Raw genomic sequence first — 72,089 nt, 5'->3', positions numbered from 1 at the left:
TGCTGTTCCCTCACCCTGTCCAACACCTGTCGAATCAGGGGGATCCGGGGGAACGCATAGAGCCCGTCCCGGGGCCACGCATGTGCCAGCGCATCGTGGCCCAGCGGGAACCACAGCTGAACGACAGTAGGCAATGCGATGCGAAGAGATTGACGCGGCGAAGGGAATGGGACCCAAGGAGAGCTCGGGCCCTGGGCACCGAGGACGGTGGGCTTGTTCTTAGAGCTACAAGCCGAAGGCTGGCATCGAGCCCAGACCTTGGCGAGCTGACCGGCGGGCTTGTCGTAGGCACTGCAAACCGAGGCCCGGCCGTGGCCATGGACCAAGGTGTGCTGGGCCCCCCTGCCCGGCGCCTTGCGCTTGCAGGCGGCGTCCCAACGAAGGGAATGGGACCCAAGGACAGCTCCCAACCGAACTCAGGCCCTAGGCACAGAGGACGGTGGGCTTGTCCTTAGAGCTACAAGCCGAAGGTTGGCACTGAGCCCAGACCTTGGTGAGCTGACGCTTCTTCTGCTGGACATGTAGCGGCAGCAAGGGGCTGTATGCACGGGCTGGGGTGGCTCAGCCCAAGAAATGCCCAGCCTGAAGGATCTCGTCCGCCGACGCCTTGGAGTTTAGTTGGGCAAGATAAAATGGAATTAGCTCGGCCACAAGCTGCCTGTCTTGAACACATCGCCTGCAAACGGTCCCCCCAGATAGGAGAGCCTCAGACACTATTCATTCTTAAGCTCATCAAAGTAGGCCAAAAAAGGGTCCCAAATAGTCGAGAAGCTTTTAAGCGAGTTGGCTCCCAGGGACCTGAGGCTCTTCATCTGTACAGATATCACGCCTATCAGCCACACCCTATGGTTTGTGAGTGGTTCAAGTTCAACTAATTTACTCAGAGAATATGTTCATGGACTCTTATTTCTCTATAATGTGTTACACATCTACAGACAACATCTATAGCAGGGGTGGCCAACTATTTTTCATGGGGGGCCACATAAACAAACAACAACACGAACAAATACCGTCATGCCTTAACCCATGGATGGGCAACTTTGATGATAGAGAGGGCCACAGAAAAATTCCTCGCTACCAGATTTTGCTCAGTGCTGAACAGCGCCAGCGCGAAAGATTTGGGGCATTTGAAGCCAGGTTTAGAGGAATAATTATTTTTAAATGAACAGTCATTATTCAGTCTTAACCACCAATATTTCATCCTTTTCTCACTCACTCCTATGTCACCACCTGCTCTCCCTGCAGGGCTTGAAATTAACTTTTTTGACCACCTGCCAATATGGCTGCTAGATTTTAAAATGTCCAGCCAATTAGAATTTCCACTAGCCGAAATGTTTTTCATGAAATAAACCAGAATATGAGTGGGTTAATTTAAGCATAAGTATCAGTAAGTGGCCCGGGATTCTCAAAGCCTGTGTTGAGGGTCACACGAACAAAAATGCACTCTTGAAGCTAAATAAATCCAAAACCAACGAGTTAATTATTTAAATTTCTACTTCAATGTAGAACAGTCATTTCTTACACATGAGATTACTTTTAGCCTTTTAATCATAAAGATTATTGAAAGATATTCCATATTCCTGACTGAAATGCTATAACAGAAGTGGAGTATTGGCCAGAATGACATGAACATTTGGACACTTATTCAGCGGGTATCTTGCATGTTGCATTCAGGTGCACTGTAATTTTTGTTTTCTTTTTTTTTGCAATTCCATGGCGGGCCGCCGAGGCGGCACCCGCGGGCCATATTTTGCCCATGTGTGATCTATAGGCTACAGACTTTTAGCGCTAGCTTGGACCCAAAGGAAGACACAGACATGAGGTGAGTGGAGATGAAAAGCTTTATTTGCAAAACGATGGTGGTCAAGGGGATGTGAATGATAAGATGGATGGAAGCTGGAAGGCACGGGGTGTTTGTGATCCAGGCCGAGCAGGCAGACGGGCTGACAGACAAGTGGTGCAGCAGAGAGGAGAAGAATCTTCAACACAGAAGTAACAGGAAGCCTACAGGTGCAAGGAAACACTGGGAAAACTCAGGTAAACTGTATGGAGCAGCCAAGAGAGCGACTACCATTGGTGGTACCAGTGAAGCGGAACAGCTGATGAGGTTCAGCGGTGCCATTGAAGACCGACACCGTTGAACCGTGACACAGACACAGCGAAACAGTTGAATCCCCCCACTAATAAGCTGTTGAAACTTTGTGGAACATTGGTATATATAATCTTGAACATTAGTTGATCATTAAAATGTTCACAAATATTAATTAAATGGTTAACTCGTTGAATATTCGTATATAAGTTGTTGAACATTTGTAAAGCATAGGTTGAGTGCATAGCTCATGTTCAACTAATTTATTCTGAGAATCGCTGATAATTAGAAGGTTCAACAAATATTAATTAAATAGTTTACAAATTGTTGAATATTCGTGAAACATCTGTAAAGCATAGGTTGAGTGCAGAGTTCAAGTTAAACTAATTTATTATGAAAATATGTAGATATGTTCATGAATTGTCACATATACTCTATAGATCATCTGTTAAACATCTACAGACAAAGCTGAATTGATGAATTGTTGAATGTCAACTAATAAGCTGTTGAAACCTTACTAATACTCTGTCGACTATCTGTAGGTGGACTATCCAAGTAAAGTGTTACCGATAATGGTCAATCTATCAAGAAAAAGGAGCATGTGTTCAAACAGAAAGTTTGTCTATTGTGAATAACTTGAACAATGTGGCTGTGAAAAAGGGCCTAACAGTTAGCAACCTTGCAAGGCAGCTGGAAATCCATTTTGCTATGCTGCAACGTGTGGACAAATCAGCGTCCAAGGAAAGAGGAGGCGGTCCTAAATGGTTGAAGTTAGCGGTCAGTTAGCCCCTGATAGATGACATATCGTTCATCCAATCACCTGCCAAGTATTTTTTGAAAGTGCGTGCCCTTTTCCAAACAGTTTCCAATGACGAGTTACCATGCAGATGGTTCTGTGTAACAAACCAGCTGGCACATCAGGTTAATTTAAAGTACGGTTGCAATTAAATGAGCTTGAGAAATCACAGGCTAACACAAATTTAGCCGTAACAGATGTGTCCGATCTTCATCAAACTTGTCTGTGTGTCTGTCTACTCTACTGTACTGTACTACTCTGCTTGTATCTATACTGTATGTTCTGTCAATGCCGATGTGTCTGTCTTTTCAAAGTGTGGCTATATTTAGGTTGGACATGCTGGTTGTGTTTAGCACTATTGCCCGAGCCACATTTCCCTTCAGGGACATTAAAGTATATCTTATCTTATCTAATCTCATCTCATCTCATCTACGTCAGTGATGCAGGTGGTCTTGGGATGGGGCTATAAAGACTTGTTTTCCACTTCTAAAGGCTCAACTCACTGTAGATTTTATCACTAAAATGTGTTTTAAGTCTAGTCTGAAAGCTCATACCAGAGCCTGGTACAGACTAATATACCAAAAATGTGACACTTGCTTTTAGAGATTTGCTTGGTGTGAAATAGCATAAAGCATAAAGCATTACACAGAATCTGATGTAACTTCCCTTGTACTATTCCAGCACTTATCATTGGAGTGTTAAGGTTTGCTCCCTTCATCACAGGTGTTTGGTTGAATTAGGCTGCAGCACCTCCTGAAGGCTGAACAGTGAAATAACACACTGTGAAATATGATGTCAAAATTGATATAAAGCATGGTAACCTTCAAATGCTCGTTATTCTTGCACAACCATGCACTCTCACTTGATCACTCATATTCAGTGTTGGGGGAAGACATTACAAAGTAACACATTACTGTATAAATCACATTACACAAAATAAAAATAAGAAAATAAAAATAAAAATGTAATCAATTCTTCAATTATCTGCAGGATGCAGGATTGAATCTGCAGGATTATGAAGGAAAAAAAGACACCAAACGGGGAGGAGTGAGATCTTGTGTATGTAGGCCTACTCCTTATTCAGATAGGGATGTGTGCTGATTTGGGCATATGTAAGTTTTCATATTATATTGTTAACTGGCAATTAGGTGACAATGCATCTCAGGCGATGCTGCGGATTAACGCAGAAGTAATAACGAGTAGTGTAACAAATTACTTTCTCCATGGAGTAATTAAGTAAAGTAAGGCATTAGTCAGCCTGTTAAATCAGGTTAGTCGGTAGAGCAATACTATGGATCTATAGAGCCGGAGACCAAGTATTATAGTTTTGAAGGTATAAGGTCTAAGGTCTAAGTACTTAGACAGAAGTAGTATTTGGCTGAAACATACCTAAGTACTTGGACATGAAGTAGTATTTGGAAGGAATATACCTTTAAAACTATAAGTATTTGGAGAGAAGGCAGTATTTGGGTGGAATAGGCTATATCTTCAAAACTATAAGTACTTGAACAGAAAGTAGTAAAACTATCATCTCCAGCTCTACAGGTCCATAGGCTCTACCGACTGACCTGATTCAATCAGAGATCAAATCAGAGACCCTCAGTTTTTCAATCCTGCCTCGAGGCCCATCTCTTCTCCTCTACCTTCTCTAAGCCTATTCCTGTGTGTCATGTTTGTCCATTGTCTGTTGCACTGTCGTCACCGCCTTGTTATGTGTATAGTGTAAAGCGTCTGAGACCTTGAAGAGCGCCATATAATAAGTCCCATGTAGTATTATTATTATTATTAACTATTGTTTGAATGTAGGAGTCTCTTGCGCTTCAGCCAGCTCCAGAGGGAGGTCGGTGCTCACAGGGCAGGACAGGAAGAATAGCAACAGATCAATGGGTAAACCAAAGAGGATCCTCAGAGGATCAGAGTCAAACATCAGTGGCAGAAGCAGCTTTTTCTGACGCTGTGAGCGTGGAAACGTTTTTGCACCTGTACAAAAAAAAATCCAGTGATTCGAGTGCTCCAGGATCCTCTTTGGTTTACCCATTGATCTGTTGCTATGAACTATTGTTTCTCTAGAATTTCCAAACTCATTGGAAAGATCTATAATCTATTATGGAATTGTATTAAGGTTTCAACGTACAATACAGACAGATTCAACTGTTTACCTTCTTCTCTTCTGACTACTGGAGATTGAAAATGCTCTTCGCGCCCTTGAGCAGCATATCTCAAAATCCACAGATTATAATATTGAAGTTAAAATATGAATATAACTGCATCCTGGGTGGTCAAATAAACACTCCTTTTAAAACGGAGACAAAAGCAGTCTGAATTGGGAGATGAGCCATGGCACAGCAGCTCAAGGGCGCCCACACCTCCAGGTCCATCTTCTCCATCAAATTGAAGGGTGGGCACCCTGCTGACTAACCCCAAGGAGATAAATGACAGTTTTAGGGAATTTGACAGTGAACCTTACTCATCAAAATGTGATGCTGCTCAATCGGATTTGAGGGACTTTTTTGACCCTCTTGAAACTAACCTCGCGTCACCAGGCTCTTCTCGGCGAGAAAGAGCCTCCATAGAGAGCCGCAGGGATGACGTATTTTTGTAGTCAGAACGCGGAAGTCCCGGACTTCCTGGTTCTTCACTGTTTCTGTCTATGGGATTTTTGAATGGGTTTTTGCCGCGCTGCTTCAAATACGGTCTCTGGTCTCTGTAGCGTAAATGCGAGCCCTAGAAGTAAAAAGCTCGAGCTAAGGTTATCCAGAATTACACACTGTCGCATAGGCTTCCACGTCACGTCAGCACTCAACCTGGACTTTTGTGTGCACTGATTACCTCGGGCTGAACGGGGCTGAACCAGGTGAGGGAAAGAGAATTTCCGTGTTCGTCCTTTGAAGTGGTGACGTTTATATCTCCATCGACTCAACAGTGTAGTCTCATTTAGCCGTTTGCTAGCTAGCCGCCCTTTTAACGGCACGTAAAAGCTTCAAAACTCGTAAAAGTTGTCCTCGTGTGTGAAGATGATATTACTAAACACTGGTTCGCGTTTGATTAAGCCAGCGTTGCCCAGAGAGATTATTAGAAGCATCGCGCCAAAAACCCATTCAAAACTCCCATAGGCGAAAACAGTGAAGAACCAGGACTGTTAGCATCGATGATTTCCGGACTCGTTTCTGCGGCTCTCTATTTACAAGGGATTTTGTCACTCTGCCTGTTTCCGGCCTAGAGCCCGCCCTAGACAGGAAACATGCAGCGGAAACAGCTCGTTCACTTGAGAATCAGACACAATGAATAAGAAATTAAAACGGCAAACAACAAAACAAAAGATGGACCTACCAAACAACGTTTTTAAAGAAGTTATTGTAGAAACATCGCGGATTCACAATATCACATATTTTAAGCCAATCGAAGCTTTACTTTTCAAACAAATGGCCAGTTGATGGAATAGTTATAGATGTCTGTCCGCTGTTACCGATAATGGAGGATCAAGTATAACAGTTGAATTCCAAAGGCATCTCTGCTGCCTGTGCTGGGAAAGACATGGACATTGATCATAAGATTTCACATGGCGAGTACTCCATTGTCTTTGGCTCTCCAGAAACCTTCCTCGGCAGTGACTACTGGAGAAATGTGGTAACGCTACTATACAACTTGTGTTGTTCTTTTTATCAGGGTCTAGCTAATGTAACCTCGCCGCGTCAAGCTAACGGCAACAAAGACGTTTTTTTGCGCCCTTATTTCCGGTATTGTCTCCTTCCTTGGCCAAAAGCGCAGTGTAAAGCGTGCCCAAACTACTTGAAACACCCAAGCTTAGTGATGCTGCCAGAGAGGACTTAGACCAGGGATACTCAATGTGCTTTGACCGGGGGCCACTTTTGTAAAATGATAGGAGACCATGGGGTCAGTTAATAAACAAACATTAATATATATTTTTTTTTCTGGAGCGGGTTTTTGGGGTGTCAGCCGGAGTTTAGTATGACAATTTTGTGCAAACAGGATAGTTAAGTTAAGTTAGTTAGGTTAAGTTAAGTACATATAAGTGCCTGGGTGGCGAGCAGATGGCGGTATTTGACAATTTTGCTGGAGCTCAGTCAAACTTTCTTTCACGTAAAGTTTTCCTTCTGAATCAGAAAATGGTCAGAGGGCCACTCTGCACCCTATTGTGGGCCGCATCTGGCCCCCGGGCCACAAGTTGAGTATCACTGACTTAGACTCTGATTTTACATTGGAATTGGTTGACCTAGTTCAACATGGCACCTTCATCAACACATGCATGCAATGACTGTAGCCTCCATAAAACCCAGCACAACCCATTGCTCTGGTTCAGACCCTGTGACTGTGTTGGTGAGGAACATCAGACTAAGATGGCAGCATGGCAAAATACGTTCTGTAAGATTGTAAGTAGCAATAAACTGAACCGAATTAACTTATTGTGTGGTCCTCCCCCAAACATATATTACTGCAGATAATGTGTTTGAACTCGAGTTACTGTGATTTCTTGTGCCACCAGATATATGTTGAGGCCACGTCTCGTCATAGACGCTGGTTTAGCTGGCTCAGCCTGGCTGGGGGCGTGGTCAGGGTGGGGTAAAAAACCCCATAGAATCAAACCTCATATTCACATAGAATCAAACCTCATATTCACATAGAATCAAACCTCATATTCACATATAATCAAACCTCTCATATTCACATAGAATCAAACCTCATATTCACATAGAATCAAACCTCTTATATTCACATAGAATCAAACCTCATATTCACATAGAATCAAACCTCTCATATTCACATAGAATCAAACCTCATATTCACATAGAATCAAACCTCTTATATTCACATAGAATCAAACCTCATATTCACATAGAATCAAACCTCTCATATTCACATAGAATCAAACCTCATATTCACATAGAATCAAACCTCATATTCACATAGAATCAAACCTCATATTCACATAGAATCAAACCTCTCATATTCACATAGAATCAAACCTCATATTCACATAGAATCAAACCTCTCATATTCACATAGAATCAAACCTCATATTCACATAGAATCAAACCTCATATTCACATAGAATCAAACCTCTTATATTCACATAGAATCAAACCTCATATTCACATAGAATCAAACCTCTCATATTCACATAGAATCAAACATCATATTCACATAGAATCAAACCTCTCATATTCACATAGAATCAAACCTCATATTCACATAGAATCAAACCTCTCATATTCACATAGAATCAAACCTCATATTCACATAGAATCAAACCTCATATTCACATAGAATCAAACCTCTTATATTCACATAGAATCAAACCTCATATTCACATAGAATCAAACCTCTCATATTCACATAGAATCAAACCTCATATTCACATAGAATCAAACCTCTCATATTCACATAGAATCAAACCTCATATTCACATAGAATCAAACCTCTCATATTCACATAGAATCAAACCTCATATTCACATAGAATCAAACCTCATATTCACATAGAATCAAACCTCATATTCACATAGAATCAAACCTCTTATATTCACATAGAATCAAACCTCATATTCACATAGAATCAAACCTCATATTCACATAGAATCAAACCTCATATTCACATAGAATCAAACCTCATATTCACATAGAATCAAACCTCATATTCACATAGAATCAAACCTCATATTCACATAGAATCAAACCTCATATTCACATAGAATCAAACCTCTCATATTCACATAGAATCAAACCTCATATTCACATAGAATCAAACCTCATATTCACATAGAATCAAACCTCATATTCACATAGAATCAAACCTCATATTCACATAGAATCAAACCTCATATTCACATAGAATCAAACCTCTCATATTCACATAGAATCAAACCTCATATTCACATAGAATCAAACCTCATATTCACATAGAATCAAACCTCTCATATTCACATAGAATCAAACCTCTCATATTCACATAGAATCAAACCTCATATTCACATAGAATCAAACCTCATATTCACATAGAATCAAACCTCTCATATTCACATAGAATCAAACCTCATATTCACATAGAATCAAACCTCATATTCACATAGAATCAAACCTCATATTCACATAGAATCAAACCTCATATTCACATAGAATCAAACCTCATATTCACATAGAATCAAACCTCATATTCACATAGAATCAAACCTCATATTCACATAGAATCAAACCTCTCATATTCACATAGAATCAAACCTCATATTCACATAGAATCAAACCTCATATTCACATAGAATCAAACCTCTCATATTCACATAGAATCAAACCTCTCATATTCACATAGAATCAAACCTCATATTCACATAGAATCAAACCTCTCATATTCACATAGAATCAAACCTCTTATATTCAATAGAATCAAACCTCATATTCACATAGAATCAAACCTCATATTCACATAGAATCAAACCTCATATTCACATAGAATCAAACCTCATATTCACATAGAATCAAACCTCATATTCACATAGAATCAAACCTCTCATATTCACATAGAATCAAACCTCATATTCACATAGAATCAAACTTTGTAATCATGTAACCTCTAAATGTATTTTTTTATTTGACTTAGCCATACCCACTCTGGCACAGTTGCTGTCCGCATCTCCATTCTATTTTGTGCACAGTCTGGTTTTTCAGCACAGATGCACGAGCAGCTTGTCAGCTATTCGGTACTGGCCCACTTTCAAAAGGCAGCTGGCTGGCGTCTATATTTTGCTAACCGCTAACTGTTAACTAACTGTTCGCTGTTGTGACGGGAAACCAGAGCACGGTAGCCGATGGATAACCGCCCGGGTTACACAGAGCATTTGGAAAAAAGTGTAAAGGAGAGGGAGGCCTGTTTGGCAGATACATAAAGAAGAATCCCCTACACACATCAGCCTTTTCCTTTCACGAGCAGTATGCATGTCAAGTAGAGGAGATACAAATATACAAGAAAAATATCTATATCATGTTATTTATTACTAGAGAGACGTTGCCTGTTTCTCCTTTTCTACCCTTTTTGGAGCTTTGACGAGATTGACTCTTTCCACTATTGTATGTTAGGAAGAAACGCCTGATTTTGACCTTTGACTTTTTGGTCTGATAGCGGCGCCTCCCGATCGGCCCACATCCTGAGGCGACTGTACACTCACACCAGAAACCTCATGAGCTATACAAGCGGCCGCAGTCACTCTTTTTCACCAGGAGATGGAGACAAGATGCGCGTCTATGTGCTGAAGTTCAACTGTGGAGTTCGTAGCAGCGAATCCCCGGCTGCACGTAGTTCTGGCTTCCCCCCGCAGCAACTAACAATTTCTCAAAACGCCACAGAGTCACTGCTAGCATGTAGAAGGCACGCTGATTTCAACGGTGAAATACTTTTCCTTCTTGGTTCCTGTGAAAAGGTTTTTTTTCTCCCCGCGAGCTAGTGACTACCAAACTGACTAGCTACTCCATTGTAATCTAGCTAGACTCACAAGATGGCGAAATCTGTTTCCTGTTCAGTTTTGATCACGCGCATCCCCAGGTATGGATCGTTTTTTTTATGAATAGAAATACAAACTCGGTAGGCCACATTTAGCAGGAACAAGGAACAGGAACAGGAAGTTTGTTTATTTAATCCTAATTGTCCGAATAGCTCTACTTTAAATTTGATAATGGCCACAAATGAACTTGATGTCTGCAGCGTTGCTTGAATGCCCCGCCCCTCCCTGGTGATGACTGCTGAGGGCTGGCAGTGCGCTCATGGTGCTTCTGGTTTGAGTGTACCGTTCGAGGCACGTTGGGCCGTGCGAATGCTTTTCATTGAGTGTTCAGATGGAAGTGGTCAGGTGGAAAGTGCCGGGCGACTCGCTCTGGGAAATGAAAGAACGCGATGATGCCGATGAATCCAAAATGCTCTTCTTCCAGCCTTGCAGAGTTCACACGTGAGCGTATATCTGATGGTGCATTCGGAAGTGTTTTCAGCGTTTTGCTCCCTCCTGAACGCGGCACAGTTGGCCATCCCTCTTTGTTTATTTTATTTTATTTCTATATGTGCTTGAACATACTTGTTGTTTGACAACCACTATGTTCTGCTTCGTGTCCTCTTCCTGCACACAATGGCCCCTTACCTCATGTATCGAACGAGCGCAGAAACCAGCGCAGAAATCCTCTTACGCCAGGGTCCACCTGTGTGTCGTATCTCGCCAATCACAAAGTAAGAATGAGCAGGCGTGGATAAATGCGGACGGTGGTTGGAAACAACCGTAATTTAAATATCAGGCCCCCTAAATATTGTCAGGTTCAGAGGCCTCGCCCCCGGATTTCACGACACGGTGAGGCGGAATACGTCCAAAAGAGAAACTTTTCTGATCTCGAAATAGAAAATATCGTGTTGCGATTGAACCAATAACAGTTTTATTTGGCAGCCTTAAAAGTGGCATTAAAGAAGTCGGAAAAATGCAGTATGTAAAGATATCACTGCTGCGGTCAACAGTGTTTTCCATTCCATGTACAACCGAACTCCAGCTGAACTTCCCGATCGACTCTCGCCCATGTTAATTGATGGGCGATACTGTACATGCGGTACGGAAAAATTACGCACCTGTTCTATTTTTTGTCAGATCCCGCATACGTCTGACAGATTACATGAGTGTGGGTCTGTTCGCAGCCGTACCGGAGCCGTACTGCATCTGTTCCGGAGGCGGTGTACATTAGCCCTTAGAGTCCGAATATCGCTCCTGTCTCATTCTTCTTTGACTTTGTGCAGGCGACCCTGAGGCTGATCCTACAACATTATCGCCATATTTATCGATGCAATTTGGTGGAGTGAAAGCATAGTCGTTCTTACGATTCACAGATCTTTGCATCACCGTATTTAAATCCTCCTGTTTGTTTTCCAGAGGAAACAATTTTGACTATTGCATGTTCTGATGATTAAAAAAAAAAAAAGAAGAAAAATACAAAAACAGAAACCTTTTGGAAGAGAATCATCTGGGTGTTTTGGAAATTTTTGATATTTGCATTTTCAGATGTTTTCATTTGTAGATTGACTACCTAATTGCACTGGGCTGAGATTGATTGGTATCTGATACAATACTGACTCAATGACCTGATTCTTTATTGTCCAATGCAATAGCAGGTGGGGTGTTACTGTGGGAGGGCGGGGCTCCTCTTCATACAGTTTTATAGCGAGATGGGGGGGGGGGGGATTGTTGCCTCAATTTTGCTCAGAACTGACGTTATTTAAAGTTGAGGTCAGATGTGTTTTTTTTGGCGCTGACTTTTCCTCCTGATACTCTAAACACGGTAGAACTCTCCGGCGAAGGTGAAACTCAATGAACTGATGTACATGTATCTCGGAGTAGCCTGGGCCCTCATGCGTTGTGGAGGACGGGATCGTGGACAGTTAACGATAAAGCGATGTCGCGTTTTTTTGGGGTTTGTTTTGTTTTTGTTTTTGAAGTACATCAACACCACCCGGAAGTTAAAAAAAAAAATGTGTCGGGAACTCAACAAGCCTTGTATTGTTTAACCCTTTGGTGATTGGCCCAGGCATCCCCCCTCCTCCAACCCAAGCCTTATAAATGAGGGGAGGAGGTGTGTTCTGTCTGTCCGAGGAGAGCCAACTTTGTCTGCAATAAAAGTCGGGGCAGGTGTTGAAAGGCTCGACACACAGTAGGACTGTCGACATTGTATCGTTGCTGATTATTGTGTGATGATCAACCGTTGTCTTAGAGGATGCTCCCTGTCAATTAAAAAGATAAACAACGTTTTTTATTCCTGACACAAGTTGCCTGCTGTGTTTCTTTTCTATGGTGTCAAACTACCTGTGTGTGTGTATGTCCTTTCATTTGAAGGAGCAGTTTAGCCAAAAATGAAAATCCCCTCATTATGAGGTCAGGTGTAGTTTTTAATAATCCACGATCGAATTTCCCAGGGAAACAGTTACAGCATTCTCCTAAACAACTGAAGTATAAGGGATGACATAGTTTCAAATATTCAAAAAACAAACAAACAAAAAAACATGCTCATCTGGTGTAGTCTGTCTCCAGAGGCCCCGACATGCCAAGTTGACTGAAATCTTCACTGTAGCCATGAGCTGAAAGTTGTTTTCACTTTCAGCTCACGGCTACAGTGAAGATTTCAGCTAAATTCAGGGTGTAAATTATGTCTTTTCAAGCAGGCCCGTAGCTACCATTGAGCTAGGTCATGACCTCGGTATTAAAAAAAAAATATATATATATATATATATTATTTTTTATAGAAAAATAGCCCCGGCCCCCAGATCTATTCTTCTGTCATTGATGTTTTAATGTGACAGTTGATGCAACAATTTGCTTCCTCTCTGTGTGCTATAGAAGGAAGAAAGATAACTCACAACATTCAGATTTTGCATTGAGGCTAGATTGGGGCTAGACTTTGGGGACAGTTCTATTGAAGTGAATGGGTAAGTAACTCCCCTGTAAGTGATGTTTGTGTAAATGGGCCATTCTATTTAATTTAGCAGTATTCTGCCATGTGACCTGTATGCAGAATATAAATTATATTATATGGGGAGACATTTATTTTTTGTATCATTTTAAAGCAACAGCACAGTAAAGAGGATATTAATCTAACATGATGTCTGTAGTTCTTTATAGATCTAGCGTCTTAATTTTGCTCTCAAAGTGCACCAGATTGAAGCATTTTATTTTAAAATGGACAACATTTTCTATCCGGGGGGGGACAGCCCCACCTGGGCCCCCCACACCGAGCTAAAATGACCTCGGTATTTGTGTGTGTGTGTGTGTGTGTGTGTGTGTGTGTGTGTGTGTGTGTGTATATATTGATTCTGTGTGCAGGTTGTACCAGTTGTCTCTGTTTGTCTAATTTGAACACTCAAAGACAGCTGAGAGAACTGATTCATTTGTACAGACACACAGATTTATCAAGTATTAATAGTAGCATTAGTCGTAGTTGTAGCAGTATATGCGAGCTGCTCCATTAGTCGATTGACAGAAAATTAATCACCAACTTTTTTTTAAATAACTGGTCAATTGTTTTGACAAAAAAAAAAAAAAAACGAACTCACTTACTCACTAAAGGTGTGTCTTTCACTAATGACACGCTTGTCTTGAGTGGATAAACAGCGGGCAGCCTCATGGATATGTCTGTGTGATGGCGACTAGTCACTGATGGTCAAAAGGTCGTGGCTAGAACAGTGGATGAACATTGGAATTTCACTTTAAGTCAGTATTGCCTGAAGCAATCATCTCTTTTAGAAAGAGATACATTATATTGTCACTATTCTGTTTCTAATCAACTGTTGTGTAGGTGTAAAAACGACATGCTTTTGATTTGTATGCCTTATTTTATTATATTATCAATTTTAATTCAGACATTTTCAATACAAAATGATACACTTCACTAACCCAAAATTGAACTCATATTAAGTAAAGCGTGTGATAATCATTTCATTCATTGACACAAAAGAATAGTGGATTTTAATCAGTAATGATTTAGTTTAATCCCGTCATGTTTCTGGTAGCATTCTTGGATGAATGGGGTCCGCTCACTATGCCAACAACCTGCAATGCTGACCGGTAGGGTGGTTAGAAGGTTAGGGCTGGAGCACACCACACTGCAGCCGTGCAGGAGCTCCAGCTGTCCACCAACGCCGCCTCGCTCAGCTGGTTCTGCTTGTGGGCCAACATTTTGGCCACAATTTATAGAGGAATATCTCATTTTAAATTAATATTCAGATTAAACTATGGTAATGTCATTATTTGCATTTTCTCAGTCAACTCCATATCACCTATACCAGCTCTCCTTGCCCTGCTGAATCATCATGATCTCTCTCTCCCTCTTTGCTCTGAATACCCAAGAAATACTATCAGTAAACTAATGACATAGAAAGAATATTGAGACACATGTAGAGTCCAACAGGTGTCTGTTATTATAGACTGTTAGGTTAGAAGAGGAGGGAAATGTAAACACTGAGAATTGTCTGTGAAGTAACAGCCTATTTCACTATGGACTAACAGCTTAATTTCCAGTAGGATATACAACAGTTGAATAACATTCACTAGGACAGTTCTCTGGTTAAGACAAGATAAGAGTGTCACTAAAATCTCGGACCCTGTAAGTTCATGGATAAATCATTATATAGGACTATAGTGCTTACCATCACAGGGGAAAAAATAAAATAAAAGGCTTCTTGGACATTTGGACAATGTCACAGCATCATGTTCTATTTAACATAAATTATCTTTAATATCGCAATCAAATTCATTCATATCCATAACCAGAATGTTTATTACTCTTGTGGAGCACAGGAAAGTTCTGGAGAGCAGATGGAGAACGGAGATGTCATGTCAGATCCAAAGAGATTGCAAACAGCTTTGTAACTAATTGAATTACTATTAATTAAATTACTCATTATTTTTCATTCTCAGGCTTTCATTATGTGGATGGGCGGCGGGGAACATCTAACATCTAAAATACCTTAAATATCAATGACAACTTTGACCATTTAATTTGTTTTTATTTAGACATGATGCTGCTGCTGGCTGCTGAGGCAGAGGACTGAACCATTTTATGAAAATCAAAGGGGGAGGGTTTTTTCTTTTTTGGCCAAAATACACGAAAAGAAAAATAAACCATTAGTTTTATTAGTACATTGTGATTAAAGGGATACACCACTTTTTTGGAAGTTTAGCTCATTTGCCACATCCCCCCAACATAACCAAGATACACCATGCCTTACCGGCACTGTCCGCTCAGTTCACAGTGAGCTACAGTCGTGAAGTTAGTAATTATCGCCATAGAATGGAGGCTAATGGTACAGCTGTTAAAAATCTGCCAAAACACACATCTCAAGATTCAAGATTCAAGATTTTTATTGTCACTCCATGGTACAAGTATCACGTGTGAAATTCTTGTGCTGTGGACTCCGTTTACAACATAGTACAAATATAACAGGGCATATGAGTGCAAAAACAGCAAGAGACACAACAACAATAAGGCAGCCAAAATACATGGTGTGCTTCGGGTACTACTCACCACACGATGAAATGTTAATCCAAAATGCACATAATCTGTCTTTTTGGAAGGAAAAGAGGTCGGCGGCCATGTTTGGAAAGTAGTGCCGGCTACCTCTTTTCCTTCCAAAAAGACCAATTATGTGCATTTTGGATTAATATTTCATCATGTGGTGAGTACCCGAAGCACAACATGTATTTTGCCGCAGTGAGATGTGTGTTTTGGCAGATTTTTAACAGCTGTACCATTAGCCTCCATTCTATGGTGATAATTACTAACTTCACGACTGTAGCTCACTGTAAACTGAGTGGACAGTGCCGGTAAGGCATGGTGTATCTTGGTTATGTGGGGGGGATCTGGCAAATGAGCTAAACTTCCAAAAAAGTGGTGTATCCCTTTAAGATATTCTATTAATGATGATAGGTTAAGGGGACGCTGTGAGCGCTGAAGGAGTGCGTGTCCGTCCGCATGTCCTCGAGTGCCCACCGCCCGGGTGGGGTTGTCAAAAATAATGATAATAATAATAACTTTATTTATATAGCACTTTTCAAAACAGAGTTTACAAAGTGCTGTACAAGCATAAAAACAACAGAAGGGGTCAATCAACAGCATGAACAATATATCAAGGGCAATAACAGTTATCAATGTACAAACTGATAATAAAAGAAGAGAGAGATAAAAATCAACACAAATCAAACACAGGAGAAGAAGTAAGTAAAGAAATAAAAATCACCAGAATCAAGGATTAAAAGCCTTAAACAGCCTTAAACAGGTGAGTTTTGAGCAGCGATTTAAAAAGTGGCACCGAAGTTACACACTTGATATGCTCAGGCAGGGCATTCCAGAGTCTGGGGGCTCTAACAGAGAAGGCACAGTCACCTTTAGTTTTTTGCCGTGTCTTAGGGACAGATAAAAGGGTCTTATTAGACGATCTCAGGGAACGCCTTAGGTTGTAGGGCGTGAGAAGCTCTGAGATATAGGGAGGCGCTAAACCAGATCAAGCTTTAAAAGTAATTAAAAGCAATTTAAAATCAATCCTAAAAGAGACGGGGAGCCAATGTGAGGAAGCTAAAATTGGAGTGATATGGTCAGACTTTTTGGAACCGGTTAAAAGTCGAGCTGCAGCATTTTGAATGAGTTGGAGTCTATGGAGAGATTTATGGGAAAGACAAGTGTAAAGTGAGTTGCAATCAGGGGCGGCTCCAGGATTTCAGTTTTGGGTGGGCTCAACAAATGTAGGCTGGGCCCATCTTGGATGGGCGGCACCCGATTTGGCGGCACCAAAAAAAATGTTGAGGTCTTTTTTTTTTACATTTTTAGCGATATTTAGAGGAATATCTCATTTAAATTAATGATTTGAGGGCTTTTTTTGACCTTTTTTAGCTACACTGTACATTACAACAACAACTCTTTTATCTGAATAGCTCTGGGGGTAGTTCTGAGAGTCCGATTTACTCCCGTCAGTACTTGAAGTCTAATATAACAGTTTTATTTTTCTTTTATTGTTAGAAAGAGTCAGGAAACGTTTTTGTGTGTTTATTTTGTATTCAAATGTTCGTTTTAAAAATTAATTAATTAAAAAAACATATATATATATAAAAAAAAAAAAAAAAAAAAAAAAAAATCTGATTGGGCCTGGGGAAAAAGTGGGTGGGCCTAGGCCCGCCAGGCCCAATACTGGAGCCGCGCCTGGTTGCAATAATCAAGACAGGATGAGATGAAAGCATGAACGACCTTTTCCAAATCGGCGGTTGACATAAATGATTTGATTTTAGATATGTTACGTAACTGATAAAAACAGGATTGGACGACTTTACTTATATGATATGGAGGTCAAGTTTAAAATCTGAGTCGAATAAAACATCAAGATTTCTGGCCGAAGATTTCAGGTTAGGAGCGAGTGGACCAAGGAGGTTAAAATCAAACTTGGCACGAACATGGGGGGGGGGGGGCGGCAAAGAGAAGAACCTCAGATTTGGTGTCATTAGGGTGCAGAGGAAGAGATGGAATAACCTAGAGTGACAGAGAAGTTTCTGCCGGTTAGATAAGAGTTAAAACCACTTCAGGGCAGTACCCGATATACCTACAAGGTCCTCCAGACGGCGTAAGAGGACAGAGTGGTCAATTGTGTCAAAAGCGGAGCTCAGGTCAAGAAGGACCAGAACTGAGCAAGGGCCTTTCTGTGTGGAGTTTGCATGTTCTCCCCGTGCCCCCCGGGGGTTTCCTTCATATAGGAACCCCACACCAAAACATGCCATATCCTGGTCGCTGAAGTGGTGCCTCCTCTGGTCATTAGGAGCACCTGTTCGGAGGGAGGGGAACTCGTTGGAATAGCGTGATCCTCCCACGTGCTATGCCCTACCGGTGAAGCTTCCCGTGTCAGGTGAAAAGAAGCGGCTGGCTACTGCCCATGTCTCGGAGGAAGCATAGAGCCAGTTTCGGCTCTCCCCAGATCGGCAGAGGGTGGAGCAGCAACCAGGATAAATAAATTAAAATTAGCACTAATGGGGGATAAAAAAATATGGGAAAAAATATGAAAGAAAAAAAAGTATAGGTTAATAATTTAATACTGCAAAAAATTCCTGAGTCTTAATTTGTTTTAGGCCACCTGTCCGTCAAGACTCAGGCCCTTGGAATGGGGTCCACCCGCTATGCCGACCAATCGCAGTGCTGACCAGTGTTGGGGGTAACTCATTACAAAAGTAACATATTACATGTAATATATTACTTTTTGCAGTAACTCAGTAATATAACTTATTACTTATAGGATTTCAGTAATATTATACCAGGTACTCTGTCAAGTAACGCAAGTTACAATTTGAGTTACTTTTGATTAAATCAAAGCACATTAAAAAAAATACAATCATTTCATAATCAAACTGTGTGTTTTTATGCAAATAACCACTACAGATGACAATAACAAAGGAAAAGGATAACATTTTGAATTTTGGATTGTTTACACTGACTTCAAGGCAGTTGAAATTATTTTTCGGGATGGTTCCGGGGTGGCGATGTCATTCTGCTGCTGCTGTTGTTTTGGTAAAAGTAATGCAAAAGTAGTGTAATAAGTAACGAGTTACTCCAGAGACAGTAATATTGTAAAGTAACTTATTACTTTTAAATGAAAGTAACTAGTAATATGTAGTATATTACATTTTGAAAGTAACTTGCCCAACACTGTTGCGGACAGCCCGCAATGCCGACGTTAGGTTTAAGCGTGGGGGGTGGGAGAGGTCAGGTTTAGGGTCAGGGTCTGGGGGAGGTTAGGTTTAGGCATGAGAGGTTAGGTTTAGGCGTGGGGGGTGGGGAAGTTTAGGTTTAGGGTTAGGGTCTGGGTAGTAGGGTGTGGGGGAGGTTAGGTTTAGGGGTGGGGGGGTGGGAGAGGTTAGGTTTAGGCGTGGGGGGGGTGGGGTGGGAGAGGTTAGGTTTAGGTGTGGGGGGGTGGGAGGGGTGTGGGAGAGGTTAGGTTTAGGTGTGCGGGCTGGGAGAGGTTAGCTCCAGCCGGTCCACCGACACCCTTGGAATCACTCCCCTTTAGCACCCCCCCCCTCCCCCTTATTGTGCTCCTGTCATTGGTTTGTCAGCATTGTTGTGTTGAGTTGTGTTGATGGGGTTGTCAGCATTGTTGTGTTGTGTTGTGTTGATGGGGTTGTCAGCATTGTTGTGTTGTGTTGTGTTGATGGGGTTGTCAGCATTGTTGTGTTGTGTTGTGTTGATGGGGTTGTCAGCATTGTTGTGTTGTGTTGTGTTGATGGGGTTGTCAGCATTGTTGTGTTGTGTTGTGTTGATGGGGTTGTCGGCATTGTTGTGTTGTGTTGTGTTGATGGGCATGTACATGTACTATATCTATGGTATATAATCCAGCTGCCCAATAACGCTAAAACTACTGCCAACAAGAGCAGACGTCTCTTGTGGGACAAAACCCTTTCCAGACGTGTCTTCATATTTTGAAACAATTGATTCCCCATGGGAATAACTGCAGGCTCATTTGACTGGAGAGAACTTCTTACATAATATGGGTGCCCTCTCTTTCCACTGGAACCTATTTTCTTTAGGAGCTCTTTAACCTGATCAGTTTTTCCTGCCTCTTTGTTGTTGAACACATGATAACCCCTGCCACATTTCTGAATCAGCTTCTGTAGGTTCTCGTCCTCCCTGATGAACTGCTTTATGTCGGTGTCTCCCAGTCCATCTCCATATGTGAAGAGCACCATGGTGTAATCTCTGACTGCAGGACTCAGCATCTTCTCCAGTGTCTCCAACCCTTCCTCCTCCTGTTGGGTGAAACGTCCCAGCTGGTGGGTGAGGAGGAAGGCATGGGGACCTGGAGCACTCAGCTGCACGGCTTCTTCCAGCTGCTTCTTCACCTCCTCCTCAGACAGCTGGCTGCAGCAGAGCCCAGGGGTGTCCACCACGGTCACTCTGTGCTCAAACACATCACCCTCTCTCTTCTCACTTCTCAGCGTCACTGGACTGAAACTTAAGCTAGACACAAACTCCTTTGTGCCCAGGATGGTGTTTCCTGCTGCACTCTTCCCCACTCTCTCCTGACCTACCAGCACCAGCCTCAGCTCAGTGCTGAGGTCACACGCTGAAAACAAGACAGGTTATGGAAGTGAGTTTGCAATAGAAAATAAAATGTGCAATTGAATGAAAGAAGTAAATATTTCCAAAGTATTATTGTAAAAATTTGATGAAGAAACAATAACCAGTGTTGGGCAAGTTACTTTCAAAATGTAATATACTACATATTACTAGTTACTTTGGTAACCCTTTATTTTACAGGTACCCTAGTTACATATGAACTATTTGTAATTACACATGAACACCAAATGTAATTACACAGTAATTACCAATAGTTATAAATGAAGTTCATATGTAGTTACATTGTAACAGACCTGTAAAATGGAGTGAGTCTGTTCAACTGTAGTTCATATGTAGTTACATGGTACCGGACCTGTAAAGTGGAGTGAGTCTATTCAACTGTAATTCATAAGTAGAGACAGCAGTGAATATGGGGCTTGGGCTTTGGACAGCTGTTGGGCTTTGGACAGTGGTGGATAAAAGGGGTGGCAGAGACTATTAGGGCTTTGGGCTTTGGACAGCTGTTGGGGCTTTGGACAGCATGTTGGGGGCTTGGCCTTTGGACAGCTTTGGACAGCCGTTGGGCTTTGGACAGCTGTCGACAGTGAATACTAGTCCAGCAGATTAAGTCAATATTTCAGAAGAATCTTTCACTTTGTGATACAAGCAGCAAATTTGGCATGAATAATGCCTAGGACCTACTTTTTCAGAAAAGCCTGTCAGCCACATGAAAATCCAAGATGGTGGCCATTTCTCAAGCTGGCCGTCGCATCAAATGTAAAAAAAAAAAGGTTTTTCAAAGTATAACTTGAATGCCTGGACATATTTTAATGATCTAGTTACCCAAATGTATGTATTTTGACATGACAAATTCAATGGTGCCAATCAAAATTCAATTTCAAAATTCTAGTTTTCAAGATGGCGGCCATTTTTTACTCAAATTCACAGTTTTCTGCCGTAATTCGATCAGAGATGAAATTTCAATTGGACATAGAGTAGTCCAAGGTCTAAGTTATCTTTTGATCCACATTAAAATGTAATCAATGTCAATTAGTTTACATTGTTTTAATAAGAGAGTGATGTCAAAGCAAAACTAGGGCACACTGGTGACATCATTGCTGGGAGACTCACCATGGGGTTCAGTCCAGTGTCAGGTAAGTAGTGTAGTGACTGTAGTTGTAGTGTATTAACTGTAGTACTCACTGTAGTTCTAGTATAATTTAGTGTCCCAAATGAAAAATGAAAAAAAGGGTAAAGCTTTATATTAAGGTTCTATTAATAAGTGTTAATTAATAGGTAATAAGGCTATTATAAGGTGCTTATTAACACTATTATTATGTTGATAATACTATATAAGTGTTAATAATTGCATTATAAACATATGTATTGGTAGCTTATAAGACATTTATAAGCACTTTATAACCACCTTTATTAGCTGGTTTTGTTACTTCATTAAGCTTAATAAATAGTTTGTTATTACCTTATTAGCAGTTTACTATGCACTTATTAACAGTTAACTATGTTTTTTGCAGGTACTGGATCTAAAGTGAGAACAGTGCCTTATTAAGGTTAATAAATCCTTTATTATGCACTTATTATGCTTTTTGCAGGTACCTGGATCTAAAGTGAGAACAGTGCCTTATTAAGGTTAATAAATCCTTTATTATGCACGTATTATGCTTTTTGCAGGTACCTGGATCTAAAGTGAGAACAGTGCCTTATTAAGGTTAATAAATCCTTTATTATGCACTTATTATGCTTTTTGCAGGTACCTGGATCTAAAGCAAGAACAGTGCCTTATTAAGGTTAATAAATCCTTTATTATGCACTTATTATGCTTTTTGCAGGTACCTGGATCTAAAGTGAGAACAGTGCCTTATTAAGGTTAATAAATCCTTTATTATGCACTTATTATGCTTTTTGCAGGTACCTGGATCTAAAGTGAGAACAGTGCCTTATTAAGGTTAATAAATCCTTTATTATGCACTTATTATGCTGCCTCAATGGAGGCAGATGTCTGAATGGCCAAACGGCCAAAGGAATTATTCTGATTGATGTGTGTTTCACTCAAGGTTTTGTCTCTCTAAGAGGGGCAGAATTGCATGATGGGACAAAAATGCAAATTAAGCCTCCCAGAGCCTTCTAAACAGCCAATAAGAGGTTTTTCTTGAATAACTCTGGAACCGACGCTTGGATCTTTCTGAAATTTTCATCGCTTATCCAGGAAGTGAGCATGGGCTCATGAGGTAACTGCAAAAAGCATGGTTAACTGTTAATAGGTGCATAGTTAACTCCTAATAAGGTCATAACAAACTATTTATTAGGCTTAATAAAGTAACAAAACCAGCTAGTAAAGGTGGTTATCAAATGACAAAGAGTTAAAAGCAAAAAAAAGGTCTTCGAAATGCACCTAGAATAGCAAGAGGAGTGAAAAAAAACCCAGTGGGGGGGGGGGGGGGGGGTGTTGTGGGAGGGGGTGTGGTCAGTAAAGGGGGCCATCGGCTGCGGTGTGTTTGCGAGTGCGGTCTTGACCCGGATTGAGGTTATTGACCACAAAAGTCTTTGTAATGGTTACTAATCAGGCCTAAGCTGCATAAAAGTGTGAGCAATGGAGCCTGGGCAGGAGGGTAATTACTTAGGGAGAGCGATCATAGACTAATCTAATGATGATGCCCTTTGCTACCCGCTACCAGACTTGATGAGGCAGCACTCCTGCGGGGGACCTAATGGAGCAGATTTGACCCTAACCCTCAGGACAATAACAATAACCCTCAGGACAATAACCCTCAGGACAATAACAAGGTTTTCAGATATAGGTTCACGTTTGGCCAAAAGAGTTATTGCTGACTCCATTCTCATTATAACACCCAGTCAGGGGTGGCCGTATTATTATTATAATAATAATAATAATAACAACAACAACAACAACAACAACAACAACAAGCCAAAAACATTAGAAACACAAAAGCACATTACAGAAGATAATAAAATCTGTCAGTTATTTCTAAAGACAATGCTAATACAGTACATCCGCTACAATACAATACAATCCCTTTCCGTGTTGAATTCAATTCTAGCAATGGACGCCGCTGGCAAAACAGTAATGGTGTCTGAATGTGATGCTACTGGTCTGACAGACATCTGATCCTCAGTTTGTGTCTGAAATTTCCAAGCGTTTAGCTTCTAAATGTGTTCCAATAGCCTTATGTTTGAATCTATGGTCCTTTCCCCCTTTCAAAGTCAGCTTCCTATTCTGTGTCAGTGCAGTAGCTCCAGAAAGTGTACATTTTCAAAATTACACATTAACCTCTCTGCCTCTCTCTCTGCCGCCTTTTGTGAAATGAAGCATTTCAAGCAAATCACTGACTCACTAATAACAATCCTCCTCGACTTTCAAATGTTTGCATAATTCAAATCATTATCTCACTTCTTGCCACTTTTATGGCCCAGCACCATGGAGAGCTCCAGAGTGGAGGATCCCACAGGTGAGTGGAGTTGTAATCAGCCGAAGGACCATCTGGAGGTCGCCTCGCGATGACCCCCAGTGTGGCCCGCGATGGATTTTTTTTTCTTTTTCTTTTTACAGTGCACCTGAACGCAACATGCAACTGATGAATTGTCACTGGGCCCAGCGTCTGGGGGGTTACAGGCCATACATGGAAATAACTTGCACGCAAATGGGGTTGGTTGTCTCGCACAGTTTATAAATAAAACATTCTAGCCATGCATACCAGTATCCTCTGAGCCCACTGTTCTGTGATAACGATAGCTTCTTGTTTTAATTCAGCAGTTGCAATTAAGTTGCTGTGATTGCAAATTGACTTGAATGTGTGCATATATCTGAGCCTATAGACTCGAGCTTTCCCTCATGCAGTCTTTCAATGAAGTAGCGGGACAAAAAGGAAATAAATGTGTATAATTGTATTGTAAAATACGTAATAATAAAATAATAATGGGCTTGGCACACATTCTCTCTCAGCATGTTGGTCTTTATTAACACAATGAGCACAAACAGAAAGAATACAATGGAATACATGAAACAGAATGTTGGCCTAATTGTCACTGTGCTCACTATGATCAACACAAAATTACCATTCACTTCCTACAGAGCTGAGTGACCAGGGGAAGTTGTTTAGATGCTTTACAAGTTTGTCATCACAGCTGAACCTTTCATGGTCATCGGCCAACAGGCCATCAAATTTGCATCCTTCCTTCTTGCCCTACTGATGTGATTTTGTTTCATGAACAATTTTTGGCTGACAAGTGCAACAGGAGGAGAAGTTGATTTCAGGCAGTTCTCTACAACTTTTATCTGAACGACGTCTAAAAGTCTCAAAAACAAGGCTTGGAGAACAGCTGCTTCAATCATTGCATAAGCTCGGAAGTATTTATTATTTATTATTATTATTATGATTATTATTAAAGCTAATTAGCACCTTCCAGCTAGACATGTTAACTTGTTGACAAATCTATGCAAAAAATATATGATTAGCCCATACAAAACTTTGTAGCTGCTGGCAGCTAGATACAGTAAATGCAATCAGAGACTCTGGCCCACATTCAGGCAGAATAGAGCGACCCATCTATGAAGGTTTTTCCCTTTCCTTAATTTGAGAGCATGATGTATTGATTTAGTGTTCAGTAAGGCTTTCCCTCAAACATCTCGCTCACACTCAAAAAGACATGTGCTCAAACTCTGTGCTTGTAAAAAAAAGCCAAGCACAGAGAATAAATCCAAGAGCAGAAGTTCCACAAGCTCACAGTTTGACTGCAGACAGGGAGTCTGTCCAAGCAACAATATATTTGAGTGCAAGTATACAGTTTTGAGCACAAGCAAATCTAACTGAGTAGGGACTATTTGAGTGCGAGGGTCGTGTTTTGACCGAAAGCCTTCTGAAATCTGAACATGAAATCAATAAATCATGCTCTCAAATTGATAGACTGCACTCTTGAATAAAGATAAAGGAACATCTCCATACCATCAACCAATTCACTGGCAATGTGAACAGGTTGTAACCAACAGGCTATTGTTATTGTTGTTGAAAATTCACTGAACATTGCATTTCTCATGAACCTGAAAGCCTGTTGCAACTGCAGCTACATGAAGAGCTCCCCCTACCACAGCTCCCACTCCAAGACCCACTAAAGCTGGCCCTGGACCACCAACAAAAGCTGCACATGTAGCTCCAGCTAGTGCACCTTTAGCTGCACCTCCAACTAAAGCCATGAAATATTTAACCAATATCTTGGTGAATGCTTCCTCAGCTTTTTCTCTTGCGTCTTCTTCAACCAAGTCATCTTTTTTCTGAAGGCGTTGCGTTTCTTCTTGTATGGCTTTCTCCACTACCTTGAACATTTCATTGGTGTAGTTGCTTCCTCCATTTTTCTCAACCATCTTGTCAATCTTCTGCAGTAGGTCAGTGACTTGATGTTTTTTATCTTTGCTCTTGTTGTCAAAAACATGGTATCTCCCACGGCATTCGTTGACAAATTGTTTAAGAGCTTCACTGCCAGCAAATGCTTCTTCGATGGAAACGCCTTCTTCCTCCAGTTCATCTCCACGGGTGAACAAGACCAGAGTGTAATCGTGTGACTTGTCACCAAAGGTTTTCTGAATTATTTTGACTGATTCCTGTTCTTCTGGTGTGAATCGGCCCACCTGGAGCACAATCAGGAACGCATCAGGACCAGGAGAAGCAAATGAGATGCATTTTGCGATTTCTTCAAGCACCTTTTCATTTGATTGTTGGTTGGTGTCAAACAGACCAGGAGTATCAACAACAAACAGAGTTTGCCCCTCCAACTTTACTTTTCCCTTTTTGCACTTTTCTGTCACTGAGGAAGCGGACAGCTTAGAACCGAAAGCTTCCTTTCCCAAGATGGTGTTTCCTGCTGCACTCTTCCCAACTCCAGTCTTCCCAACAAGCACAATCCTCAATTCTGCTTTCTTTGCTTGTCGTTCCTCTGTTGGAGAATTTTACAAGGACATTATTGTTGTAAGAGTTGTCACAATGTTGACATCCATATCCAAATATATGAGTCACCAGACTGACAACATTGTCTTTAAATTAATGGGGGGGGGGGGGGTGCTGTCATCATAATCTCACAGGCCTGATGGAGGTTGCAATATCCATTTCAAAACAATCTTTTGTCGTCTGCATTTAAGTGCTGTTACTGGGAAGCCAGCAACCCGATTTCACAGGAAATTACCCCTGGTTGGAGCCTTGCTCTTATCAGAGCAATCTATTTCCAGACCGACAACAGACACAACAGATGGAGTCAACTGAACTCTGACCTGCCCCGGATGTGCTTATGTTCTTCTTCTGTGGTTTTCTCTTCTTCTGTTACCAAACAGAAGCGCTTCTCGCTTCTTCTTCTGAAGCACATCCGGGGCAGGTCAGAGTTGACTCCGTCTGTTGTGTTGTGTAGCTTAGCAGCTTGCTTAGCATATATGATCTGATTTCAAGATTATGGACGATTCAATTAAATTGCCGCTCGTATGGAATAAGGCCATATATCGATTACAAACAGCAGCGGGAGATAAAGCGGGAGGTGTTATCTATGTGACGGACACTCGGACAGCAAACAGAGCAGGCTGTCGGCAGCACGGAGGTTCGTTACATAGCTAATTCATGTTCTCATAGTTATATAACAACCATAATGAACCGCGACGTGACAGAGAATACGTTATTTACAGTGTGAACGATGTATGCCCCGTTTACGCCCGTTTTGGCCAGTTCCAGGACTCTACTCGGATCTGAATATCTTATAGGGGGATCAAAATGAAATTATGTTATTAAGTTATTTGGGTGAGTAAAACATCATAGCTGGAAATAAGGTCTGGAGTGTAAAAAACAGGAATTCTCCTTTAACAAACCATGTTCCACTCCCCCAATGTTACTTCCTTATCTATAAGTTACTCCATGCTCCTAATTTTCCCTCAGGACACTCAGAACCAGACAGTAAGAGATCATAAAAAGGAGAAACCAAGCCTTTACTGTAGCAGTCCTTTGTGACATGTTCCTCCAGTGAGGGGAGGTCCAGAAAGTCATATTTTCGGTTTTGGCTTGCGTAGATCAAGCTGCGTAATTGCAAGTATTTAAATAGTCTCTTCTTGGTAGATCACATTTTTCTGCAATCTCAAACGACATAAGATTCCACTCTTTGTATAGATCACCAATTTTCCTCAGTCACTTCTCTGCCCATATATAGAAATCCCTATCTGCTCTTCCAGGTTTAAACTCAGTAGTGCCCCAGATCGGACTGAAATGTGATAAAGGCTGACAAATCTTCAAGTATTATTGATGTCATACCACACACTTAAACGAACACTCCGCCCATTTTCAACCAGCTTTGTATCATTAGAACATCAGTAGTATATCAGAAAACTGTAAACTGTTTTGAAGTCTGTCATTTAATTTGACTGTTATTGAGTGTTTAAGTGTGGACCAGTGCGGAGTGTTCCTTTAAGGCCATGTTCAGACTAGGAGGCCAAATCTGATTTGTGAACTTAAGTGACCTATTAATGACTTTATCCAGATTGGTTTTATGAGTCTGGACGCTCCAAGTCTGATTTGTGTCACTTTGTGTCACACATGTGGTTTGTGCCCAAACCACATATGGAGGTAGTTTGCAATCTGCTTTCGACTTCAGTGTGGACGCGCAGATCCACCAAATCTGATTTGAACTCGTAACTCATCATCAAATGCTTCTGCGCAGGAAAACCACGTCACCAGCGTATGTATTTACTGACGCCCACGTCATTACCATAGCAACCCATGCAGATAGGCTGTTTAGGTCTGGACACAGATCCGACTTGAAAATCAGATTTGTGGCAGTGCGGATACACTCCCAAATCAGATTTGGGAAACCAATCAAGATAATGATGATTAATGACTTTATCAGCTAATCGGATTTGCCTGTAATGTGAACATGGCCTTACTGTATCGTAATTTCTCGCCCTGCAACTCATGTCTAAATCAAATAGACATGAGTTACATCATCAGTGATGTCATAACTCTTTATCTACTTACCCATTGGGACATCATTAGCATCATTAGCGACACCAGTGTTCCCACAACATCTGCATTCTGTCCAGAGTCTCCACCCTAGAATTGAATAGAATAGATTGCTAGTTTTTTAAAGTTTCTAAAGTTGATATTAACATTGGTTAATATTAATAAGCATTAAATAACTGTTAACAAATGTCTCTTTTTAACATGTATTAACACATTGAGTGCCAGCCATTTTTTCAATCCTGTAGGTAAGTTGTGCCAGGGTTTTTTTTGAGGATTCTGGCTCATTTTACAAGAGCCGAGGATTATTTTCTGTTAAGAATTCGTGAACACCAATCATCTAAAAATAACTAATAGAATGTGTGCTTTCTCTGTCTAAAAGAGTTAGTTTGCAGAGTTAGTAGTTATGTAGATATTAGCCGTTGAGTACAGCATGGTTTCAGAGATTTTCAGAGAGTTTGGAGATAAATGGATTTTTAGAACCACCTCACGTGCCTGTGATTATGGGTGCCCTTGTCTCCCACTCTGTGTGCTCTCTCTCTCTCTCTCTCTCTCTCTCTCTCTCTCTCTCTCTCTCTCCTCTCTCTCTCTCTCTCTCTCCTCTCTCTCACTCTCGAGAGAGAGTGTGTGTGTGTCTCCAAACTCCTCCCTCCGTCTGTGCTGCGGAGTGCTCTGCTGCTGGGAGTTTGAGCAGCGAGTTTGAGCAGCCTCTCTCCCTGGCAGCGAGTGTGGATAGGTCTCACTGTCTCTTGGGTTTGAGAGCCCCGATGAAGCCCCGTGCGACTCTAGGCTTTATGCTGCTCACCCAGTCCATTTCTGGAACCCCCCACCGCAGCAGCGCGAAAGCGTCCCCGCCTACAGTATGAGAATGAGGCTCGTTCGTTTCTGACTGTAAAATCGCCAAGCCATTTCCGCGGGAGGCGGCTGCTTTTGGTTGACTTTATCTCTGTCGGGAGAGGACCGTCGCCACCTAGCTGGTCGGTAAAATAGATTATACACATTCAATACTTCCAATATCTCCATAGGAGACGCGGGGGGCATTGATCCACGTAGCACCGTCAAAAAAACGCCCAGCTATTTCCTTGAAAATTAGAATGCTTTCTCCAGCACGGAAAGCCACAGCCACGGGTCCCATGGCTGTGGCTTTCTCTCTGTCTCTGTCTGGAGAGAACTGTCGCCACTTAGTGGTCGGTAAAATAGATTATACACATTCTCTACCTCCAATAGTGATATAGAAGACGTAAAAGGGGTTGATTGATGTCCCACCGTCAAAAAAAAAATGTTTATGTAAGACGAGATAGCTCGTCTATGGCACTTAACCGTTGGATTATGTAAGACGAGATATCTCGGCTATGGCACTCAACGTGTTAAGGGTGTACATCCCACCGGTCACAATAGTGACCGTAAAAACTTTTTCAGTTATAAGGCTCTAAAAATATTCCTGAATGATGTATCAATGCATTTCCAGCAAATATTGAAAGAATAAAGGGTCTCAATGAAATATGTACAGTGTCACATGTTTAGTGTAAATTGTCACATGACCAGAGCTGTTTACTTGCTTGCACCAGGTGAAGAGCTTGACTGCATTAAAGTTCCCAAACAAAAGGTTATTAAAGTATGCTAACATAAAGATAGGACAACAATTTTGGCACACAGTTAATCTTGAAGGTGTACGCATTTTCAATTACTCAACTTTGTTCAGTGTGGTCATAGACTGAGTAAACATGTTGATGGCAACAATAGTGTCCGCTGGGATAACACAGTGTCTCTAGGTATACACATACTTATACACATACATTTCAATCGGAGAGACACATTTCTAGAATGACAATGATTTATTAAATAATTAGATACACAAGCCTGTAGGCACATTAAATTACATTTGGCGATTAGACTCCATCATGACGTCAGCTTGATAATGACGTCATGAATCATGATAAGCAGGGGTAGTGCAGCCAGGAGTAGGATTGGATTTTCCCCCTCCCCCCGTGGAGTCTAGACCTGGTGGTGGTGAAGGTGAGGTCTTGGTCTTGCTGGAGGAGGCTTCTGAATCTGAAGACCTCGGAGAGGACTGGAGGAGAATGGGGTGGAGGAGGGTCGCAGGAACGCACTGAAAAAGCAGCAAACCACACAAAGAGAAAAGGCGGCTTTTAGCTTTGACAGCTAGATGATCATAGGCTGAATGGGAAGATGTGTCTTACTCTGAATGGTTTAATCTAAACGTTACCGCCCACGAAACAGTGATGCTAGATAGAAGCGGGAAAAGGGGTGATTGATGACAGAGTGGTATGAATGAGTGGGCATGACAACTAGATGGTTTCTCATTGGAGAGTGTATAAATGAAGGAGAGTGAATGAATGACAACTGACAGGTCTCTTCCTTAAGATTTTTCGCTTAAGCTTCATTAGGGATGGGTCCTGATTTTCAAATGTACGTCAGCGACGCCAACAATGGTTTGTCACAGTAGAACAAGGATCAGACCTTCACCAATGCAGTGCGACTCTACCGCCAGGCTCATGGGCACTACAGCACCTGGGACATGACATGTGGCATACCGTCACAGATACTGTCTAACCTCGTGATGGATGGCCTCCTGCCAAAATTGAGGGTGCTCATCTCCCTTGACTCAAAGGCAAGATGCACGAGAGGCAGAGGAACTGGATGCTGATCAGTGATACCGTGTACAACCTGTTGCAGCACCAGGGCCAAACCTACAAGGCTGTAGTGCAGCGGTGTGAGTCAGGACATCCGATGCTGCAGGCTTCCATATGAACAGACATGGACCAGATCATCACCACCAAGGAGCATGTCACCAACAAGATGTGGTCCACCCCAAGGCGGAGAAGCTGCTGAAGGTGAGCATCCAGCCCTACATAAGCTCCACATTGGATGCCATGATGGAGCCAATGAGCCAGGGCTTCTCCGAGATCTACCATGCTTTCCTCAGGGAGCTGGTGGACATGAGCAATAACATCATCAACAAAGACACCAAGGAGAATGTGGGGAGCCACATGGAGAAGATCAGTATGTTGGCTTCCCCCCTGGTGAAGATGTAGAGCTGCTACGAGAAGGTGGAGCAGCTGAGCCTGGAGGGTCTGCAGCAGAGTTTCTGCTCTCCAGTCTCCAGCCCCTCTGTGTTCATCCAGAGGGAAAAGCTCCTCATGAGAGAGCAAATAGATGATGCACTGTACCTTTGAGTAGATAATTCACCACAATGACTGGAGTCTAAGGGTACAGAGGGCTCTGTAAGACCATCCAGTGCTGCCAGAACCGAGTAATCAAGAAATGTGACCTCAACACGGTGAGCAAGCGTTTCTTCAGGCACCTCCTGCACCTCACAGCTGATCTTTGAAGACCTCTCCCATTTCCTCCTGGTGGAGAACATTTTCCAGGAGGTGGTGCTATTCCATCATGGATGACTGTGAAGGAGGCAGCGGTCCAGTGGAGACACAACCACTGTACAGGGACAGCATCGTCCATTGACTCAGCCAGGAAGTACGGAGCCCAGGAGGACTCTGTCGTGGACAGGACAGAGTCGGGGAGGTGGCGAGGGCGAGGAGTCCTAGAGGAGGAGGAGGATGAAGCAGGTGGTGTCCATGATCCAGGTGTCGGACTCCCGAGTTCTTCCTGGTGAGTCGTGGAGGATGGGGAGGAGGAAGGGGAGGATGAGAACAGTCAAGCGCACAAGCCAGAGTGAGAACAGAACCAGCAGTCCCATCAGTGGGTGAATGTGCTATAAGAAGCACACTAGAGTAGATGACCCCCTGCAGGGAGAGCCAGTGGCGGAGGGGGAACTCCTTCCCACCAACCAGGAGGCACTGGCAGCTACAGAGGTGTTGCCGCCGCCGCCACAGAAATGGAGCAGGGGCCCATGTCCGCACCACAGAGTCCCCCAGACGTCACGCTGGACTTCCCCCCACTGCTGCATGATAACAGCAGCTTCCAGTCCCCCACTGGTGAGGAGGTGGTGGAGGAAGAGGAGGAGGGGCGGTACCCTCCAGTATTGAGGATCTGCCCACTAGCACATAGGCTCCACCCTCTAGCACCCTGCCCCCTCCTTCCAAATGTGTCAATAGCTGGGCTGGGATAAGAATTTTGATAACTGCATAGGAGTAATATGTTATTCAGTATACACATTAGATGCACTGTGTTATCCCACTGGGCACAATTGTTGCCGACCATAAAACTCACCTTTTCACCTATTTTTCCATCAAAATTTCAAAAAATGGCAATTGATTATTTCAAAGGGTTACTAATGACACATGATTAGGATATGTTTATGTCTCGGAAAAATTCTGGTTTAAATGGGTTAAGGTACTAATATTAGTAAATGGTTGATGAAGATGTTAACATGTCCGCCATGAAGTTGAGGTTTGCTGGTTCTTTTATCTTCATGTGGCCCTAACCTATAAATGCTTGTGGATGTTCTATAAGCATTACTTAACCATAATTAACCATTTATCAATGCTCTTTGTGACCCTTATTGTAAAGTTGAAAAGATGTATTTATCAATGCTCTTTGTGACCCTTATTGTAAAGTTGAAAACATGTAACCCTTACCTAACACTTCATAAAAGCATAAGAGTGCTGAATAAGCATTACTTAACCATAATGAACCATTTATCAATGCTCTTTGTGACCCTTATTGTAAAGTTGAAAACATGTAACCCTTACCTAACACTTCATAAAAGCATAAGAGTACTGAATAAGCATTACTTAACCATGATTAACCATTTATCAATGCTCTTTGTGACCCTTATTGTAAATGTTGAAAACATGTAACCCTTACCTAACACTTCATAAAAGCATAAGAGTACTGAATAAGCATTACTTAACCATAATTAACCATTTATCAATGCTCTTTGTGACCCTTATTGTAAAGTTGAAAACATGTAACCCTTACCTAACACTTCATAAAAGCATAAGAGTACTGAATAAGCATTACTTAACCATAATTAACCATTTATCAATGCTCTTTGTGCCCCTTATTGTAAAGTTGAAAACATGTAACCCTTACCTAACACTTCATAAAAGCATAAGAGTACTGAATAAGCATTACTTAACCATAATTAACCATTTATCAATGCTCTTTGTGACCCTTATTGTAAAGTTGAAAACATGTAACCCTTACCTAACACTTCATAAAAGCATAAGAGTGCTGAATAAGCATTACTTAACCATAATTAACCATTATCAATGCTCTTTGTGACCCTTATTGTAAAGTTGAAAACATGTAACCCTTACCTAACACTTCATAAAAGCATAAGAGTACTGAATAAGCATTACTTAACCATAATTAACCATTTATCAATGCTCTTTGTGACCCTTATTGTAAAGTTGAAAACATGTAACCCTTACAGATCCGGGCAGGAATCCTTTGACTTAATTCACCTCCAGCATTGTTACGAGATGACCACAGGGTTGTAGCGACACCACCTTGGAGATGCAGTTCTGTTTTCAGCCACCAGAAGTGGCAGCGGAGCAGAGCGTTTGACCTGCCTAGTATTGTATTCACCACATATTGAGGTACCCTGAGCGCCCCACGTGACTGCAGGGGGATTTCAGAAGGCAGAGCAAAGAACATTTTGGCCATGACTGTATCACTTCATCAGAGTGCTGAATAAGCATTGCTTAACTGTAATTAACCATTTAATGCGCTTTGTGTCCCTTATTGTAAAGTTGAAAACAAGGGATAATTCAGTTTGTTTTACAACTATTTCCAGCTTTAAATATGAATTTGAAGTCACCCTGATAAGTTTGGTTTGATATTATGCGCTAAAACTGATCATTTGTTTTGAACTGCGACCTGAAAACGAAGAAAACGGGGCATGTGAATTGCTTGTATTTAGTCCTGTAAATAGCTTATTTTCCGACACGCAGCGACTCATATCCTTATTATATCATAGAGACAATGAGAAAATGAACAATCTATTTACCTTGGTGCTGTTGGCAGCCTGCTCTGTTTGTTGCTCGTTAGATTGGTAGATAGGAGCTCCCCTTCCCCCGCTGCTGTTTGTAATCCATATGACGTTATTCCATACGGCTGGCCATGTGAATTAAAATGAATTGTCTATATTCTCGAAAACAGATAAATATCAGCAGTGTTTACCATGCTAAGCCGTGTTGGGGTACGCGTTACTGTAATCACATTACTTTTGTCAGTAACGAGTAGTGTAAGGCACTACTGTCCCTAAGTGCAGTAATCACATTACAGTTACTATCAAACACTTAACTCGTTACTTGCGTAGTAGCAAGATAAGTAGCTATAGCAAGAAAAGATCTTCGGTTTAATAGCAGATCCTGTGCCCCATCAGAGACGGGGTGTCACTGCACACCAGAATCACCCATGGTGCCAACATATTAGTCGAAACATAACTTTGCAGATAACTACCATCATGCATATAGAACAAGACGTCATTTTAACCTCCAACACATTGACAAACAAATCTACAAACAGAACACACTACCCCAGGGCATGCTGGGAACTCCGTCCACTTTCCTCTTCCACAGGTTAAAGGCACTGTGTGTGATTTTTTTGTCCACTAGATGTCGCCATTTCAAACCATAACAAAACTTGTTTACCCAAACAATCTCGATCCCACCCACCAGCGCACAGCACTTCCTGGTTCCCCCACCTCCCTCCCTCCCTCCCTCCCAAGCAACGGAGATATAAACAACTATTTTGTGCATAGCCTACCTACTGCAGACGTAAGTACATAAAACAAGCACGAATGCATCTCGGCTATGTATTTGGCTTGAGTAATGACAAATTTCACATGATAGTCATAAACCTTTAGGATATTGACAATAGTCCGCTTGGTAAGACTTATTTGTATAATCTGCTAACCGATCAAAATCCATGTAATGGTTACATGGATTTTGAAAAGGTTACATTGTAACCTAACCTTTTGCATAGCCTGCCCTATTGCTAAGTACAGTTAGGCAAAACGTTGTCTAAAACCAGGTTGACATAGCTAAATTAGGATGATTTCAATTCAATGTTGGGGACATCGCTAGCTAACCACAGCTGTCTGTCAACAGTGAGTAGCTTAGCCTGTGTTTTTGTTCGTCTGCTAATACCAAGACATGGCCAAAATGTATTCATAGTGCAACGCTAGTATTTTCTCATTGTTAGAGTTGTTCAAACTAATTTCAAATGCTTGAATCACTGCTGTATTTTATAGGCAGGCAAACCAAGCTGTATGCCTGAAGCCCAGGCTAGCACCAGTGGGACAAAGAGGAGACAGGGTCGCAGAGAGGAAGGTCGGCTGTAGGACGATAGCAGATCTTGTCGACATCCTGAAGAACCGCATAGCTGATGGAACTGGTCACGTCATCCTGGTGTAGCCCATATTTTAGTTTTGCAAATAAAGTATTTTTTCTGATAAACGAAGTTGTGAAATCAATGTACTGAGAAACATCACATACACTGTCTATTATATAAAGTAGGCTATATATACACAGAAACACAAATACTGGTAGGCACTAGGCTACTGTAGCTAGACACACTCAGCTTTAGGCAAATCTAATGTTACAATGGAGAATAGTGGCCAAGAGACATGGATGAAGTCATATCAACTTTATTGGTGTACAGAAGATTGCAGACAGCAAACATCTAAACATCAAAGATGATAGAACATGTATTATACAGGTTTGCTATAAAAGCACAATTTCTCCATCTCAAATATCATAATGGTGGGTCCACTTGTTTTCTATCTTGTCATCTTCTGGATGACTGGACGACTGGCACCTTGAAAATCAGACAAATGGAAACGTGTTTAGTATTAATTTGAATCATCTATTTTGTAGCTGGTAGATATCAAGGCAGGGTTCCTCCACATTGTCATGAATTAGATACTTTTACCAAACCTTGATTTGTTTGGACGGTGTTACAGCTATTTTCTAATGTAACGTTGTATGTGAGATAGAATAGAACAACTGCTAACATTAGCGAAGCTAGCTTTTCTCCATGCCCTTTCTAAGTGTTTACACATTACTATACCGTTCTGCGTCATAGTGACAGCAACTGGACGTAATTATAAACAGAAAATGCATGCGAAATTTGTAATGGGAAGTAACGTTATGTCATTTATGTCAACTTGTCACCAGAATGTCTGTGTATAAGTTATACACGAACGACAAGCTAATCAAATCCTGCAGCAGGCTACTACACTAGCAGTGTAAAGTCATTTGAATAGCCGTGAAAAGCAACAGTTAGCCAAGTGATTACAACATTCACAGAACAAATTCACAATATCGATAACAACTTGTACATTTCGCTATCATGCGTAACGTTACTGAAATGGGACATGCAAACGCGATAACGTTACTTACCACTGTGTACAGGAGAACACGCCAGCTCCGAGTCACTTTGCAGGCCATAGCTGCTCGTAGGGCTCTCCATCTAGTGAAAGCCAGACCGGCAAGGTTGACTCTGGTCTGAGATATTTCTTTTCGGCGGCGATTTGGCTAAAGTATGAAACCGCATATATAAGGTGTATCAGGGAATGTAAAAGTCAGGAATGCCCGCATCAGGGTTCCGCCATCTTGGTCTACAAAATTCTGTTTTGGGCTGTGGGCTGGGAGGGGCTCACTAGGTCGGCTTCTCGGGGGAGGGGTTTCTATGTAAACAGATTCGGGATGTTAGAGGGGAAGGACAGAGGGCCATCACAACACAGGGAGGGGGCGTGGCTTAGTTGTAAACACAGAAATAAATCACTATACCTCCTCTATATATACAAGGTATTGGTTTGGGGATATTTAATAGTGCAGAATCTTACACACAGTGCCTTTAAATTTCCCAGAAAGCTTTGAGGCATAACTTTTTACATTCTGTTTTACAATTAAATCAGGCTAAAAAGTGTTAGATAGAAATAATATTTATTTTTAACACAACATGCAATTCTGGAATATTTTAATATTGGACAAAATAAAATAAAATAAAATGTAAACCATAAGGGAAACCCACATACAATGATGGGGTCTATGAATACCCCTCGCAAATACGTCTTATAGTCAAGTGGGTGCAGTGGCGGTATGCTCCTTAATAACTGGATTGCAATCTGCCAAAAAACACCAGTAGTGTCACGCCCTTAGTCTCAACTGGCCCCTAGGCTTTCCCTCTCTTTTTGTGTGTGTGTGTATGTGGTCCTGATTGCAGGAGATTGGACCCTGGTGCGCTGGAGTGGAGGCCTCGCCTGCACAGCTGCCGGCTATGACAATCAGCCTACAGCCTGGCTATATATACTCCAGCCAGACATCCAGTCTTCGCCGGATTATAGACTATGCTACGTCAGTCGTGTTACCAGCTAGTTCACATTCAGTCTTGCTCCTTTGTTCAGTGCTTGTGCTAACCGTCTCTCCATCTCCATGCCCAGGATCTCCTGCCTGCCTGTCTACCTGCATGCCGCAGCCTATGCACTCCTGCTCTGACCAGGCCTGCCAGCCTCTACCACCAGCCACACCAAACCTTTTATTAAAACTCTTTGTTACATCTGCCAACTGCCTTGCCTGCTTCTCTGCTCAAAAGCCACTTATTATACCGGGTCTTAACAAGTAGCACCCGCCTCGCTGTCTTCTACAACATGCCGTCTTCTACAACATCGTTTGAGGGGTGGCGATACGCACATTACCTCAAATTTGTTGCTTGAGGGGTGGCGATACGCACATTAGGGATGTTCATTTTGAAAAATTTCCATAATCGAAAATCGGGGAAAATTAACGATCAATTATCGATTATCGATCATATTAATAATAATATATATATATATTTTTTTTTACAAAATGAATGCCTATTAGGGATGTTTATTTTGAAAAATTTCCATAATCGAAAATCGGGGAAAATTAACGATCAATTATCGATTATTGATCATATTAATAATATATATATATTTTTTTACAAAATGAATGCCTATGGCAGAAAATACGAAAGACAACGTGTTCTCCTCAATGAACTCTTTATTTCAATGTGTCTCCTCTCCAACAGTGCTGTCCCCGGCGCATGCCGGTGTGAATTCCCCATGTTTAAAACCGTTTTGTTGGCACAAAGGCCCGTGCCCAGCCAGAAAACTAGAGACTATATGAAGCTCCACCTCACGTTAGTCGGCTGTGCAATGGAGTGGGGCGAGGAGGAACGAATTCCACCCAAACCTAGTCTGCAAAAAAATAAAATAATAATAATAATAACAAAATCGATAAAAATTCCACATGATCGATGCCAATCCTTAACGATCAATTATCGATTTTCGATAACTGATGAACACCCCTAACGCACATTACTTCAAATTTGTTGCGCGGAAGGACAAGAATGTGACACTGCAAACTTTGCCCTGGACAGAATTAAGCAGCTAGCTACCGCTGCGAACACGACATCAAACCTCTCAAAGCATCTGCAGAGAAAACATGCTAACACAAAGCTGGTTGCAGAGCCAAGCTGAGTCGCCCGCCTCGAGTCGACCCCAAGTAAGCAGCAAAAGCTTGCTTTTCACCAGGTAACATCAAAATCAGAGATGGACAGGCTTGTTGCCTCATACATGGTAGAGGAAATGTTGCCAGTTTCAACAGTAGAATCACCATTTTTCAGAAACATATTGAGCAAAATACAGATGGCAGGGAACGGACAGCCACCACCAGGAAAAGTTTTGCAACCTACCTTATTACAATAGAGATTTGTGCTAATATATGGGCATATGTAAGGTTTAATGTTGTATTGTTAACTGGCAAATTACGTGACAATTTATCTCAGGTGATGTTATGTACGGAGTAACGCAAAAGTAATGTAACGAGTAGTGTAACAAATTACTTTCTCCAGGGAGTAATCAAGTAAAGTAAGGCATTACTTTTTTTGAAAGTAATGTGTAATGTGTAATACATTACTTTTTTGAGTAACGGACCCCAACTCTGATGCTAAGTTGCATAACAGCTACATAACATCATAACCCGGATGTGTTTGACGCGACCCTTTGACGTCAAAGGGTCGTGTCAAGAACATCCGGGTCACTTGCAGGGTTGTCTACTATGTAGGCCTAGCTGTTATGTAGCTTAGCATGGTAAACACTGCTTGTATATGGCCCATGCTCTCTCCTGGTTCGGCATCCATGTTTTCAGCTTTATACTAAAGAGTCACAAAGTCACAAGAGCATTAATAAATGGTTAGTTATGGTTAAAGGGATAGTTCGGTTTGTTTGAAGTGGGATCCTATCAGCTAGTTGCATACACTAACTGAAATAGGTACAGTGATCTGGACGCTGAGCGCACCGTTTATCGAGACCCAGCACTCTGAAGCAACAGCCTCCACAGCTCTGTCTCTGTACACGGGGTCAAGAACTAAAACGTAATTTAGCCACCTAAAACAACGCCCACCTAAACAAATCGATATCTGTGTACATGCACGCTCTATTTTGACAATTTTCAGCACTTTACTTTTCCGCCAAACAGCCGTCGCATTCGGCACTGCTTTTTCTCCCAACCGTACAACTACCGTATTCCTCCGCTAAAAGCCTGCACACTGCACAGAGCCACGGTGCTGGATTACTCCGCAGATCAGCTGTTATTTTGGGTTATTTCTCCCAGCTTGTTAGTGAAGACACAACAAATAGAACACACAAACGAAAATATGTGATTTTGATAGCGAGGACGATATGCCATTCACCTTGGTGACAAGAGGATACAATTATGAACCAGAGAGAGTAATATACAGAAGAGGAACTTTTGCAGAGAGAGTGAACAGGCAGAAAGAGAGATACGAGGAACTGCCATAATATGCTGCCTAAATGCCAGGGTGTCCTGCAGACCTTTTTCACCATTCCCAAGATAAATTGGGGAAAACGTCCCAGACCAGAGAGGCCAGGTGACTTGTTGTCTGTAAAGTAAGTCAGTGTTTTATCTCTCTTCTAAGCCTTTCTGTTTTGTAAACCGCGGCTCTGTGCTCTGTGCAGGCTTTTAGCGGAGGAATACGGTAGTTGTACGGTTCACTTGTGTTTCACTGTCAATGCCTGGGCATTACATCAATCAAACCAATCAGATTCCCGTATTGACTGTGTGTTTGTAGTTTCACACACTACAGACAGAGTGATGGTACAGCAAAACCATGTTTAACATGTTGTTTTCACATAATCCACACACTTTTATTATCGCCTCGGGTCCAGTGGACTAAAACACCACAAATGTAATATAAATGTGTAGGGGGGTGCACAGTGTGCACTCAATAAAAATATGATCTTTTATATATTCTTCACAGAAAATGAGCTAAGGTCAATGAGTATCACGGTGAAAAAATAATTAATTGCATGATCTTTCTTTTAGTAAACATTGAAAACGGGTCCCACGGACCCGAACACCATGGGTTAAAAAGGAATGGTTCACACTCATCTTTTTTCATTTCTGAATCAACATATGAGGCTGCAATGTATTAAAAGCTGAACTAAAATCAACAAACAATAGCCTTTTGTCAATAGGCATGCATAAGCCATGGGGTCTTCCAAGTGTTTAGTGACCGGATGTGTGACGCTATTACTGAATAGTGTCATTGTGCCCAATGCCAGATTAGCACCCCCAGGCTCCCCCCTCGCCCTCGCCCTTTTTTTTAAAATATGGTCTCTCCTGATTCTAAATATAACTGAATCGCTTCGTTTGACCACCCACAGCCATCCAATGACATTCAATCATGAGACTTAGGGCTCTATCGTCGCAAAGGCAGTAATTTTGCATTAGCGCCCATTTTGCACTGGAATAGCACCGCGCAAAGACCTAATTGTGGGCGTGTCGGCCCGCTGCGCTTAACACTCCCATATAGGCGTGTTAATGCTAGGGCTGGCACGGATCACGGATAATCCGTGACCCGTACGGATCGTTCGGAACGTCAATGGACCCCCCCCCCCCCTTTCGTTTCATTTAACGTTTAACGTTAGTGTATGAGAGTGGCTGGCATCATGGCAAGCACAGTGAGCTTCCTCATCCCTTGTCGCCACTGTAAAGTCTCTCTGAAGGCTGTGGCTAGTGGCTACTAAAGACAACAAACTTATTTCAACACCTCTGAAAAAGCACAGGAATGCGATCAGCGTGTTGCGGGCTGCACCATATACACACACACACACATGTTTCACGAACACATTATCACCGGACGGTGAAATGTTCCACATAACAACAAAACAACACGTGGGGCCACTGAGTAGCTTAACGTAGCATCAACGTTATATTTCCAGACTCACCTGGTCTGGTCTGTACCCGTGTCAAATGACTGCAGGTTGTTAGCAAGCAACAGCCACGAAGTTAGGCATAGCAGTGCCACCTAAAAGAGGAAGTTGGGTTGTTCTGCCTTCAGAGTAAAAGCATACATTGTGTCACTTATGAGAAAAAAATATTTTTTGAGCTGTGCAGGGCAACAAATGGTTAGAGAAGTATAATAGTATTAAAAAAATCAAATCGAAAATCTAATTTTGAGAGAAAAAATCTGATATATTTATTTTTTGGCTGATCCGAAAAATCCGTGATCCGTGGCTCAAAATCCGTCACGCGATCCGATCCGTGGGTTTTCTGATCCGTGCCAGCCCTAGTTAATGCCCAAAACAGTATTCACAGGTCATGCATCATGTCCATCCCCCTTAAAAGCCACAGCGTCAGGTCTGTGACAGCAGCTTCTTTCTTGCTGAGTGGGGAAGCAGAGGGACAGAGTGAGAGAGAGAAAGAGAGAGAAAAGAGATGGGGAGAGCGAGAGAGAGAGAGAGAGAGAGGGGCGAGAACGAGAGAGGGGAGAGAATTGGAGGATGAACCAGTTCGGATTCAGATAAACCATTAGAAACTAACGAAAATTGGTGCAGATGGAACGATCTATTTGAAACACATCAAAGGACTGCCGCGCAGTTACGCAGTGAATATCCCCATGGTGTTATTATGTCCCAATTAAAGCGTGCGCTTACTGTAATTAGTCATTGCGTTCATATAGGCTATAACATAGGCTACACATTTAAAAATATGTGTTTCTTTAATAGGGTAGGGATGTGTGAGATTTTAATTATAGCCTATTTCAATAGCCTATATCAGAATTGGCCACTCGAATTAAGCTACTGGGCTCTATCGTTGCAGCGGCGCAGTTTCTAGGCCGAGCGCCAGCCGCAGCGCAAAGCAGTGGGCGTGGAAAGGCGCACTTGATATCGTCGTGCTGGCGCTAGATGCAGCCCAAAGCATTACAACCACGCCTTTTAGGCGTAAAATTATGCACCGTCATGCTCATTGGATAAGTGCAATAAACGAATCGCACGCTTGCCTTTTTAGCTCCAATTCCAGTGATCCCGCAAAACCAGACGAAAGCCAAACGCTCTGCCCCCCCCCCCCCTCCCTTCATCCAGTCTGTCTGTCTGCATTATAGGCTATTATTCCATATTATTATGCTTCTCAAACCAATCTAACTGCAGTTTCAATACTGCAAGCATGTAAATACGCTACACTATAGCAAGATCAAAGTGAAAATAATGTTCTAAAGGCATCAGCTACAAAAATATAGCCTATCCCTATATGATGAGATTAATTTTATATTGGTGAAAGTTTGTTCAGAATGATATCGTTTTCTCTCCCCTGCTGCAGGTAGAATGATGCACATAAATATACCCTACATTATGTAAAGTCATTGCATAAATGTGTTTTTATTGTAAAACTAAATGTGAAGTTGGGCAAAGTTATTGGAGCGGACATCACAGTATAGCACATGACAGTAGAAGCGCGTTCTGAAGCGCGTTCCTCTGACACTTATCTAAATGACGTTAAATCGACAAAGGATATATATAGGCCCAGGAGGACATATATGTTTCACTTAGGGTGGTGTTTTAATTTCGATTATTTATTTGGTCCAATATTGAAATGTTCTACAATTGCAGGCTGTGTTACCATTACACATTATTTTAGATCGACCTTTTATATCTATTTCGCCTCATTTAGTTGCTATTTAGTAGCGAAATTGAGTACCCAATTGCATGCTGGGGCATTCACAGGCAGTCAGAGAGAGACAGTCGTATTGTGCCTGTCAGACTGCCTGCAGCCTCAAAGCGGTACACGGAGTTGTTTTACCCAGGCTGGACGCGTTGTCACACAGGCTTGTGACAGTAACTCAACGCGGAAGGATTTATTTCACAATAAACTGGTAAACGCACACCAATGCCTGCTCCTGTCAGTAGGAGAGAGGGAGAGAGTGACACAGGTAAGGGTGACAGAGGAGAGAGGGGAGGAATAGGCCTGCTTTTCAAAGGCGCAAGGCGCTAAATTAACGCCAGCTCGGAAGATAGGTATTTAGCGCCGACACGCCCACTTTGGTCCATTCTGGGACTGCGCCACGCCCATTCGGCCTAAAGCGCATTTGGCAGCGTAAAGCCATATTGATATCGTCCCAAAACAGGCGCAAGGCACGTTTTTTTGCGTTTAAGGCCCGTTTTAGCGCCGAAGGCCTGTGGGAGAATAGGGCCCAATGCTGCGGTCACGCCATCCACGCTGTGGAGAAGCTGGTCTTGCATGCGTGTAATTGTAGGGAAAGAGGTTACTGTAGCTACTGGCCGGTGTACACCGGCATAACTTTCTCAAAAGTAATCTACTGTTATAGCCTACACCTAACACCACAGACCTGTATGGGAATTATGTAGCCTAATAAAACTATAATAATAATAAAACGGATGGACAGACACACGTCACTTATGGAAGCGGCTCCACCACTTAAAAGTATTGTCAACAAAAGTATGACAAGATGAGACATAATAGTCTTTTTGGGCGGACAACCTCAAAGCATTGGTTGTTTTCCATTTTAACCAATCATAATACTGTATCTGCAAGTGCAAGTGAAATTCTCACTGCCCCATCTGATCTCATTTCAGTCAGGACCACTTTAGTCAAAACACAACACCACTTTAGATAAATGTAATGCTTTTATTTGCATAAGTTAAATTAGGCAGTATGGCTCTGTTCTGGAGGCTCCCTGCCCTTCCATGCAGCAAGCAAAACAAAATTTTAAATTATTGTGAAAATTAACACTGCATTCTGCATGTCTGCATTCTATTGCGCTCTGTGAGGAATACAAAGAGCGTCTTTGTGAACAATTCCTCCTGCCAGTGTAGATTTAGACCACACTTTACTATCATCTAAATTATCAGCAGAGCTTTGGGAAAGCATCAACAAAATAGGGTGGAGTAGTTTACTAAATATGGCATAGTAGGTTATAGATTTGTACTGTCCATTGTACCAACTGTCAAGTTGAAATAGCGGTGACCCATATTTGTCTATAGCACAAGAGAAGCTGATCATTCACTATAAGGTGCGTGTGTGTGTGTGTGTGTGTGTGTGTGTGTGTGTGTGTGTGTGTGTGTGTGTGTGTGTGTGTGTGTGTGTGTGTGTATATATATATATATATATATATATATATATATATAATCACAGACGCCCCTTATAGTGAATGATCAGCTTATATATATATATTATATATATACTGTGCGTGTATATATATATAACTGCACCACACCACACCATGTTCTCTCTTCTCAACACTGATTCTTTCCACCAAAACATTACAGAGCATCAAGTAAACACTGGTGTGATCAATTTAAAACACTGCCATCAAAATAGTGTTCATGTATGTTTTGGCTTCATGAGGCCATGTTGCATATTCAAATGCATAAAATTGTGTAAAAATAGTTTCCTTTTTCTCATTTTGGTTAAGTGTTTTCTTCTTTTTTCTTCCCCCCCCTCCAAAATAGAATAGTTGGTGCAACACAAAATGACAAATGATAAATAACATAATGATGAGTAAGTAATGATAAACACATGCACAGATACAAAAAGCTAACAAACGAAATATGGATTTGTTACTGCAATCCAAAATGTTCAGCTGACTGAACTTGACTTGTCACCTGAGGCCTCTTTATACTCTGATATATTTAATTAGACAGCTACTGCAACGACTGATTTGATTGCGCCTTTATTTTTGGCTGCGCAGTCAGGTCCTTTTAAGGCACTGGTTACCTGCTATTGGCTATTGTGCTTTAGGCTTAATTGACTCATGGCAGCTGCCGTTAATGTACTGTCATCAGCCCTTTTCCCTATACTGTACATACCTGGGTTTGTCTTCCCTCATGCCATTTGCCTGATGAAGACCCCTGCGTGGGTCGAAAGCTTGCAGTAGCTGTCTAATTAAATAAATGTAATATATTGGAGCTGCTCGCCTGCTCCAGTGTGCGGGTATTTCTATTTTTTCTATATTGTGCTTCTGTACCCAGCACCTGGCCTAACAAAAGGTTGGATGTGCACAAATTTCTTCTATTGAACTCTTTATACTCTGACACGTGATGAGTTTGCACAGGTCAGACATGCGTGAGACTGGTAATCAGGGTGTTGCATTTTGAAGGCGTGTTTTCCAGGTGTACAAGCTAATGATGCAATTTGTGTTTAGATTTGTGCAAAAAAAAAAAAGGATTTAGAATGACATTTGAGTGCAACAGAATTGTACTTAGAGTTGAGCAATTTGGAGTCAGGATGTTGATACATGATGAGCTTCAAGTTTTTTGGAATTGTGTGCTGCACAGCTCCATTTTGTGCCTGTATTCAATAGAGAAAAACAAAAACTAACTCAAATAAAACAAACTTACGAGGCTGCTGCTGAGGTTCGCTGGCCATGTTTGTCTTGTAAAGGCAGATGAGCTGTGATGTGTCAGTGTCGAAGTCTTCCTGCTGAATGGTTTAATTTTCAGTTCCCTGTATCCTTTTTTATAACCTCCTAATAGCTCCCTCCCCTAAACAAGGCTAGGTTGAAACCTAGCATATGGCCGGTGTGGTAAAGCGTGCACATATCATGTTTCTCATAGGATGATTGCGGAATGGGATGTTATCTGAAGGGAAAATGTAGCCTAAAAAAAGGAAGTTTAACATTAGGCTACTTGGCTTGTGTTAAATGAACGTCATGCAGCTCTTTATTTTCTGTGGAGTAGTGCTGTAGTGGTTACTGGTCAAAAAAGTGGATAAACTAATTTCTGAGGCCGTTTTCTCACATCGTGCTGTTATCTAAAAAAAGGTGGATAAATAAAATTCAGTTGCCCATATAGGCTACGAGACTAGAACAACTGAAACTGAATCATATATCCCTAATCTAATTTTATTCTTATCAGCATCATTGTTTATTTTGTGGTTTTCTGGCACGTTGGACTTACCCTGCTATAGGCGCAAGGAACAGACAGAAAATAAATGCTGGAAGAACGCTGGTCCGCCCACAATATGCAATAAGGCAGATTGAAAACAATGTTAGCTCATCAGCTGGAGCTAGCTTGATAGCTACCAGCTAACAAGTTAACACACTGGTCCGCCCACAATATGCAATGAATTAAGCAGATTAAGCTCAGCTGTGGGACGCCAGCGCTGCCTTGGCGCACAAGTGCACAACTTTCTCTAACGCTCCCAACTTTCTCTATACACGCTCTGTCTCTCTATACACGCTCTGTCTCTATACACGCTCTGTCTCTCTATACACGCTCTGTCTCTATACACGCTCTGTCTCTATCAGTGTTGGGAAGTAACGAGTTACTAGTTACTCGTTACTGTAATAATATTACTTTTTCCAAGTAACGAGTAGTGTAACGAATTACTATAGAATATAAGTAATAATATTACAGTTACTTCAAGATAAACGAGCTCGTTACGTTAGTCGTTACATCTTTTGTTGAGTCCATTCTGCGATGCCGCTGCGCTCAAAACGACACGCAGTCGGCATTCACTGATCACAAGCAGCATGGCTTTAACGCTCCCAAAACAAGGTGACGTCACCGCAGAGCCCATTCTGAGCACCAGGCAACAGGCAGGCAGGCACACCTCCCTCTCTGTCCTGCTGAGCCGAGGAGGAAAATCCGTGGCTGCGGATATATTCCCATGACTTTGTTTTTGTCGGGAAGAAAGGTGACACGATTGAACATCAAAGTCAAATGTAAACGGTGTCCAGGACAGGTAGGCTACTAACACTCTTTCCACTGTGAAAAACACAACCTCAAACTTCCTAACGTTAACGTTACGAGACGAGAGGACAGCACAACAGAAACCGGAAAACTGTTAAAATACAGAGATAACGTAAAAACTCACAAGCTGGTGGACATCAAACATTGCTGTTATTATTGTCAGGTTAATGTTAATGTTGCAGAGCTAACGTTATTTGTGACACAAACTTGTTAAGCAAAGATGTAGCCTATACATATTGAGTTTGCATTGGCAGTGCATACTGCATTCTATAAAACAGAAGCTGTTAAGATTGCATCTTGTCAGTCATCACTTTGAGCCAGGTGTGCTCTTCATCAAGCATCTCTGTAGGAAGCTGTGCTCTGGCAAAGCGATTAGTTTAAATGGAACGGCACATAATAGACCTAGTTCACACATTCGCACCGCAAAGTCTGCATTTTGAAGAGAAAATCGCTATGGGCCTTTTTCACAACGGCCATTTGTGTCTAGAAGACAGAGTATACACAGGTGCAACCAACTAACTAATTAAGGCTCCAGCACTGGAACACCTAAATGGACTGGAAGTTGGAAGCCCTAATTAACATCTTGGTGCACCTGTGTTACCTCCTGCCTTTTAGACACAAAATCGCTGCAGTGAAAAAGGTCTATTGCCATTTGTGTGGAATGTAACGGAAAAGTAATATAACGAGTATCTAACGAATTACTTTTGGCATGGAGTAATAAGTAAAGTAATAATATTACTTTTGAAAATAGTAACGAGTAATATGTAATATATTACTTTTTTAGTAATGAGTGCCCAACACTGGTCTCTATACATGCTCTGTCTCTATACATGCTCTGTCTCTATACACGCTCTGTCTCTATACACGCTCTGTCTCTATACATGCTCTGTATCTATACATGCTCTGTCTCTATACATGCTCTGTCTCTCTATACATGCTCTGTCTCTATACACGCTCTGTCTCTCTATACATGCTCTGTCTCTATACACGCTCTGTCTCTCTATACATGCTCTGTCTCTCTATACACGCTCTGTCTCTATACACGCTCTGTCTCTATACACGCTCTGTCTCTATACACGCTCTGTCTCTATACACGCTCTGTCTCTCTATACACGCTCTGTCTCTCTATACACGCTCTGTCTCTATACATGCTCTGTCTCTATACATGCTCTGTCTCTATACACGCTCTGTCTCTATACACGCTCTGTCTCTATACATGCTCTGTCTCTATACACGCTCTGTCTCTATACATGCTCTGTCTCTATACATGCTCTGTCTCTATACATGCTCTGTCTCTATACATGCTCTGTCTCTCTATACACGCTCTGTCTCTCTATACACGCTCTGTCTCTCTATACACGCTCTGTCTCTCTATACACGCTCTGTCTCTCTATACACGCTCTGTCTCTATACACGCTCTGTCTCTCTATACACGCTCTGTCTCTCTATACACGCTCTGTCTCTATACATGCTCTGTCTCTATACACGCTCTGTCTCTATCTGTCTCTCTATACACGCTCTGTCTCTATACATGCTCTGTCTCTATACACGCTCTGTCTCTATACACGCTCTGTCTCTATACATGCTCTGTCTCTCTATACACGCTCTGTCTCTATACACGCTCTGTCTCTATACACGCTCTGTCTCTATACACGCTCTGTCTCTCTATACACGCTCTGTCTCTATACATGCTCTGTCTCTATACACGCTCTGTCTCTATACATGCTCTGTCTCTATACATGCTCTGTCTCTATACACGCTCTGTCTCTATACATGCTCTGTCTCTCTATACACGCTCTGTTTCTCTATACATTCTCTGTCTCTATACACGCTCTGTCTCTATACATGCTCTGTCTCTATACATGCTCTGTCTCTATACACGCTCTGTCTCTATACATGCTCTGTCTCTATACACGCTCTGTCTCTATACATGCTCTGTCTCTATACACGCTCTGTCTCTATACATGCTCTGTCTCTCTATACACGCTCTGTCTCTATACACGCTCTGTCTCTATACACGCTCTGTCTCTATACACGCTCTGTCTCTATACACGCTCTGTCTCTATACACGCTCTGTCTCTATACACGCTCTGTCTCTATACATGCTCTGTCTCTCTATACAAGCTCTGTCTCTATACACGCTCTGTCTCTATACACGCTCTGTCTCTCTATACACGCTCTGTCTCTATACATGCTCTGTCTCTATACACGCTCTGTCTCTATACACGCTCTGTCTCTATACATGCTCTGTCCCTATACACGCTCTGTCTCTATACATGCTCTGTCTCTATACACGCTCTGTCTCTATACATGCTCTGTCTCTTTATACACGCTCTGTCTCTCTATACACGCTCTGTCTCTATACACGCTCTGTCTCTCTATACACGCTCTGTCTCTCTATACATGCTCTGTCTCTATACACGCTCTGTCTCTCTATACACGCTCTGTCTCTCTATACACGCTCTGTCTCTCTATACACGCTCTGTCTCTCTATACACGCTCTGTCTCTCTATACACGCTCTGTCTCTCTATACACGCTCTGTCTCTCTATACACAGTCACACACCAACACATGCATGCGGCCACAAACACACTCATGCTGACGGTGGCCGGTGAAATTTGTCCTCTGCATTTGACCCATCCTGGCTTGTCCTTTCCTCTGGGGGGCAGGCCAGGAGCAGTGGTCGCTTTTTCTTTCCAGGGCCCGGGGACCAACTTCGGATGTTGTCGTCACTGGTCGGATGACGATCTTCTGCATGTTTTTAGTGGGGGGTTATGTACGGAGGAACCCCCTGGGGAGCACGGGGAGAACATGCAAACTCCACACAGAAAGGCCCTTTCGATGAGATAACCCACCTGGGCAGTAGGCACTGAAGATATGGGAGGGACACAACTCCAGGGCCCACAGCGTCCCAGGCGAGGATCGAACTCAGGACCTTCTAGCTGTGAGGCGACAGCGCTACCGACTGCGCCACCGTGCCCCTCAATGTAACTCAAGCAATTGTGATGTCACCAGTTCTAATGCTACTACTACCGCCACCACGACAACTATTACTACTATTATACTACTAATCACTCCCAAACCTCTCTGCCTAATGTGAAATAACATTTCTGACAGGCTATTATGCAATTTGACCAAAAGGGTGCATGGCAGAGGCCCAAACTGTAAGTGGCCTAACACAATAACAGCCATAACTCCAGAAACTCACCAGATATTTAAGATATTTTTTATATATATATATATATTATATTAAATCTACTATCTTATCTATGTATCTGGGAATTCAAGTAAGTTTGTCTATGGTGCACCTCATGGCAAGTATGTAAAAAGTAGACAAGTAAGTAAGTTAAGTTATCCTTTATTTATCCCCATGGGGAAATTCATCCTCTGCATTTGACCCATTGTCTAGGAACTTTCCTAGAACTAGGAGCAGTGGGCAGCCACAGTGGGCAGCCACAGTGGGCAGCCGCAGTGGGCAGCCGCAGTGGGTATTTTGGTGGTGGGAGGAAACCAGAGCACCCGGAGAAAACCCACACGAGTATAACCACTAACCACTGAGCCACCCTGCAGCTGCATACTATTATGCTGAATTGTGTATTAGCCTACAGTAATCATGTGATATACAAGAGGAACTGAAACTTGAACCTAGCAAACCTTGTCAAATAAAGAAGAGGAACTGGATCTTAACCCTAGAAAACCTTCTGAAGAAGTTCTGATCAAAATAAATAAATCAACTGGAACTTACAGCTTTTCCTCAATTATTAAGATGCATTTCCTGAAACTCTAACCTCATTCTCAAAACTCCAAGTCCAATTCCCAAAACTAAAACTATTTCTCCTAACTATAACCACCCGTTCAAAGAACAGATTACACATTGAAACTGTTAAATATTTGCACAACAACTAGACTTACATAGTGTTGCTGCCAATGCAAAAGATTTCCTGGACACACAAATATGAGGAAAAAAACAACTTTCTTTTCTGATATTTTGTTTATTTTGTTTCTTTACAGTGTACAAATAATATACAGTACATACCCAGAATTCATACCCGCATGCATCTCATTCATGTGTCCATAAATCTCCTTACACATTGTTGCGGAGAGTGTAACTCAAGAGAGAAAAAGAAAGAAAGCTGAACCAAAATGTTCATTGATAGTTTTCATCTATATTGCAGGAGGTCTCAGACTGGATCTGTCCTCTTCCCTGTTAGGCCACAGCACTTCATCAACATCACACTCTGATTTCGGTAACGCTTTAGAATGCAGCCCGCAAATTACTCTGTAAGTACAGGGTAACAAGATCTGTACTTACAGGGTAAGTACGAGGTACTCACAGGGTAAGTGCGGGTACTTACGGGGTACAATATGTGAATTTACCCTGTAGCCTAAGTACAGGGATACCAAATCTGTACTTACAGGTTAAGTATGGGGTATCAAACCTGTACTTACAGGGTAAGTACGGGGTACCACACCTGTACTTACAGGGTAAGTATGGGGTACAAGAATAGGGTACAATAAGTGAATTTACCCTGTAAGTACAGGGTACCAAATCACCACACCTGCACTGTAGTTACTATGCAAGTACGGGGGAATTGACACTGCTTTAGAATACAGCCCACGCCCCTGTAACACGACATGCATATATTATGCATCAAACTCTACTCAAACTCAAGCTACTTCTGCTCTCACTCAGAATGTCGAAATATAAGCGATGTCATGTATAGTTTTTGTTCTTGCATTTAGGGGCCGCATGGATTGGCCCTGCTATCACGTGCCATGCCAGGACATCAAATTCTGCTGCTAAAATTGGGTAACCAGCAGATTATTCAGTGAGGCAATCAACTATAATTCACTGAGAAACTTGTATCACGTCGCAAAGAGGGGTTAATGGCAAATTAATTATGAAAACTTGGACACCTTCACCTATCCCATAACCCGGACCATAACCTCTCCATCTGTCTCTGTCCTCGGCACAGTCCACTCTAAATCCTCCCAGCTTTTCTTGTGTCTCCGCCGTTTTTTCTATAAAAAAACCATAATAATAATCTGTACAAAACATACAATATAAACAAAACCAAGAGAAAAGAAACAAGCAAACCATAATGAGGAAACAAAAAGAACAAAAAAGAAAACCAAAAGAGCAACCTTGTCTGTCTGACTGTCTCGCGTATCACGTCCAGCTTCCACGCGTTATGTGCACCTTTTTTGTGGAAAAACCATTTCAATCATGAGAGGCCAGTTGGTAGGATTTAACAAACTTTATTTAGCAATCGGCATGCATGGCAAATACTTTGGCGCATGACTCCATTGGACAGAGGCGCTCCTCTTGAGGCGAGAGGAGGGCATCTGCATAGGCTAGGATAGGGGACCCCCCCCCCCCCCCCGGGGGATCCTACAGGAGTCAAGACTCGTTGGTGGCGGACTGGGGAGGTGGGTGGGGCAAAATGACACTTCAGAGGACAGCTTCAGGGGAGATGGACTGCCATGAAGCCAGCTGCTGCTATAATCGGCCAGAGAGAGAGGTGACGTAGAACCCTTGCTATATGAACTGACGTCATATCTGACGTCATTGCGGACGTCATACTTGGACTTGACTGACCACAACATAGCTGACGTCATACTAGAACTTGTCTGACGTTGTGTGGGGTGATCAGGTTATGCATGTGTGGCCTTCTGCTTGAAATTTGGTCTGGAAACCTCATATCATATAAATTATTAATTAAAGTCTTTATACATGTTTGGAGGGGATCTTTTAAGTTTGTCTTCGAATCATATATGATGTGCGTTTCACTTAGCTTTGCACAGCGATAGCCGGTCGAAATAGTTTTTTACTTTTACACTTTATTACATTTCAGAGCCTGTACTTTTTTTTAAACTTTACTCGAGTAATCAAGTTGAATCAGTACTTCTACTTTTACCATCTCTAGGCCTGGGTCTTGGCAGTCAGGGTTAAGGCTCAGGGATGCCAATAGGTTAGGATAGGGTAGATTAGGCTGTAGATCAGCTAGATTGTTTGCCTTGCCAAAATCTCCTCTTTCCTTGTTCTCTTCTCGCTCTCTCTCCTCTTCGCTCCTCTTCTGTTCTCTTTCTTATATTTTGCTGTTTTTTATATGTTTTATATCAGATGTTCAATTCTGTTTATTAGCTTTAATAGCTAGACAAGACATGCTTGAATCAGGGCAATACAGACAAACTTCAATGTGACACGAGGTCATGACAGAACATTTGTCAATGTTCATAATCAAGAATAAGACAGATGACAATTCCCCATTCGGTTAAAGAAAGTGTAATTTCTTCACTTTATTAACATCCATGGGGAAGTTGGACTCGTGAAGTTGTTTCAAACTTAGAGAAATGAAAAGAGAAAAAGAGAACTGAATGTTGCAGACTCGGTGAGAACAACAGTCCCAAGCTGCATATTTCCCAATCAAAGAATATGCCAAATGCTAAAGTGCTTACGCAAATAAAATGTAAATAAAATGCTGAATTCCGGGACATCAGTTACAAGATCAACATGTCACCAATATTAATACAACATGAATAAATACAATATACCCACCCTATATAACATATTAAGCGACAATATCATAAACAAAATAAAATCAACATTGCCAAGAATCTTATCAAATGGGGGTCCATGGTGTAATTTGTGTTAGTTTAGGGCAGTGATTCCCAAACTGTGGTCCAGGGACCACTGGTGGTAACTATATATAATATGATCACATATAAACTAATGTTTTCCATCTCACTTTGGTGAGGCACCACTGAATGACTGAGGCCTGGATGGCTCTCACTTCTGGACAGACGACAGGGTTGTTCAGACGCTGAGTTAAATGGTCAACGGCCTAATCTTCTTGTAATCTTTGTCCATTCATGTTACAGTAGTTGGTATGGTAGTAAGATTCCCCTAGACACCAGTTTGACTGAGAAGCTGAAAACCAATGTGTGTGTGTGTGTGTGTGTGTGTGTGTGTGTGTGTGTGTGTGTGTGTGTGTGTGTGTGTGTGTGTGTGTGTGTGTGTGTGTGTGTGTGTGTGTGTGTTAGAAACACCAAGTGGTCATTCAGTGTACGTGTGGTAGTAGGTCCTACCTCCCACTTTCTAAATAGAAGCAGGGATCAGGCCTTCCTCCTCTTTGTCTCCAAACATCTTCACCTCACCAGAGTTTGTACCGGTTTGCCGAGTGTCTTTTGAATAACTCAATGTACTGTAGCAATTCAGTTTCTTTATAAAGTATTTAGGTATTGATATGAAGGTTAATTGGTAATATTTGATCAATTTTGTTAAATAATATTATGAGAAAGAATATTTACCTAACCATTATTCAAAATATTTATGGACAAGATTGAAATGCTATATTTGTGAGTTGTTTGGACATGAGGTAATTTTTCTCTCCTTCTGTTCAGAACCATGGCGATCCTCATGGCAATATTTTGGGCAATCCTCATCAACATCAACCTTTAAATAAATAAATTGGAAGATGGATTGCAACCTTTGTTTCCTGGTGGTTTGTGGCTCCAGTTAGATCCTTAAATCCAGTACATCATGCCTTCATTAGTAAAGGTAGATGGTAGATGAAATGTGCAGCTGCAAATAGTTGAAATGACGTCTGTACTGTCAAGATGTCTCTGAAGACATTTTTAATTGATTAATGGATGGCACTAATACAGTTTTAATTCTTTGAGTCTTTCAACACTATAACAGGACTCGAAACTATGGTCCGTTCCATTAAAACTGGGAAACGGGAATGTGATGGTTGAATGACATCACAATTGTCGACATTCCATTTAAACAGTCGGGAAACCAGCCAGGTTTAGCCCTAGCCAGCAAAAAACAGTTGATTACAACACATTTTGCTGTATTTTACACATACAACACTGCAGCAATATCTCCACAGAGATAGAAGTTAGGCAGTGCTGTGTGTACAGCTGATTGAATGAGACTCAAACAAGACAGGACTGCTAATAAACAGTATTTACTACGATGTTAATTACTGTTGATGCGTGGAGCAGCCATCTTGGATTTTTGAGGTCGGGGCTGCTGAGGCTCGTCCGAGTTTGGCAGGGAAAATCCGAGCACAGATGACATCACAGTTGGAGCTCATGACCTTTGAACCATTTCCCGGTTTTAATGGAACGGCCCGTAAGAATGTCCTGACATCCCCCGGCTGTAAAAAAAAAAAAAAAGAATAAAAAAAAAGAAGAAGAGATAATTATCAATCTATCAAGAACAAGGAGCATGTGTTCAAACAGAAAGTTTGTCCATTGTGAATAACTTGAACAATGTTGCTGTGAAAAAAGGGCCTAACAGTTAGCAACCTTACAAGGCAGCTGGAAATCCATTTTGCTATGCTGCAACCTGTGGACAAATCAGCATCCAAGGAAAGAGGAGGCGGTCCTAAGTGGTTGAAGTTAGCAGTCAGTTAGCCTGTGATACATGGTAGACATATCGTTCATCCAATCACCTGCCAAGTATTTTTTGAAAGTGCGTGCCCTTTTCCAAACAGTTTCCAATGACGAGTTACCATGCAGATGGTTCTGTGTAACAAACCAGCTGGCACGTCAGGTTAATTTAAAGTACGGTTGCAATTAAATGAGCTTGAGAAATCACAGGCTAACACAAATTTAGCCGTAACAGATGTGTCCAATCTTCATCAAACTTGTCTGTGTGTCTGTCTACTCTACTGTACTGTACTACTCTGCTTGTATGCTATACTGTATGTTCTGTCGATGCCGACGTGTCTGTCTTTTCAAAGTGTGGCTATATTTAGGTTGGACATGCTGGTTGTGTGTAGTACTATTAACCGAGCCACATTTCCCTTCGGGGACATTAAAGTATATCTTATCTTATCTAATCTCATCTCATCTCATCTACGTCAGTAATGCAGGTGGTCTTGGGATGGGGCTATAAAGACTTGTTTTACACTTCTCAAAGCTCAACTCACTGTAGATTTGATCACTAAAATGTGTTTTAAGTCTAGTCTGAAAGCTCATACCAGAGCCTGGTACAGACTAATATACCAAAAATGTGACACCTGCTTTTAGAGATTTGCTTGGTGTGAAATAGCATAAAGCATAAAGCATTACACAGAATCTGATGTAACTTCCCTTGTAATATTCCAGCACTTATCATTGGAGTGTTAAGGTTTGCTCCCTTCATCACAGGTGTTTGGTTGAATTAGGCTGCAGCACCTCCTGAAGGCTGAACAGTGAAATAACACACTGTGAAATATGATGTCAAAATAGATATAAAGCATGGTAACCTTCACATGCTCCTTATTCTTGCACAACCATGCACTCTCACTTGATCACTTATATTTCACTCTGACAGAAATGTCAGTCGAACAAAGAGCTTGTTGTGGATGGCTGTAGTTTCCCCAGATGTCCAGCAGAGTGTGATCATCTACGATGGTGGCCTACCAAAACCGTTTTTTTTTTTTTTTTAGATATCTGAATACATTTTAAACTCTCCCCTCTATAAATAACTTTTGGAATGACAGATCAGGGGTGGAAATGGGGGGGGGGGGACACCTGGGGACAAGGTCCCAGAGTAAACATTGAGAGGGAACGGTGAGAACGAGAGGGGGAAAGGCATCCTTCCTCAGGTTCCCCTTAAAATGTCTTGCAATACAATGGAGAGCAGAGCAGTGGAGATGTAACCTGACGCTGCCAGATGGATGTAAGTTCGTTCACATTTGTTTCACAACCAACATCCATCTGGGTTTGGCCAAGCTACCTTGCTGAAGAGGGCGGTCACTTTTTTCAAGCTACTTGGCAGGTGATTGGATGGACCGTCTGTCTGTCACCGTCTGGGTGTGCCAACGCCAACCAATCAGATCGACTTGCCTTCATGACGTAGCAGCGGCAGCGCCTGGTAAACAGCTAGGACTACAATTGCTAAATAGTTAGCATGGAGGCCGCAGATTTTTGCTGTTTTTCTAAGGTGAATATTGGGTGCAAACATTGACTATTCAATTTGCCAAAAGAAAGAAGAATAACTGCAGATGTCTGCCTGAGGATGAAGTGCAGGTAGGCCATTTTGCACGTAAAATGTAACTGATTGGATTAACTGATGTTACGCTAACGTTAGCAACATTTGCGAGTTAGCTTGGCAGCAGCAATCCACAACTAGCTAGCAGCCGCCCCGGCCTCCGGGCGGGCGCCGCCCGTGCCGGGGGCCCCTCTCCCGGCCACGGAGACCCAGGGCAGCCACCGCCCACACGAGGGGCTCTTGGCGTGGGCGGTGGCTGTGCTGGGTGCCCGTCTGATGATTGATGATTAATGTTAACGTTAACAGCGATTAATTACTAACACATATCGTTGTTCGTTTCTTCAGGGAACTGATGACACGATATGACACCGAGTGGCACGCACCCTGGACGGCCGTCATGGAGACGCAACGCTCTCTAGCCAATATAATGATTTAACACTACTATTTAGCATTAAGGACTGGTGAATTTTAGCATATCTGTCAGTGGAATGGTAGATGTTTACGCATGACTGGAGAATGTTATTTGCTTACTTTTGTGATAATAAACTAAACTGAGAAAAGACGGCCGTGTGGTGTTGTTGTTACATAATCTGCTGGTCTTGAGGCACGATTGGATACAATGATAAGATGATGTAAATTCATAAAGATGTTGATGTCAGATGAATCGTGCGAAGGGAGCTGCCTGGAGCCCAGAGGACGTCAAGGTACCAAGGAATGCACAGAGAAGAGGAAAAAGTACACCATGCAGCATGTATTTGGATTTATAAAACGGCTCTCTCAAATCAAGCAATCTGATTGGTTCACAGCCATTGTATAAATCCCGTAACCCACTCCAACAACCCATGGCCATGGCTTATTGGTTGCCATGGCAACTCTCTTACTAAAAGGCTTTGGTTACCTCAAATGACAATGTACAAAAAAAATGGCGGAGACAGCTGTCAGATCCTTGTGAATCGATCTTCGCTTATAACTTTACTAATACTTTGCAGAAAATTATGTTTTGTACAAGAATAGACGCGGGCTAATGTCTTCTTTGCAAAAAAAAGGCTGTTAATCCCACATTTAACCCCGCATTTAACCCCGTAACGTTAGTTGGTGTCGGCTCTCAGCTTCTCAGCAAGCGCTGAGAATGCAGCACTGCGCTCGAGCTGCGTGTCGGGCTTCCCAGAAAGCTCTCAGCTTCTCAGGAAGCGCCAGGATTGGCCAATGTCAACTTCAGTCTCCAGAACGATCCAATCAAATCACCCGCACGTTCTTGCGGTCCCGCCTTACAGTAGTGTTTCAACTGACTCTATCAGAATGACATGCCAGTCGGACTTATAGTATTGTAACAGCCCGCTCCCGGGACCGTTAAGTGAGGAGGAGAAGAGGCAATACTTCGGTACAGGCTTTATTCAGGGCTTCCACTCATAGCTCCTAGCTATACACACACAGCTCCTAGCTACACACACGTCCAGTCGGCTTCCTCGTATCTTCAGACTCCCCCTCCCCACGAGCCAGGAAGTGCCACTAACCCCGTCTCGTATGCTGCCTTCACGTAACGTCGTAATCCCCACAGACATGTCAACTCTGGGTCGCTACAGTATTATTATTATTATTATATTATCATACTTGGAAACCATTTTATAAAAGCAATATAGCACTCGAGCAGCGTGTGTTGTGGCATATATCCCGCTGCTCAGCAGTTATCCCACTCGGCCTGCGGCCTCGTGGGATAACAGCTGATCAGCGGGATATATTTGCCACAACACACTGGCTCTCATGCTATATTGCTTAAATAATCTCAAACTTTCCAGAATGGTTCCTTGTTTATTTATTCCTAGTATTGGCTCCCATGCCGTTTGTTTACCCCCTATCAAAAGTGCAAGTGCAAAATCTTAAGCTATGTTCTATCGATAAACCAATTTCTCGAGTAACAGCTGCAAAATATCAGACATAAAGGACTACAATATGCTTGTGAGAGCTATATTCACACTTCACAGTATAATTTATGCAAGCGTCATACGGGGGAAAATATCAGATAAACTGATTGTTATATCCTGAGATCTTCAATCTCGCCTGTATAACATAATATGTCACTCAGACACCAACGTGAGTTAACATGGTTTATTAAACAGCAGCCAACATTCCAATCATGCCAGGCATAGCAGAATACACTGCATTCAGCTAACAGTAAAGGGACAATACATCACACTGATCTTTGCAGTTCTGTGTTGATTAGCTAATATTTCAGTGGCATTTTGATTAACGTTATGATTTCTATTTGGAACAAAAATGATGTTTTAAACTATAACAGATTACATGTTTACTGGGCAGTGGTGAGAAGGGCTTTGTGTTTGTGTGACTTGTGTGAATGGCTAACGGCTAGCCATTCACTAGCCTTACTGCTAAATTCTCCCAGCCTAGCAACGGTCTGAAGGCTATCTCCCCAAATTCTACAACAATGTCTTGTTTACTAACGTTCATAGTTGATAACGTTACAGCAATGCAGTTACGGTTTCGTACTCACTGTAAGATCAAGTGTTTAACGTTTATGTTAGCTTATTGTTTTGAATAGAATGTTTGACTAGCTCACTGGAGTTAGCCTCGGTAGCCACCGCCATGTTGAATAGTGAAAGAACTACAAACGCACAGGCGCTTCACGGTGGCGTCACACCCGGTCTCGCCTAAAGCCCGCTTGTAGCTCACGCTGATTGGGTCGCCTGGGCGCGGGCCGGTTTAAACTCCAATCTTGAGCCGAATTCAGAAGGAGGTGGGATTGTGAATTTGTGGAACAATGCCGCCCCCATCTGGCGGAGTTAGGCTAGTGGAGATGGGGCAGCATTTGGAAGCTGAATAAGCAGTGTCAATATCAATGTGTCATCAAGGAAATAATCAGTAGAGCTTGGCAATCTTATTTAGGTAACTTTTGTAAGAGATTTGTACATAGCTGTAATGGTATAATGAGTAAAATCAAATAAAAAATATAGCCGCAAGCGGCGATGGGCGGGGTTCAAGCCCTTGCGCAGATGACAAAGCTTCTGATTCTGACTAGGACATCCTCCTTGATATATCTGACAAGTTTCGCGATCATTGGACAAACAGGTGTGGAGTTACAGCCTTTTTTATGTTAAGCCACGCCCATTTCTGGCGTTTATGGCGCCCCCTTTTGGTCGAATTGCACAAAATTTCACACACATGGTCTAGGATGGTCTCCGAAGACCTCCTGCAAGTTTCGTGAAGATTCCTTAATCGGTCATGAAGTTATGACAATTTAGCTGTGAGGCCACGCCCTCTCACAATTTTAACGATCAATATCTCCAAAACGAAAGTAGATTTCAAAAATTCCAAATTCAGGATTGTAGAGCTTGCTCCATAGATGCTTCCTGGCGATTTTGGTGCAAATCGGTCCGACGGTCTAGGAGGAGATGTCAAAAATGTGTTTTCCAAACTTTTCCAAATATCTCAAAAACTTTCCAGGCGGACATTAAGGGTCCTTATGGCAAACTTGTAGAGCAGGTTCACCTGAACATCTGGGAAAAAAAAGTTTGAAAATCGGACCAACGGCGTGGAAGTTATGGCCTTTAACGTAAAACCGTCGATTATAGCGCCACCTTCAGCCGATTCAAAAAATCTTTCTTGAGCAGCTACCTGCCAACAATATCTGTCATTGGGCCAAATTTCAGGTCTCTACCATTTACCAACTCACAGGAATTTGCGTTGGGGCAGATGAACAATAATAATAATAAACCAGCACAAAAACAATAGGGTTTCAGCCCCTTCGGGGCTTGAACCCCTAAAAACAGTCAAGCATTCAGAAATGGCGGGTGGCGCGCCACACCGTGTCCAGGAGACCCCCATCCTGCTTAGGGTTCCCAGAGTAAAACCTGGCCTGACTGAGATAGCTCTCTCAGATCAAAAGGTATGAGTATTTTAATCTGGTTACAAATATACATACTTCAGCATGCGCTGGGATGCGTCATCAGTGATGTTAACTGGGGTCGTAAGGTGTTTTGGGTCTCTTCAACATCATACACCCTCGGCCAGTAGACCCAGCCGAGGCCGATTAAGACCCCGACCTGCATCCCAGAAGCAGCCGCACACGGATCAGCCCTCCTACTCTGTCTGCAACGTTGCCCGCGGAAGGCCCGATCACGGCCAATCCGCTGCAATAGAGCTGGTGCTACATCGCAGCATAGCAAGACCCTTCGGTGCATGGAGGCTCTAAGGCGCTATGGGTTGTCTCCCGGCCGCTCTCCTCCTTCGTCTCACCAGGCCCTCCTGGGGCAAAGGCATCCAGAGGCAGAGAGGATGCCTCAAGAAGGCCTGTGCGTTGCACAGGGGCGGTTCTAGGCCGTTTTTGGGTGGGCTTTAGCCCACCCAAAAATAGTCTCAGCCCACCCCAAAAAATAGAGGCAAAAAAAACTTTTTTTTTTTTTTTTTCCCCTCCTCTCCAAATCCATGGTGGTCATTAGTAGCAGTTTCTGACTACACTCAATGCGCTGTGTGCGTGTTTCCCCCCCCTCTATGTTCTTAGGGTGGGCTGAGATAAAAATTTAGGGGGGTTCAGCCCACCCGAAAAGTTTCTAGCACCGCGGCTGCGCAGGCGCTCCCTCCTCCATCTATCTGCCTAATCCCACATCACTTCACACAGGTCACACACACAGTACAGCAGCGAAGTGGTCCTCCACAGTCCACACAATCGTTCTCCCCACTCATGATCAATGAAACTGAGGTGAGCATTGAGCAGTCAGAGTCGTTAGTAGTTACTTAATTAGCGCATATTGATATGCAATTTAGCGCGTAACGTTGTTTCGTAGGCTAAACAAAAGAACTTGTCGCTGTGCCTGCCAGACAAACAGGTGGACTGGAGGAAGGTAGGCTACCATGGCGCCAGCCATGTCATGCTAGCTCGCAGTAAGCGGGTGTAAATGGATGTGATGTTTTTTGAGAAACATATGGCATAAGTGACAAACATTTTCAAACGGGTCCCTTGTTATCTGAATGAAATTAAGCCCTTCAGAATCGCTAGTGGCTGCTTTACACAGCCTGTCTGATGTGATGATGACGATAGCGTAACATGCGTGCATGGCATCACTTATGTCTTGCTGTGATGTTAGTTCAGTATCTCAATAAAAGTTCTTACAGGCTTGTTATTTCCCTCTAGGGGAGTGCAAGGCAGATATTTAAACAGCCTTGTTTGTGTACAGTACCAGTGGCATGGTAGTAATAAAAAAAGGGATTAAGGACCAGGACCCCTGGTGGTCAGTAAGATGGGCTGGTTGAGCCAATGTTAAAATGATCTTTATTTATTATTTATTTTTGCTTTAAAACTATTTTTAAATTTTCTGCTTAAAGTTCATGAAAAAAGTGGCATTCTTGTTTTTTCCCACAATAATTTCATAATACCATTTGTAATGCCACCGTTGTAGTGCTGTTGTTCAAAATTAATGTACATTTTCTCAGATTTATTGGTGTCTTTCTAGTCACACAATTTAATAGTCAGTGTTTCCCATACACTGATCTATTTGTGGTGGTAACACCCTACATAGATTTTGGCCCCCACAAATACTGCCACATATTAATTTCAACTAGTTGACTGCAAACTCCTGCTTTAGTGCTTACAGTATATTATTATCTTATATATATTAATATTATTCCAGCCAATAAGTTAGGAAGTTCCCTTTTGATTTAATTTTACTTTTGTTTTGCCTACAAAGCAAAATGTTACTTTACTTGAAACTCCCCTGAAGTGATTTTGGTATTATTTATGCAAGCATAATTCTATCATAGTAACCTGTATGCAGAATATATATAGTATAGGGAAACAATTATTTTTTCATTGCTGTAAAACCACAGAACGGTAAAGAAGATATTGATGTGTGTAGTTCTTCATAGATCTAGTCTCTTCATTTTGATCTCAAAGTGCGCCAGTTTGATCCATTTTTACTTGAAACTGTACAAAATTTTCTCCCGGGGGGGCATGCCCCCGGACCCCCCTAGGGGTTCAGTGGTCCATGACCTTTGGGTGGGCTGAGCCCACCCAAAGCTCTGATGCTAAAACCGCCCCTGGCGTTGCACGTCATTCGGCTGCGCCACGCACCTCACTCTAGCCTGAAGGACCCCAGGCCGCGTCGATATTTAGACAGATTTTCGGGAGGCTAATCCGTAGCATTTGTGGATTTCTCCCTCACGAGAGAGCCAGGCTGGGGTGCTAAACCCATCCCGTACCGGATGCCGTCTCTCCGACCGTCAACCGTCTCTCCAGCTTGTCACCAATCTATACCTGGTTGTCACTTAGTCTATTCCTAAGTGTCACCTAGTCTATTTCTAAGCGTCACTGGTCAGGGAAGCCAGAACTCTATGTTACAAATATACATACTTCAGCATGCGCTGGGACGCGTCATCAGTGATGTTAACTGGGGTCGTAAGGTGGTGGTCTATTTTCCCCCCGGTTTTTTTTATCCCCCATTAGTGCAACTTTAAATGTATTTATCCTGGTTGCTGATCTGGGGAGAGCCGAAACTGGCTCCATGCTTCCTCCGAGACATGGGCAGTAGCCAGCCGCTTCTTTTCACCTGACAGGGGAAGCTTCACCGGTAGGACATAGCACGTGGGAGGATCACGCTATTCCAACGAGTTCCCCTTCCTCCGAACAGGTGCCCCGAACGACCAGAGGAGGTAGCCTGGGTAAACCCATCCCCCACGTGACCTGCTCTCAGACCTGTTCTCAGTCACTATAGTGACTGGGAACTGAGAGAGCAGGTCACGTGGTGGCTGGGTTTACCTAGGCTACAGAGGAGGCACCACCTCAGCGACCAGGATATTGGATGTTTTGGTGAGGGGTTCCTATATGAAGGAAACCCCCAGGGCAAGGGGGAACGCGGGGAGAACATGCAAACTCCACACAGAAAGGCCCTTTTGGTGACCACACCCAGGCGGTGGGCACTCGAGGACATGCGGACAGGCACGCACTCCTTCAGCACTCACAGCGTCCCAGGTGGGAATCGAACCCAGGATCTTCTAGCTGTGAGGTGACAGCGCTACAACTGCGCCACCATGCCCCCGAGTATTTTAATCTGTTATGTGTCTGAAAGTTAAACGTGAGAAAAATGGCTTTAAACATTCCACAACATTGTATTTTCTACAATGACATTCCACCAAAACCATAAAGATAACTACTTTCCCTTTTGTTTTATGAAAATAATTATTCACAATGATGTACTATGGAGATGAAAGTAACCAAATCACTCAAAATCTCAATATTCATGGAACACTAATTTTTGACCTTCTTTGGCCCATTACCAACAATGTGTATAGCAGCGACATGTGAAGGGTGCTCCCAGGCTTCCACACAAATATTCCCTTATACTTCTCTATTCTGATTTGTGTCATCTAATTATTTAATTTCTTTCAAAATACACGATTCAACTCCTTGGCTCTTATGTTAATCCTTTCCCCCATCCATAATTTGTTGCACAATTGCACTGTGACTTCTGACACTTGACCTACTTACTATTGTTGTTGTTGTTGTTTTTCTTTAGATTCTTTTTTGGGCACAGGAAAGGTGGGTAGAGAGAAGGGATGATATGCAGGAAGGACCTCAGATCGGATTCGAACTTCGCGTCGGCCTCCGTGGTACGCGTGCTGCTACCAGGTTGTTAGTAATGACGATGAGGAACTAAAGATTATTTGACTGTTGACCTCATTGTAAGTCACTCTGGACATCTGGTCACCTAAACGCCTGAAATGTAAATGTGGCTGTAAACTACAGATTATACATTGTGATAATGTTTCTATCACATTGAGTTTTCATACCTGAATCGACAGTGCATTAACACAGGACTGACAACCCATAGGACTGAGAAGTTTTGGGGACTGAATGGTAAAGGGTGTTGTTGCATGCAAGAAAGGTTCAAATTAATCTTAATATTAGAGTGAAAGTGATTGAAACATGACGGCACACTCACACTAATCTCAAATCAATAATCCCAAATTAAATGTATTTCTGGCTGCAGGGTTTGGAAGATTACTTGAAAAATGTATTGCATTATAACTAGGGATGTCCGATATTATCGGCCTACCGATATTATCGGCCGATATTAGCATAAAAAATCGATATCGGAAAATATCGGTATCGGTTTTCATGCCGATTTTTTTTTTTTTTTTTTTTTTTTAATACAGGGGGAGTCTCACTGAGAGCAATGCTCTCTTTTTCAGGAGTGCCCTGTTCACATTCACACACACATTCATACCTGGAAGCTGACCAGTACAACCACAGTCTGATCTGTTGGCCACTGAGCAGCTCCACTGGAGCGGTTGGGGTTAAGGGCCTTGCTCAAGGGCACCTCAGTGGTGGTAATGAGGGAGGGGCAAGCGCTGCCTTTTCACTTTCCCCACCCAGATTTATCCTGCCGGTCCCGGGGATTGAACCGACAACCTTCTGGTCACAAGCTCGCTTCTCTAACACTTACAACTTTAACACAACATGCATATTATATATTAAACTCTTCAGCTACATTAAGCTACATTATGTAACTTGTTACGTGAAATTTTGGTGGAAAAAAAGCCCGCTTATACAGTATCGGTATCGGTTGATATCGGTTGATATCGGTATCGGAAATTAAGAGTTGGACATTATCGGATATCGGATATCGGTAAAAAAGTCAATATCGAACATCCCTAGTTGTGTCTAATTGTCAAGTTAACGTAAAAGTTGACGAGCTATATCCGCTGTTACTTCCTGTCTAGGGCGGGCTCTAGGCCGGAACCAGGTAGGGTGACAAAATCAATTGTGAACGGAGGCCAGGCTCTTTCTTGCCGAGAAGAGCCTGGTGACGCGAGGTTAGCTTCAAGTGAGGGCCTTTTGCGTGGACCGACTGACCGACCAACCAACCAAGAAACAGTTACTATGCTGCTGCCCAGCTATGCTGCAAATTTGTGTGACATCATCCACCCCATTGTGACATTATCCACCCCATTGTGATGTCATCCTTGACATTGATTTTGTAGACCAACCAATTGCTCAACTGAGCATGCTCACCCCAGTTGTCATTGCGTTGTCCTTAGTGATAATGTCATGATGTCGCTCGAGCAATTGTGATCTCATCAGTGAGAGATGTCATCGGTGATGATGTCATCAGTCTTGACATTGTGACATCATCGACACACAATTGCTCAACAAGCATGCTCAGCTCGAGTGACATCATTGATGATGTCATAAAGCCAATGCGTGACTGGTCACACTTGATAATGTGATAGCACTGGCGTACATTTGCTTAATGAACATGCTCAGCCCGAGTGAGATCACTGATGAGGGCATGCACGTGTGTGTGTGTGCGTGTGTGTGTGTGTGTGTGTGCGTGCGTGCGTGTGCGTGCGTGTGCGTGCGCGTACGTGCGCGTACGTGCGTGCGTCTGTTTGATTTTGTGGACCATATTTTTTGGTGGACCAACCAACCAGCTGCTGGCCGCAGCTAATAAAAAACTGATTAAATCTACTATCTTATCTATGTATCTGGGAATTCAAGTAAGTTTGTCTATGGTGCACATCATGGCAAGTATGTAAAAAGTAGACAAGTAAGTAAGTTAAGTTATCCTTTATTTATCCCCATGGGGAAATTCATCCTCTGCATTAGACCCATCCCCTAGGAACCTTCCTAGAACTAGGAGCAGTGGGCAGCCGCAGTGGGCAGCCGCAGTGGGCAGCCGCAGTGCAGCGCCCGGAGACCAACTCCAGTTCTTTTGCCATTGCCATGGTCAGGGGCACAGGAGTCTTAACCCTAACATACAGTACATGTATTTTGGTGGTGGGAGGAAACCGGAGCACCCAGAGAAAACCCACACGAGTATAACCACTAACCACTGAGCCACCATTGAAGCTGCATACTATTATGCTGAATTGTGTATTAGCCTACAGTAATCATGTGATATATACTGTAAGAGGAACTGGAACTTAAACCTAGCAAACCTTGTCAAATAAATAAGAGGAACTGGATCTTAACCCTAGAAAACCTTCTGAAGAAGTTCAGATCAAAATAAATAAATTAACTGGAACTTACAACTTTTCCTCAATTATTAATATGCATTTCCTGAAACTCTAACCTCATTCTCAAAACTCCAAGTCCAATTCCCAAAACTAAAACTATTTCTCATAACACTATAACCACCCGTGCAAAGAACAGATTACACATTTAAACTGTTAAATATTTGCATAACAACTGGACAGACATGGTGTTGCCATAGTGTTGCTGCCAATGCAAAAGATTTCCTGGACATGCAAATATGAGGAAATTTTGTACTTTCACGTCTTCTTTTCTTTTCTCCTAAATTTAACTCAAACTTTTTACACCAAAGGACCACAATCGAAATAAGCCCTGGGCTTTTTTGTGTTATCCTTGACGGATTGTACATATGCTTTTGTGTATGCTTATTTATTTTGCCTCCTTTGAGCTGATGAAATGTATACCTGTGGCATTTAAGACGTGTCAAATAAATTCATTCATTCATTCATCACACTCTGATTTCGGTAACGCTTTAGAATACAGCCCGCAAATTACCCTGTAACTACAGCGTAACAAGATCTGTACTTACAGGGTAAGTACGGGTACTTACGGGGGTACAAGATGTGATTTTGCCCTGTAAGTACAGGGTACCAAACCTGTACTTACAGGTTAAGTATGGGGTACCAAACCTGTACTTACAGGGTAAGTACAGTACTCTAAAACCATGCTTCAGAGGACAGCTTCAGGGGAGATGGACTGCCATGAAGCCAGCTGCTGCTACAATCGGCCAGAGAGAGAGAGGTGACGTAGAACCCTTGCTATACATATACTAGGATGAACTGACGTCATTGCGGATGTCATACTTGGACTTGACTGACCACAACATAGCTGACGTCATACTAGAACTTGACTGACGTTGCGGGGTGATCAGGTTATGCATGTGTGGCCTTCTGCTGGAAATTTGGTCTGGAAACCTCACATCATATAAATGATTAATCAAAGTCTTTATACATGTTTGGAGGGGATCTTTTAATTGTCTTCGAATCATATTAATATGATGTGCGTTTCACTTAGCTTTGCACAGCAATAGCTGGTCAAAATAGTTTGTTACTTTTACACTTTAGTACATTTCAGAGCCTGTACTCTTTTTTTTTTTTACCTTTACTCGAGTAATCAAGTTGAATCAGTACTTCTACTTTTCCCATCTCTAGGCCTGGGTCTCGGCAGTCAGGGTTAAGGCTCAGGGATGCCAATCGGTTAGGATAGGGTAGATTAGGCTGTAGATCAGCTAGATTGTTTGCCTTGCCAAAATCTCCTCTTTCCTTGTTTCCTTGTTCTCTTCTCTCTATCTCTCTCTCTCCTCTTCTCTTCTCTTCTCTTTCTTAGATTTTGCTGTTTTTTATACGTTTTATATCAGATGTTCAATTCTGTTTATTAGCTTAGCTAGACAAGACATGCTTGAATCAGGGCAATACAGAGAAACGTTAGGGTTGTGCTACAACCCAGGTTTTACGAGTGAGAACGAGAGCTCTCACTAGTGCCTTAAACACTGCAACGCAGCCCTATGGAAGACTGTTATTTTGCTCCAAAATTACTTTTCATTAAAACCTGACCACCCACCCGTAGGTGGCGTGGTACCCCCTGGGACTGACACGGATCCACGTGACTACGTCACGTCCTGCCAGCCCAGGGATAATCACTCTAATTTCTTCCAGCCCGCTGAGATCCGACGCACCCCGTGACGCATCGACACAGCAAGGCTGGGTAGTGAGAGCTCTCGTTCTCACTCGTAAAACCTGGGTTGTAGCACAACCCTAACGTTTTACTTCGTTTCGAACTCAAGCTCTCACTAGTGCCTCCATTCAACCGACCTTGCTGCCGGGAGCACCCCAAAGGGCGACCCGAAAGGCACCGGTGAACCACGGCCATATGGCAACGTTTATGCCTAACCGAATGACATATTAGAGTGGCAACGATACTACTTTCTTGCCACCGACAGCACCGCGTGCGCGAACTGCGAACCGGACACGTCGAGACCGTAGTACCTGACAAAAGTGTGATGAGAGGACCATGAGGCCACGGCACACATGTCCTCCACCGACACACCACGCAACAACGCAGAGGATGTCGCAACTCCTCGCGTAGAATGCGCCTTGATACCCTCTGGGGGAACCTTGCCCACGGCAGAGTATGCCAACGCGATCGCCTCCACTATCCAGCGTGATAAGCGATCCTTGGAAAGGGGTCCGCCCTGGGCCCTTTGCCCAAAGCAAACCAACAGCTGATCTGTAATGCGTAAAGAACGCGTCCTGGCCACATAGGCCGAGAGCACCCTTACGGGGCACAGCATGAGCAAACGTCTCTCCTCACCCGTCTCTAACTGAACGGCGGGGGACAGAATGCTGATAAGTCTATGACCATAGACCTAAAGCTGACATTAATAATCTTAGGTTGGTAAGCCGGGTTAGGTCGCAACGTAACCCTGCGCCCATCATTCCCAAAACCACACAGGCCTGCTGCACCGAGAGGGCAATCAGGTCACCAACTCTCTTTCCTGACGACAAGGCCAGCAGCAGCGTGGTCTTTAAAGACAGAACCCTTAAATCGGCGGAGTCCAAGGGCTCAAACGGATGACCCGTTAGCCCGTCCAGCACCGTAACCAGGTCCGATTTGGGGAAAAAACGCACCCCTTCATGAAGCGCAAGACCAAAGGGTACGCCCCCACGGGGCTCCCTTCAATTCCCATATGGCAAGCAGAATCGCGGCTACGTACACCTTAAACGACTGCGGGGACTGACCCGCGTCAAGCAGGCTCTGAAGGAAACAGAGAACTGGTCGCACACTGCAGTTCACTGGATCCACGCCCTTACTTGCTGCATAGTGCATCCCACATTATCAGGCAAGCCCTGGGCTAGCAACTGGTCCGGTTCAGGAGCCAGACCGCTAGCTTCCACCTGCCTGGGGAGGGGTGGAACACCTCCCCCTCCGCCTGGGATAGGCGATCGGCCCGTACCGGCAACGCCCAGGGCGGATCTTGCGCCAGGGAGACCAGGTCCGCAAACCATGTCTGCCTGGGCCAAAACAGACTAAAACGAGCCGGAGGCGCTGTTCCCTCACCCTGTCCAACACCTGACGGATCAGGGGGGTCGGGGGAAACGCATAGCGCCCCTCCCTCGGCCACGCGTGCGCTTTTAGCGCGTCATGACCTAACGGGGGCTGTCCTCCTGGATCGAGAACCACAGTGGGCAGTGTGTCGCGCGCCGTGATGCGAGAGATCGACGCAGGCGCGACCAAACCTGGCCCAACCCATCCATCACCCGAGGGTGGAGGCACCACTCCGTATAACGGGGATTGCCTCGAGACAGCAGGCCGGTCGTAACTCCGCCGTCCCGGCAGATAGACCGCTGACACTGAAAGGAGACGGGGATACACCCACAGGTGAATCCCCGCTATGGTTCAGCGCCCCCGACCGCACACCGCCCCTGTTTGTTCAGGTGGGCGATCGCTGCCCTATTGTCCGAGCGAATCAGCACATGGTGCCCATGTGTGAGCCGCTAGAAGTGTTACCTCCGCAGGCCGGGGGGACTGCGGAGGCAACATTCTCTTTCGAGTCTGGTCGCACGCGGACTTGTCCGGCAGTGCGGTCCCCAAGAGAGCTCCCAACCAACAATGGGCCCACGGCGCCATTGATGGTGGGCTTGTCCTGAAGCAGAGCCCGGCGAAACGCCTTCAGCTCTAGCACGTTTATGTGGCGAAGCTCCTGAGCCTCCCACCGGCCGTTCGCCGAAAAATGCCCGCAAATCGCACCCCCTCTCCAGAGGGAGGCATCTGTGCGAATCACCATCCTGAGCCGGACAGGGCCCCCCCCCCGAGTACCTCTCGAGAAGTAACGGGGGTCCGCCCATATAGCCAGCGCCTGCCAGGCCTGACCTGTCAGAGGAACCCTGCGATGACGGTCCCCGGCCGAGTCCAGGCGAAGCCTGAGAACCATATTTGGATCACGAGAGCATGTGTAGCCTCCCTAGCGGGAGCACATGCAATGCTGAGGCCATCAGGCCCAACATCACTGTGCACTGATGCACTGACACCGAGGGCACAGACCTAACGTCCTTGGCTTGCTGTCTGAACCGTGCGAGCCTGTCGCTCTGGCGAAAGGCTCGCAGGAAGTCTAGCTCGAGCCCCAGGAAGGCCGCCGCCTGCGCTGGGACGAGGCAACTCTTCTGCCAGTTCACCAAAAACCCTAAGGTTTGCCGGTGATCGGTCACCACCTTGGTATGTTCCGTGGCACGGACCCTCGAGTCGGCCGCTAAGAGAACGTCGTCGAGATATAGGAAGACGCGGATCCCCCTCGCGCGGAGGGGAGCCAAGGCTGTCTCCACGCACACCGTGAGGGTTCGCGGGCTCAAAGACATGCCGAATGGCAAGACACAGAACTCGTAAGCCTTCCCCAGGAAGGAGAACCTCAGGTATTTCCTGTGTCTCCTGACCATGTGGACATGGAAGAACGCACCTTCCAGATCCCCGGAAGTAAGAAATCCCCCTGTCTCAACTCGTTGAACAGGCGGGGAAGAGAGCATTCGGAACGGGACTTCCTCAGTGTCTTGTTGAGACGCCGAAGGTCCAACTTTGGACGCATG

At 43.0% G+C, this 72,089-nt stretch overlaps 1 protein-coding gene across 1 annotated transcript; it reads right to left on the bottom strand.

Annotated features, from left to right (window-relative positions):
* Positions 1–24,508: 24,508 nt before the first annotated feature.
* Positions 24,509–46,205, bottom strand: LOC310787782 (GTPase IMAP family member 7-like). Its single transcript, XM_083649272.1, has 3 exons — positions 46,130–46,205; positions 28,531–28,605; positions 24,509–26,461 (listed from the first exon to the last, which is right to left on the bottom strand). Exons 1-3 carry the CDS (start codon positions 46,155–46,157, stop codon positions 25,545–25,547), a joined length of 1,020 nt encoding a protein of 339 aa, XP_083505398.1. The 5' UTR covers positions 46,158–46,205; the 3' UTR covers positions 24,509–25,544.
* Between the last annotated feature and the right edge of the window lie 25,884 nt (positions 46,206–72,089).

The sequence above is a fragment of the Poromitra crassiceps genome (genome assembly GCF_964638095.1).
Source record: "Poromitra crassiceps genome assembly, chromosome: 13".
NCBI lineage: Eukaryota > Metazoa > Chordata > Actinopteri > Beryciformes > Melamphaidae > Poromitra > Poromitra crassiceps.
Note: the sequence above shows the minus strand (reverse complement) of the source record. Positions and strands in the feature narration are given on the sequence as shown.

What these genes read in the sequence shown, in the direction of transcription:
- LOC310787782 (XM_083649272.1), bottom strand. Translation starts at nt 46,157, where the DNA reads ATGGCCAGCGAACCTCAGCAGCAGCCTC. An exon ending in CGAACCTCAGCAGCAGCCTC is followed by an intron (nt 28,606 to 46,129) that starts GTAAGTTTGTTT and finishes ATTCAATTCTAG; the next exon opens with GGTGGAGACTCTGGACAGAA. An exon ending in TGCTAATGATGTCCCAATGG is followed by an intron (nt 26,462 to 28,530) that starts GTAAGTAGATAA and finishes ATTCTCCAACAG; the next exon opens with AGGAACGACAAGCAAAGAAA.